The following is a 72089-nucleotide window of genomic DNA, read 5'->3' on the forward strand; positions in this document are numbered from 1 at the left end:
CTGAAAAAAGAAAAATCAAACCGGGATGCATGAAGGAAAAAAAAAAACATATACATGAAGGAAATTTTTCCTTCAAAGATAATTTAGTTAGTTTTGAAATTTAATTTATGAATAACATTTTGTTAAACACTTTTGTTATATTAGTCAGTTTTAGTAAATATCCAATAATATAGTTGGATAAGATATATAGTGTTTAAGTTCGTCAAATTACATGTAATTTTTCAAGACATTAGCTTTATATACTTCCTTTGCATTATAATATAACTTATTTGTTGTTTTGTACTGTATTCAAGAAACATCTTCCACTATCAATAGTTTTAATTACAATTACATATTGACAAGTATTATATTAAAATTTGCACACTGATATGCCTATATATATTGGTCTTAAATGATAAAGAGTTTAAGCCATTTTCTCCTAATTATTCTTATGAATTTAACATGGTATCAGAGTAGTTTAGATCTTGAGTTGTTAAAAAAAATTCACCCTATAAATGGGTTAGAAAATCAAACCAACCGGTGGGATTCATCAACCTTTAGCCATTTTTCATATTTTTATTTTTTTTTATTTGGTGTTCGATTTCTCAATAATAAGTGTTCAAAAAGGATCCTCAATTTTAATTTACAACTTAGATTTCGATAAGTTTAATTAAGTCCATATAACGTAAATTTAGATAAGTAATTAAGGGGAAAATTTCTCCAATTTCTATAGGAAACCCTAGCCTCTCTTTCCTCTCCTCTCTCTAAAACCCTAGCCTCAATTATTGAATATTATTGGAGGGGCTTCCATCGATTTTTATCGATGGAAAGCCCCAATCGTTTGTTTTTGTGTGATTTTTCTTTTGTTTTAGGTTTATAATAACTCTTCTGATCCTCTTCTAGGAGGAATTTTTCTCCCTCGAAAGACTGGGTTTTTCTTCTCTCTTTTGAGGGAGGATTTGCCTTTTTATTTCATGGATTGCTATAGAGTTGTTTCATGGGTAAAAATTTATGCGGGATTAAAAAAAAGAGATTATTTCGATTACAATCTAGCGAATCAGGCGGAAAATTTCTGCATGGCTACAACAGATCGATAGACCCCTCACCGATGAAGGCTGTAAATCACAGCGATATGAAAGAGGGTATAAAGAATGTACGATTTGTAATAATGATCGTAGCTTTGCTTATGGAATGTTTTTATTTGATTCAATTATTATGTATTTATTAGATCTAAATCTCTTTGTAGATGTCGTATGACTTTATTTATGAATCAATTTTATTTCAAAAAAAATAAAAAAAATTAAGGGAATAGAAGGCTTCTTAGGCTCTTGTTAGCTACTGAGTAGAGAATAATCAAGTGAGGGGTGTCAATTCGGTTAAACAATTCGGGTTTGGGTTGGGTTTATCAGTTTCGGGTTATAACGGGTCGGTTTATAACGGATTGAAATAATAAGTGGGTCGGTTTGGGTCGGTTTTGAAAATTATCGGGTCAGTTCGGTTTGGTTTTTTTAATTGCAGTTTCTATTCGGATCGGGTCCTTATCGGGTCGGGTTCTAGTCGGTTCGGGTCATAATCAATTTGGGTTGAACTGGGTCGGTTTGAAAACGGGTTTAGCCCATTTAATGTGGGTTTCGGTTAAAAACAGTTCGGGTCTTAATCAGGACGGGTCGTAATTGGTTCGGGTCATAATCAGTTTGGGTTTAACTGGGTCGGTTCGAAAATGGGTTTCGGTTCAAAATAGATCGGGTGAAATCGGGTCCAACCATTATTGTTTCGGTTATAATCGGTTTAGATTGAACTTGGTTGGTTTGAAAACGAGTTTACCCAATTTGAAACGGGTTTCTAATCAAAATCATATCGGGTTAAAATTGAGTCGGATGATTATCGAGTCGAATTAGTCAGATAATGGGTAGGAACGAGTCATGTTATAATCAAGTCAAGTCATAAATAAGTTGGGTTTATCGAGTAGTGGGTTGAAACAGATTAGATCATAAACATATTGGGTAACAGGTTGTAAATGACTCAGTCATAACGGGTTACGGTTTTTAAACGGTTTGGTCATAACGGGCTACGGGTCGTAAACGGTTCGGTCACAACGGGTTACGGATTATAACCGGTTCGGTCACAACGGGTTACGGGTTCGAACGATTTAGGTTTATCGGATTTTTATCGGGTTTTAACGGTTTTCGGTTTAAAACGGGTCGGGTTAATATCGGGTTTAAACGTAATCGGTTTGGGATGCTTTCAGTTTCGGGTTGTAATGGTTTGGCTTGATAACGGGTCAGGTTAGTAACGGTTTGCACAAATTCGGTTTAGTTCAGTTTCGGTTTGGAAAAAATTGGGTCGGGTCAGTTTTCGATTTCCAAAAAACGGGTTTTAAACAGTTCAGTTTCTTTTCGGATCGGTTCGAAACAGCCGGATTTAACGGTTCGGGTCGCTCTGAGTGAGACGCATTTTCAAACAAATGTACACTCAACACGCATGTATTTTACTATTATAATTTTATAAAGCTATTGCTAATTTGTTATTGTCTCAAATCATGTTTTATTTTGGGAAAAAATGAGTACATTCTAGAGAACGGATGGGTTTAATAATGCATTATTGCTGTTTTAGGAAAAAAACAAAGAGCAAATGTAATTTTAAATTATAATATTATATTATTATTACTGTAGTTAAAAGTTCAAATTTTTTTTTTTTTTTTTTTTTTTTTTTTTTTTTTTTTTTTTTTTTTTTGAAAGAAAGATAGCAAAGAAATGTCCAAATTCACCAAAGTAATGACACTTTAGGGAAAGGAACCCATACAAACATATTGTGTTTAGCTTATTTCATTTATAATATTTTTTGACGAGAATTTCATTTAATTAAAGTTATACTTTGTACTACAAATATAAGAATAATAAGTTCCATTAAGGGTCGGCTATCTAAATTAAATTTACAACTATTTATTTTTCTGTTTTATTCACCTATTATTCACTTACAAAGTTACAATGCATTCTCTTTACTTGAACATATAGGCACAATTAGACCTAAGCCTAGAAGCTTATATTTCTTTAAGAGGAACCAAACATACTATCCTAATTAATATGAACCTGGAATTATTAACATTTTTTTTTCTTTTTTTTTTTTGAAAATGTGTAGTTTGAGTAAATTTTATTACCCTTGATTGAACTTATATTTCTAAATTTATTAGAGCTTATTTATCATGGAATAAGTGAACAAAAGAGGTGGCAATAATATAACCTTAGTATTCATCGATAAGTTAAAATGGTGAAAAGAACATACCCGGAATTATGGTAAAAACAATTTCATTAAGTTCATCAGGTAAATGACAATTTAAACAATTTTATTAATTAAGGGTTCGTTTGGCATTACTATGGTTTTCTGTTTTTTGGTTTTTGGTTTTTTGTTTTTTAAAAGTATATGATATATGTCCCATAATGAATAAAAAATTATATAAACTTATTAAAATCATGATAATTTTGAAAACTGACAACAGAAAAGTGAAAACACCTTTTTCTTGTTTCCTGTTTTTGGTTTTTAAAAAAACAGGAAACTGAAAACCAAAAATCACTACAAAAAAAATGAGAATAGGCAACACTTAAGATTGCAACACTTACAGAAATGATACTCTTAGTAATCTAAAGCAACAATATTTATTTGTTACCTTGAACTAAAGTAACAGATAAAAAAGTGTTGTTCTAGAATATATAAGGCTACAGTCGCTTAAAGTGTTACCTTTTTCTAGTCTAAGACAACAAACATAATAATTGTTGCATGAAAAGATAACAATAACAAAACTATTGCTTGAAAATGTAACATTAATATCCATGTTGCCATCTACGACAACATTTATATTAAAAAGACAACATAATTTAAGATATTGCTTTTATGGCGAGTGTGTGTGAAGTTGGTGGTGAAGTCACCTTGTGACTTTGAGGTCACAAGTTCGAGCCCTACAACCTACTAAATGCTTGGGAGTGGCAGCATTTTTGAATTGTCTCCTTAGATGGCAACATTTTTCATTTGTTGTCTTTGTAAAAGTGTTGCCTTATGTATTATTTTACCTTGGTTTTCAAAATTGTTGCCTTTGAAAAAAAATGTGTTGCCTTATGAATAGACAACGGGGGCATATACTACGCCTCATATGTGTTGCATTAGCTACAAGGCAACACTTTTGTTATATTAGGCAATGATTTTTCACTGTTACCTCTGCTTTATTTTGTTGTAGTGAATGATGCCAAACAAGTCCTAAGTTCAAGTATATGATTATAAGATGAACCACACATGACCATAGTATATACGAAGTACTTCGTATTGGTAATTTCCTTATCAAAACAAGAATGGTATACACTTATACCCTCTCTCCCTAGTTACTATGGAGTAATTTACTATGACCATCACGTCAGTCTAACACGCTGAAGGCACATCAGACTATAACCATAGAATTGCACCACCCCACCTCACCGCAACCATAGGTTGTCGTTGAGAGATCGAATAATGATCGATTAATGATCGATTAAGACTAATTAGTAGCAATATATATAACCTCAAATTTTCTTTAGTCATTTGTATGATCATTATAATTACGTAAGCTAAAACAAAAAAAAAAGCATGATTTATAAAACAATTGCCTACGCAAATTGTAGTAATAATGCCTTTAAATCTACTCCGGTTTATATACACTTTATTATAAACCGTTTTCCTCATCTATTAAACGTAGGAATTACGATGCTTTGGTGTATTTTAGACACAAGTCTAGATGATCCAAATACCAACAGGTAGTAATTGTGATTATTATTTTTTAATTTGGTGAAAATAAACTTCATTATAAGTAGTTTATCAATAAACATTTATCAGCTAACTGTTAACGTTTATTCCTTACATCTTGTACTAAAACAATATATATGGAACTAAAGTTACAAATTGTACATTGATTTAGAAAGTTGATACATAATTTTGGGGGGTGGGGATTACATAAGGAACATAAAACATCACATTAGGTAAGCTACAAATTATAGCTATAGAGAAGAAGAAAATATTACATAATGAGACAAGTAATCAAAATATTTTTCATAAAATCATAAACATCACACCTTAAGTCCGCAATATTAAAGGAGTAGTACAAGAGAAAAAGAAGCATAGTTAAATTTAGTAAGAAAATGGAGCTATCTATATTATCTACTTACTGCATCCTACTAAAAATAGCAGCTTTCAATATAGCGTTACTCTTCAAGTCTTGTGGAACCTTAACAATCACAACATCTTGAAGCATCATCTCTTCAACTGTGGACACGCTTGCATGATGAACTTGCAATTTTAGCTGCTTAAACGCATTCATTAATCTTGCTGCTGGATGATTAACGTTCTCACATTGAACCCTAATCATCGCCTCATTTCCCAAAACCCTAACATCGATTTCGAGTGGTATCTTACTATTAAATTTGTTATTATTGCAACTAATCCCACTTGGACTACATAATCCGTTGTCATTAGTAATACTACTAAACATATTGCAATCAACTTTCATCATTTCAAGTTGTGATTCTAAGACATTTACTTTTTCTTTTAACTCATTTATATAGGACACCGCATCGGCCAATAAGGACGCCTTATCCATCCTACTCACCATAGGGACCACAGCCCGAAGCGCATAAAATCGACTATTCATTTTCTCTCTCCTCTGTCGCTCCGCCTCCACATGATTCACTACCGCAACCTGGCCTTCACGAGCCGAGCCAGGCCGCCTTCCCCTCTTCCTCGCCACCCGCTTCCGGCTTATAGGCTCGTCCGAGTCATCATATTCCTCGGACGGGCCCATAAAGCTGGCAGGTTGGGCTTGGTTGGTGTTAAATGCACCAACCAAGCCCGAGTCATAAAAGGAAATATCCTCACCACCACCCAAGCTCAACTCGGGCTTTGTCGGGCCGATATCAAAATTACTCAACGGGCCAAACAAAGAATGAACTTGCTGAATCAAAGCCCAGTTCTCTTCAATAACCTCGATGGACCCGAGCTCAAGAACCCCATTAGGCACGGGTATGCACACGAGCGTGTGCAGCCCGTGCGAATGGGCTTCCTTGGCCCGTTCACAATTATACAAACGAAGAGAATGGGGCCCACTTAACCAAACCAAAGAACCAGTAGTAAAAGCTTTAGCCAAAGTACCTGAACTTCCACACCCACTAGCTCTTTGCTTGAAAGGGTATGACTTGGAAGGTGACGTCATGTAAAACCACTCAGCATCAGTGACTACGTCATCCATGGTAGACCCACCATCATCAAAGTCATCACTATGCATTAGGTTGGGCTTCTTCTTGGGCCTTGTTGTTGGGCTATTGATGCCCTGAAAATGGCCCTCTCCCCAAATAAGGGAAAGTGAGCAACTAGGGTTGACAAAGTTGTTATTGTTATTTGTACATGTTTGCCAAAAGATGGCATAATTCCAGCAGTGTTGCTGGTTTTGTAATAAAAACTCGAGTTGTTGTTTAAGCGTTTGTGGAGAAGGTGATATCAAAGAAGACGATGAAGATGATGAGAATACCATATTTTCATCCATATTGACTTAATTAATCCTGTACTAATTATCACAATAAAAATGATTTTTTTTTTTTTATTATTTTTTAAAGGAAAAGAAATACTTGGTATTGGAAAGTGAAGGAGATAGATGATTGTGGGTTGAACAAGATATGTGAGGTGGTTACCCTATTTAAACCAAAAAAAAGGGTAATGGGCCCAGGACCGGGCCCTAGGTGGGCCTAGAACTTTATAGCATTATTAGAAGGGATAGGGAAAGGACATTGTTGGATGGAATATGGTACTATCACTACTACTATGTGGGTGGGATTTTTTTGGGGAAAATTCAAGATTATATTTACTACTTGAGAACTTTCTAATATTATATCATGAAATATTTTTTGTTTCATAAAAAAAACTTTCTATTTTTAAGGTTAGACGGAGAGCCTTTTTAGGGTAGTTGCATATGCGGGAATTTTCTATGGACGTGGATCATAGTTTAGATCCTAGTTAGATATGCCGTTGGACGGTTGGATGGCTTGGCCTCCACATACATGATACATGTGCTGATGTGCCTTCAAGTATTACCATATCCTTTTCGCCAAAATTAAAGGCCGCGTTATATGAATTGATATTTAAATTTAATTTAATATAATGTGACCGTGTTGTATGAATTGATATTTAAATAAATATAATGTGACCGCGTTAATTTCTTTAGCATGGTGAATTATTGTTTGATAGGTAAATAATACTCCGTATTTTATAAGTGGTATACTAGTATATGTTTGTTAAGTTAATGTCTTGCCGAACTAACACTTTACACCACTTATTATATACGAGTACGAAGTACTGTACTAATCTATCTTGGTTATTTTGAAAAAAAATTGTTTTTTGTTCAGACTAAATCAAGACTATGAGTAATATAGGTTTGGTCATCTATTGTTTAACAATTCACAAATTTGTTAGTGATACTTGTGTTGAGGCCAAGCTGGCCAACCAAGTTGTATACTCTCATCAAAACAATTCAACTATCAATATGTTTAAATTTAAGATTTTGAATTCAGAAACATGAAATATTCAAGTCCATTCATGTCTTCTTACCAAAAAATTCACAAATAAAGTAATGTGTTGACTCTTGACTCTTGAACGTAAGATGAGATACAAGAATGCCCCTTGTGAAGTGTGAACTTCCTTCCTCCCCTGCCCTGATCCCTTGTTCATAATTTGCTTAATAAATTACTCCATATATAAATAAATTTACATGTAGTAAAAACTAAATTAATTTACATCATTGTCTTTTAATTTAAAAAATACTTTCGTATATTATACTTTGTAATACTTAGGGTCTATTCAATTCAGCTTAATTTCAGTTCATTTCAGTTCACTTCCTAATTTCCTTCTCTCATATACAATTCATATAAGCTCTATTTAGTTCAATTCAATTTAGTAAATCGAAACAGACTCTTAATGTATGAAAAAAAAAAAAAAAAAAAAAAGGTAGGTAGAAAATGTTGTGCGCATTAGTAGGTTTTCTAGGAACCATAAAGTAAGGGCAAAAATGTCCTATTAAAATAAGAAAAATGTAGTTGTAAATGATAAGGATACATGCAATTCTAGAGTTAAAGTACAAAGTAGGGGTCTAAGTTTTTAAGTTTTTCACCTTTTGGGACCTGAGTTTTTTTTTTTCACCTTTTGGGACCTAGAGTTAAGAATTCGGCAAGTTAACTCACATTTAACTCACCTGAGAAAAACTTAGTCCCTTAGCACTCACTTTAGGGAAAAAATCATAATCCCTTCCTTTTAAAAAAAAAATACAACATAAATACTGTCAAACCAAAAAAACACAGGTGAATCGTTAATAAATTTAAAAAAAAATAAAGTTTTATAAAAAAATAGATGGTAATAATCTTCTAAAGATGTTGATTCCTTAACCTTATTGCAACTTCTTTAAAAAAAAATTAAAACTTAATGCAATTTCTCCTTCAGCATTTGGTCAGCCATCTTCACTATTCCCAGCAACCCCTACGACCTTCACCTCCCCAAAATCACCCAACCATTGCAGCACCACCTCCAAGTTCTCCAACCACCGTCCACTGCACAACGCATCCAGCAACCACAAATCGAACCAATTTCGATTCAACTATGTGTGTAGATTTCGTAGACTTTTACCTACTAATTACTTACTTTTTATGTGTGACTTCAACATTAATATAATTGAGACCTCGCTTAACTTGATATCTAATATATACATATCAAATACGGAAAAGCATAGCATAACCTATCATCAATAATCAACGGCTCTATAGATGGCGACCGATAGTCATGATATGTGACTAATTAATTACCTACTTAAAAAATGATAACCTGACTATAAACTATATACTACGTATGTATAAGTTGAAGTTTTCTTTTTCTATTATTACCAAGTTAAAAAGGTTTACTTCCTAAAAATATATAAATTGTCATCTTTTAATATGAAGCATAAGTTGAGATAAGTTTTTATTTATTAATTTTTACGTATAATTACAAGTATATAAATTGAACTATACTTTATTTTTTTTTACGGGAAATTCATTATTTTAACAATATATTTACAAGCTTATTTTGGTTTATTATTGTGTGTTTAGTTAGCGTGCTTGCAATTGTTTATCATTCATAATGTTTTCTAATTATTGTATATAATGAGTTAATGACAGTTGTGTTGTACACCATCGATCCATACTAAGCTACTAACCTCTCTAATTGTTAATATGTTATTGTACGTGCACTACCATCACGAACAACATTAAATTTTAGAAGAGAGAAAAATCTTTTAATAATTAGTGTTGAAGTTAAAGGAGAGAAAATATAAAAAATTAATAGCAAACTTTAGCCTTGTAATTAACCACATGTGAGAGAGAGTAATAAATGAAGGGAGTAAGTTTTTAACTAAGGGACTATTTTTTTTACTCACCTTTAGTTACTTTTGGTCGAAAATTGGACTATAGGTCCCAAAAAGTGAAAAAAAAAAACTGAGGACCAAAAAGGTGAAAAAATAAAAAACTTGGACCCCAATATTATACTTAACTCTGGAATTCTAAAACAAATACGATATTAACATTTCCTTGGACTTTTCTTCTGTCATTTTTGGAACTTTTAATTTTTAGGGTGGCCGGGTGGGGGAAAACCACAGTCCAAAGAGGTTCGTCATAAACTCATGCATTATGTTGCTTGCATCTGAAAAAATACATGCGTTATACATTTATAAGTACTAGTTGGCTGCTTATTGAGTCTATATATACCGATGAAGCAACAATAAATCTTAATTTTTGATAAACTGTACTTTATCCAATTATCTTTAAATAAAGAATAACAATTTTTTATGGAGCAAATCCAATACGGATACTTAGAGACTATTATCTCAAGCAAATTAAACACTTGGCAAGGTGTGATATGATATGTGATGGTCTTTTGGAAGCAAGCAATCCGTACTGTGGGTACCAATTTCACGTGAAAGACAGATACTGCACTGAAATGAAGTAAGGCTGTATGGAGTATGGACTAACGATATGATACTACTATTGCAATTACAATTACAATTATGTGGTCCTTAATCGTTTTCTTATTTTATCAACTTCGTTACTTGAATCCTTGCTAGGTAGTACACCATTACACCGTTGTACGACTAGTTTTTTTTTTAAACATGGTTGGTGGTGGACTAGCACTGGACGGTTGGTGGACTAGCTTAGCAGTGGACGGTGGTAGTGGTGGACTGGTGGTGTGTGTCCACACTCCACGGTTTAGGAGGAAAGGTCGGACAATTGCCTTTTTATTTTTTTAACCCATGATCTCTTTTAGAATTTATCAATCTAAGTGTTCTAAGATTGGACATGATTATAATTTGCTAATATACGAAGTAATATTGATAATATATATATATATATATATATATATATATATATATATATATATATATATATATATATATATATATATATATATATATATATATATATATATATATATATATATATATATATATATATATATATATATGGTATCTATATGATACTCCCATCATTTTTTTATATTCTGCTCGAGTATTTAAATACGTAAATTAAGAATATATTGAAAAATGTGAGTGCGTGTGTGTAAGATAAAGTAAGAGAAATAATGTATAGAGGTAAATTGTGTAAGAAAAAAGATGAATAAAGTAAGAAGAGAGAGTATGACACGATATAAGACTTTGCTCTCTTCACCTCATTATTATTTTTACTTAATTAAAATTATTTTTGGTCAACTAAAATTAGTTTTACTGATCCGTGTTTATTTTTTAATGATTTATTCTCTACTATGTATCTTCATTAAAGTTACTGATTTATATTGAACCTAACTTATTGTGAATAAACTGAATTTTTTTTTGGTGAAGATAACAATACCCCAATTATTATTATATTGATATGATATAAGAAAAAGTATTGTGTAGAACGGACTCAAGTGAGTCCAATCATACAAAAAAAAAAATGTTAGAAATTAGATAATAATGGTCAGATGTTAAATAATAATTATCAGAAATTAGATAATATTGGTCAAGTATTAGATAATAAGTATCAGAAATTAGATAATATTGGTCAAATATTAGATAATAAGTATCAGCAAAAATTAGATAATAAATATCATGAATTAGATAATATTGGTCAAGTATTAGATAATAAGTATCAGAAATGAGATAATATTGGTCAAATATTAGATAATAAGTATCAGCAGAAATTTGATAATAAATATCATGAATTAGATAATATTGGTCAAATATTAGATAATAAGTATCAGAAATTAGATAATATTGGTCAGATATTAACTTTATGTTGCTTTGGATGATCCCAAAATATGTAGTCCAAAGATGTTTTTTGATAATTAATATAAGCCTATTATCACCCACTCAATTAGATTACTGTATTACAAGTATAAGATGGTTCTAATTTTTCGATAATACATATCCAATCTATTTAATTGTTTTGTTCTTTGATGGATGTGGAAACTGAAACATCCGCATTTAATTAGTTGGTGAGTACTTGGCGTTATGTTAGCAGGATATGATTTCACAATAATAAATCAATTGGCTGCGAAGAGGTTGGTATCTGCGGTGGCAGCAGTCGTCGAGGTTTGCATTCAACATAGTCCGCCATTGAAGAAAAAGAAAGAAGCTTCTACGATGAGTAAGGATCCGAATGAGGAAGAGAGAGAAAATGTAAAAAAAAAATGGTGATGAATGAAGGATTGTAAAAATGGAGGAGAGATAAAATCGAGGTGGTGTGTTTGAAGGTTATAAACTAGACTCGCGTGAGTTCGTTCTACGCGGATTGTAAAAATGGAGGTGGTGTATTTGAAGGTTATAAACTAGACTCACGTGAGTCCGTTCTACGCAAAACATTCTCATGATGTAATGGTTAGGGGGTTGTTGAATAACGTAGTTAAATCTGTCAATTCATTATTTTAATCATTTTACGAGGATTAAGTAATTAAATATTGTATTAGTTTACATTATTTTTTAAAAAAAAATTACTCAAGAAGATATTATGAAACTTAACAATAAAACACTTGTTTTTAATATGGAGTACGTTATTGTCGTTATGTAGTAGTAAAAAAAAAAAAAAAAAAAAACATACTCAATCAAAATTAATAAATTTTTATTTTAAAATTATTACTCGTAGGCTCGTAGCAATATGGGTGTGGGTACAGAAGAAAACATTTGAGATTAAACAAAAAAATACCTTGTATAATGAAAAGCGAGTTAGTTGTTGATCCCTACGACATGGGTATTTTTGGTTTTGTTAAGGAAAATTCACTGAACTTAGGGCCTGTTCACATTTACTTAATTTCATTTCAGTTCAGTTCAGTTTAGCTCCAATCATTTCAGTTCAGCTTCAATCAGTTTAGTTCAGTTCAGCTCTTAATTTCCCTCTCTCATAAAATATTCATTTCAGCTCAATTCAGTTCAGCTCCGATCAGTTCAATTCAGCTCCAATCAGTTCAGTTCAGTAAATGTGAAAAAGATAGTTGTGGCAATATCATCCAAACCCGATGGATAACCATGCACCCGATCCAAATATATGGATGAAAACCCGAACTTAAGCGGATGACGGACGGATGATGGATGGATCGAGTGACAGATTGGGTCAGATATGGTTGATGATACATTCAACCCATCACCCGACCTATCCATCCACCCGTTAAATTATATATAAAAAAAAATAAAAATAAATACTTTTTTTAATAATTTAATGTCTATTGTAGTGTTAGAAATTGTCATTTGTTTTAATTTAGTAAAAAAGGAACAAGTATTAGAAAGATGTATCAAAGTTTTAATAAAATTGATCATTTTTTTTTTTCTATTCTTGATTTTAAGGATTTTTTTTGTAAATTACCACCCTAAAATTTAACATGTGTTGAAATAACCTCCCATTTTTCTTGAAATTAAGAATAACCACCCATATTTTACAAAATTGTAGGTTTTACCACCCATACCTATACTCCGACCAGTTTTTTGAGCATGTGCCCCACAATTTCATTATGAAGAACCCTAATTTTCAATTCAAGTTAAATTGAATGAATCAAACAATGATTACATCATTAAATTCCTAATAAAACACATTCCAAATAAAAAATATTGTATAACTTGAATTCTACTTCATTAAACATTGCAAAATAAATAAAATAAATAAAAATTTAGTGTGATCTTCAATTACCTTGCTATACAAATTGGTGTAAAAAAAATTTAAGTGCATTCTTTAAAAGATTCGCTTGTCAATTTGCAAAACTTGGAGTAAAAATTAGTAGAATTTGTGGAATAAAGAATTTTAAGTTTGGGAGTAATCGAGAAACAACTTTTATAAAAATAAAAAACCGCCGTTATGTGGGGCCCATGCTCGAAAAACTGGTGTCGGGTGGTAAAACCTACATTTTTTGTAAAATATGGGTGATTATTTTTAATTTAAAAAAAAAGGGTGGTTATTTCAATACATGGTACGCTTTGGGGTGATAATTTACAAAAAATCCTGATTTTAATTATGAAAATGAAAAGTTTTATTTATATATTTATTTCACCCAAATTATCACCTGATCCACCCGATTCATTCATGGATGATGGATGGATCGGATGTGGGTGAAAAAAAATTAGGTGATGGATGGATCGCTAGTGGATGGAGGCGGATGAAGCATCACCCGACCCACCTCCGATCCATTGCCATCTCTAATCTTTGATAGGTGTTACTCCCTCCGTGTTTATTTAAGTGTTACACTTTTCATTTCCGGTCGTGTTTTTTAAGTGTTACACTTCTTTTGTTTTGGCAAAAAATTACATTAAAATACTATATCTCTCTCCTCTCAAGGTCCCCACCAAAACCCTACTTTTTTATTATATCTTTCCTCTGACATTCATTATTTTTCAATAAACTATTAACCCCACTATCTTTCTTTTACAATTTTTTAATACTCTAAATACCCCCACTAACCTCATAATTTATTTAAGTCAATTAAATTGTCTAAAACTATGTACCGGTCAAACTGTAACACTTAAAAAACACGGAAGGAGTACAATTCATTTTAAATAAAAGAAGAACTACTTACAGTGTACCGGTCAAACTGTAACACTTAAAAAAAACGGAGGGATTACCATTCATTTCAAATGAAAGAAGAACTACTTATTAAAAAAAGTTCACTAGTTTAAGACCAAAGGAATAATATTAAATTGTACTCAAGGGAAGGAAGTTCTAGTTCTAGCCTTCTAGGTATATATGAATGCGCAAAACTACAGTTTGTGTAGCAAAACAAAACGCACAAAGGTCACTTTTAATCTTTTATCAAGATCAGAATTGTTATTTGTCCTTCACCCTACAAAAAAAAAAAAAAAAAAAAAAAAAAACAAAAAAAAAAAAATTGTTATCTGTGGACCACCCTAATTTAATATCCCAACGGATTGTTCATTCGTTCATCCCCCCTTGTATCTCAGTGTCTGGTCTGTTTCCAAAAGTCAAAATCTTTCTGTTCATTACCGTACTTGAGCCAACGTTGCATACTTGTGCTCGTAATATTAAATTGTAATATTAATTAAATTTAATTACATTGATTATATGATTAAAAGTACTCGTACTGTATTAGTAAAATACTTGAACATGAATTGAACAAATTCCATAATATCTCTAAAATGGTACAGTAGTACTTAATTAATAACATATGCGTGAGAATATTTGGCTATAGAGGAACAAACGAGCAGTTAAATTGTGAATTTATCATTGCATTCACAATTCCACTAGCTTGCAATTATGTTAAAAATAAAACATTAATTTCAATTATACAATACATACACTCAAGGGAATGTAAATATAGAATAATAGATGACATCAATTGACAAAAAAGGTTAGGTATAATAACTAAAGGCAGTAGCTATATTTAGCTTCTTTTTCATCTTAATTAGCATGAATTTTCTTACGTTTATAAAATTTGTATTCCATATAATATAATAAGTATGAGTATTTCGAAAACTTACTTAAATGTATTCTCGTAATTTGTATTTACGTGACTCTCTAAAAACTCGGGGAAAAACTCCCCTTTATATAAGTATATACTACGTATTTAAATTATACCAGTATTAGATTTTTGGTGGGCATGCTGAATTTTAAGTCACGTGCTAAATTAAAAACCAGATACGGAGTATCGTAATCAAAGTGTAAAAAGATGGATACCTTGCCTTCTTGGTTAGAGTGACGTCACTGCGTCAGAGAAATTTGTGACGTCATTTAGTTACAAGACATTTGCCAGCTAGGCAACGTAGGCACCCTGAATCCTGATAAGGAAAGCTAAACCTCTACCACCCACATTGGTGCATTTACTATCACAATTTTTGTACTCATCACAATAGATAGTTAGATACCACAATTTTAACTGTTTAAATGGCCAACATTTAGGGCTTGTTCTCATTGACTGAACTCAGCTGAATTAAACTAAATTAAATTGAAATGACTATTTTATAAGAGAAGGAAATTATGAGCTGAACTGAATTTCAACGTATGAAAACAGACCCTTAGCCATTGTTTGATTGACATGAAAAATAACTTCCTACGGAAATGTGTCCATTTTAATTACATATCCTAATCTGTTTCAAATTATTTTTACATAATATTATGGAGTACAAAAATGTAAATAGTTTCTCATTTATTAGTCTTGATTTAAAATCTTTCCAACCAATACAATTACACATAACACTAGGAAGATATGGTTTCTCAATTATTAGTCCCAATTTCAAATCATTCCAACCAACACAAATACACAACAACACATTACACTAGGAAGATAGTGCATATGTCCTCTCTAAAATGATTCATTTTTGTACCCTTGTGTGTAAATGGCTTTCAAAAGTTTATACTAATCGACTATTCGTACCATGGTCCATTTTGACACTAAACTTCAAAAAGTTGAAGTCAAGTTGTAATGAATTAATTTTCATAAATATACTTTATTATTATTATTATTATTATTATTATTATTATTATTATTATTATTATATCTAAAAAACAGACATTGTCATACAATTTAGAAAAAATAGTGGGAAACCGAGATACAATATGTGTCCCCACTCCTCTAGGTATAGCAAATCATACCCTTAGTAAAGATATATATATGAGCAACAACACGTGCCCCAATGTCTTGAGTTTTCGAGAACTTCTAAATCCGTTTTAGCAATGCAACCGCCTCATTCTATAATTCCCCAAGTGAAAATAAAGAGAAAGAAAGGAAGCCATATCTAATTGCGTACTTGACCCGATTCCGATTAGCCGCATCAGCCACAACCCATCCGGGAACAAAGTCAGATAACCCACACTGTGTCAAAGGAGAAGACCCTATCAAGTCAACAGGTCACGTGTACCAATTCTCGCATTAGCATCAGGCCACATCATTATTTAACATCTTATTCTCGCACCAGCATCGCGCCACATCTTCATTTCATGTCATGATGAACTAAAATACATACAAAGGGATTTGATTCATTTGAATACTGAACCTCATTAAAGAAACCAGAGAATAATCTAGTAAAATATGGTACAAATCAATAGTTTTGTGAGTTGTGACACTCTAGTACTCTACCTTAGGATTTGGAGGGTGACTACAACACCTGGTATACTAAATTACTGGTAGGCAAGCATCCAGACTTGTAGCGCCTACGGTCCAGCGGTACCCAAGCCCACTTCTATTCTTACCTCAATAAAGCCCAAGCTGCCCAACGCCCCCAACCTATTTTTAATTTGACTTACATTATTTTCTTTTTTAATTGAATTGTAAACTTGGCTATTGTTTTTTTTTTTTGACACCAATCAGAGCTTAGCTTTTTATTACGTCAACAAAGATTTAAAGTCATTACAAATCGCCCCATGAATTTCCAGGGGATACTCTTCTAACCAAACACAATAATCACTAAAAGTACTACTTAACTTAGCTAAGCTATGAGCACACCATTACCCTTTCTTCTAACAAAGGAGAAAGAGCAAGAAAAACATTGGCTAGCCAATCGAAGGATGTCACTAACCACATTCCCAAAAGCACTCGGCATAATGATGCCCTTCTTCATATGATGGAATAGCTTCAAGTTGTCAGTTTCAAGCACCATATTTCTGAAACCAGCTTCAAGGGCAGTCAAGAGACTTTGCCGCAACGCAATTGCTTCACCCACCTCTACCTCAAAATTGCCTTTCACCTTCGAGCAGAAAGCCAACAACACAACCCCCTCCGCATCCCTCAACACGCCTCCCACTCCTAGCTGCTGATTAACGCCCAGATTTGCATCCGAGTTCAGCTTATACATGTCCCTGGGGGGAGCTTTCCACACAGAGTTCAGCATTTGGCTCGGCTTACTCACAGAGGCCACTTTCATCGCTTCTTCATACTCTCCCACCAATCCCACTGCCTTATGTATTATATCGATCACATACCTCGATTTTTTCTCGAAAACCCAAGCGTTACGTTGCAGCCAAACTCTCCATGCCAAACACCAAAATAAATCCCACCAATGAGGATCCTTTATTTTTTCACTCATGCTAGCACACCAGCTTCGAAGGCAGCTTGCTACCACCTCATTCGGATCAAGTCTCAGCACTGAAAAGTTAATGTTTATACCCATAGTATTTCCTGATCAATCTCCCAATGTACATATTAAAAATTTAAACATCATAGTAATTTTATTAGTTGAGAGTTGAAACTTTCGGAGCATTAATCTAACATAATTTTGCTATAGATGAAGAATTATTCTGTATCTGACTATATGTACCATTATTCACCACTGTCCGACTGTCGTCTGCCCTTACCAAAAACAAATACTTTGTTCACAGCTCATTCATGTAATCAGTAAAAGAAAATATAATTATGATAAACAGTTATTGATTATAATATGTAATAAAAATCACAAGTATGATGGAACAACCAGGTTACAACACAGTAGTATGAACTAAGATTATTAACCTAAAACCCTTGGGTTAGATCCTACTGGAAACAAGCTCACAAAAAATGAAACTAGAAGAAAGCACCACAAATTAAAGAATTTTGTACGCAAATCCTAGAGTAAGATATATTGTCATGGTCACACTTTATACTGAGTGATGATTACTGTCCCTCATCTACTATTTACAATCCCAACTTCAGCTGTTTTTTTGGTAGGTTTACTCAACTGGAAAACAGGATGCCTGCAAAGTTTTTTCACACCCTTTTTGAAGTTTAATCTTTCCAATATCCCTTCCACTTCTCTATCTTCATCTTCAGACTCGGCAACCATAACAGGAGAACTGTCACGTGTATTTGAGCCACATGATTTATCTTCTATGTTCTTATTTTGAGATTTATGATGTTTTCTTTCAGGACTGAACTCTAGTCGGTCTAAAGTGACACTTCTTGTAAACTCTTTGCTGTGCACTTGATCACAAGAACTTGCTGTGTTGTCCTGCTGCTTCTCAAAAATCATTTCTCCTATTGAAACGGATTTATGGGGATTGCTGGTAGGGGTGTTTGAGGTGTCGGAACATGATGACAACATCCTTGCATTCTCTGCAGCGTCTTCTCTTGATTGGACGGTTTTCACAATCAATGTTTTGAGGAAATTCATCACTTGTACGGCGTGGATCAATGCTGTCAATGGATCAGCCATCTGCAAAGCACAGATAATTTAGCTGTAAGAGTTACAATAAAATAGGCATGTTTTGAAGGTAAAACATGGACCAGGCATTGGCCAAAAAAGGCCTATTCGGGGCCTGGGGATTGGGAAGGCCTTGAAATATACCCTTTCATGTTATAATTCCTAAGCCAATTCGAAAAAGATGCGCTAAATCAAGATGAGCTTTGGGGAAAAGAATCCAAGATCATAGACTTATTGCCTCAATAAGCCAGCATTATTGGCAGAAGATGGAACTATGGCTGTCAACAAATTACGGGGAATTCAGATTCAGAGTTAAAAGGAGAATAAGTTCACCTGAGTCATGTTTGGCGCAAAGACCATGGCAATATTCCGTGCATTCATCTTGTTATGATGTTCATACTGCACGACATCTGCCATCAAATTGATGGCCCAGTCAAGGACTGCAGCTTCCATTGGCGGAAGCAATTTTACAAGTTGAGTGCACTGATCTTCTGTATTGCAGTGCATTACCTGTTCTGGTGTAAGACAATCAAGCACTCCTTTTGGCAGTTCTCTAAACCAGGCCTGCAGTACCAGCAAATAATATGAGGTATGTTAGCCAAGTGTATTTATTTTGTCCAGTTAACCCAATTATACTTTGTTATTGATGAAATAATCACAAAGTCAAGTTATCCTAATCCCTAGGTAGCTGTGGAAGGACTTTAATTTGTTCTCTATTTAGTTTATTCTTGATCTGGAGAGCAGTTGGTTGAGTAGAATTAGTCCCTGCGAAGAAGCTAGAGGAGAAAAGGAGTGAACCCAACCCAACCAATGGGAAACCAGGCACCGAATTGGAATTCAAGGTTTGAATGTGGGATCTCTACCATATAATCCCCACATGATTCTCCTGTCCTCCATACTTATTTTTGAAATGGATGAAACTAAGACAACCTTAGACATGTTTACTGCTTCTACAACGGCCAATAGAAACAACACAATGTTTGTTTGAACCTTAGCTAAGTTAAAGACATTTATGTAATAAGAATGATGAAAGAATTGGAGTTAACACGACTCATATAGCAGCAGCCAGCAGGTGAAGATGAATAAGCAGAGCAGCTGCTAATCTGCAAATGTAAATCAATCACTAAATTAAGTAATTACCTTTATTAGTCCTGCCAAACAATGAACATCAATTGCTTGTGGAACTACCCCTTTGTTCAATTGACTCCGAACACTCTCTTCATGGCTATTTTCAGCAGTGATACGAAAAATTCCTTCAGCCTACAAAAAGGAGGTGATGAAAAACAGAAACATGTCAACTGTTAGACTGGGATCAACTAATACTTGATCACATCACTTTTTAGACTTATAATTCCATAAACATACTTGAAGGCCTCCTTCCTCGTATAGGCGCTTTTGCATCATAAGAAGTATATTCGGCACACTATTCCCTCGCTCATCAATAGAACATTGCATTGACTGAGGAGACACACCAAATACACTGGCACTGGATAACACCAGAAAATCCAAATATCAAGATAATGCACAAAATATATAGCTTAAACAAGAAAAAGAACATTCACTGCAAGTCTGCAACCATCAGTCAAGACTAGAAACTGCCCTATGCATTGACAGCAAAAGTGCAATAAATTTGTAGTTAATGGGGAAAATATTGTTTCATAATTCTCTGAACAACAAGCTAGCAGTTCAAGAAGCTTATCCTGTTATCTAATATGACAATTTATCTGACAATCTAAAACTGCCTTATTTAGAGTTCTTTAACATTAAACATTCCCCAGCCAAATACAACTTATCTATCTGTATAACCAACACGACTTACCACCTACCAAGCACGCCGTTAAAGTTATCACTCCAATTGTTCACCTAATCATAATTGAGCTAGGGAAAGGGAGCAAGAGGGAAGAGGAAAAAATTGAAGACCTTCGCATAAAAGAAGACTCAAACGGATTAAAATAGAAGCTCCAACACATATTCATTTTCGGAATGACAGAACGAATCGAGGAACCCAAAAGGAAGGAACTCCCTAGCTGAATTGCCAAAAGCTCCTGGAACAAACAGTGCACAAAGGATTTCTCTAACTTGTACAATATTCCTAACCCATGAAAACCCCACGTTGATGCAAAGTATCCTTCATTCTTAATTATACTCAATTCTTGGCTATTTCTTAAAGCATACTTAGCAAGTCATACCAATTACAATTTACACATTTACATCATCTTTAAGCTATCATATTCGCACGAAATTGAACCTAGACGTAATTAAAAAGGGTGCAAAACATACATTTCAAGTAATTTTGATACAAAACCCTTCAAATTCACCTTGCTTGAGTTACTCATATTCATCTTTATATAAACAACATTAAAATTCAATTCTTGCAACAATCAACATACATTATTAATCTTCAACATTGATTCAAATCTAGAGTTATAATTCACCAACTAAAATTAAACATATCACCCTCCAAAAATAAATAAAAATTCAACAAAACAGATCTCAAAAATTAAAGAAAGTAAATCTGACCTTGCACTAGGAACCCTTTGAAGAATATCAGGCTCAAATTCATCAGGCAAACCCAGAAATCCCTTAAAACGATCAAAAGTAACATGAGAAATATGCCTAACATTTGTTGGACAACTAATTTCCAAGGAAGAAACATCATTATCTTCTCTCTCAACACTACAAGTCACTAACAGTGATTTTCTAAGTGCCGCCGCCATAAACGTAAGAATTGGAAACTGCCCACTTCCATTTCCATTCTCCCTCCTACCATTTTTATCAAAACCTGGGCTTATTAATGGCGTTGATATTGGGTCAAATTCATCTTCATAATTCCCTTCTTCTTCTTCCTCTGTTTCTTCTCCTTCTTCTTCCCAAACAGAGGAACTCGGGGGCGAGTCAACTGAGTCGCACCCGAGTCGACAAGACTTGGATCGGAATAAAAGGGTCATGATGTTATGCTATGTTTGTTATGTTGTGGATTGCAAACAACACCATAACATCACTGGAAAAACAGCGAAGAAATTCTTTTATAATAATATTATTATGAATTGACAAAGGTAGTGTATAATATAAGAAATGAATAAATAAATGAATGTTTGATTAAAGATTTAAAGGAGGGGGTTGCTTGAAAAAGAGGAATGAAGAAGATTGAAATGTAATGGAATAGATGAGTTTTTGGAGAAGAAAACAATAGACGAAAAAGGTTAAAGAGTTGGTTTTTGGAAGTTATAAACAACAAAAGAAAGTAAGTGGGGAATTTCTGGCTAGTGTAGCACTACTGCAAATCCGTGACTCACTAATAAATTACACTTCGTCCGTCCTATAATAGTATAATACATTATACAGAGTACAATATATATACTCCGTAATTATATACCCGTATATTTTTATTTTTCATAAATTTTCAGTAATAAAGACTCTGTTAAAAATGTTTCTTGATAAAAACTATGTAAAATAAAACAGACATTATACGATATATTATGATAATGAAGGATTATTAATGGTAGAGTAATAAAATTACAGATGGACATTAGTGATAGTGGATATGTGAAGCAAAATGGCAACGAAATGGAGAATGTGACATCTCAAAATAGCTGTATATGAACTTGTTGTACACATGTACTCGTATTAGTAAAATAATGTCTAGCATTCAGTGTAAATCTTGATTTAATATTGTAAGCAAAAGTCCTAGTCATGGGACCATTTTTTGAGAGTACCTTATGTGTTACCTTAATTGTGATAGTGTCATATTAAAGTGTGAAGATATCTACCATATACTAGTAATCATTGTTCCCACTATTTTCTTGTGAAATGCAATCCATTATTTTTCACTCCGTAGATTTTAATCTAGCTAGTCGACTACTCATAGCTAATAGGGTTTAAGTATTTAGGTAATAACAACCGTAACTAAGTATTTGGAGAATAATATCCTACTATAATTACATTTGATTTATGTTTCTTCCCTTAAAAGAACTTACGATTTACGAAGTATTATTTAAGGTTTCAGAAGTTCATAATAAAAAAAATATATCCCTCTTGGGTTGTAAAGGAATTCAAATATAATTGAAAATATAGTTTATCGATTAGGGGTATTTGTATTTAAGATTTTGTACGTGAAAGGACGTTATCAACTTACATTGCCTAATGCCTATATATATTAATATTATAGAATAAGTTGAATTAAATGATCATGTGCTTACAAGTTTAGAGGCAAACCTTAATATATACACCGGCCTACTACAATTCACTTATATGTATAAGAACTCGGCTTTTAACCCAATTTATTTTATCTACCTTATATTTTGGGCAATTTTATCAACCACTTAATTGTTGGCCGATTTATGGTGCACTTAATGTGTTATCACTTAATATTATTTATTGATATTAACTACATGTGTTTAACTACGTACCTATCAAAATAGCTATTATTCATTAGATGAATAAGGACGTTTGATCTAGTAATGAATTAACAGCCAAATTAAGCTTTTGTCTCCAATAAACATAAGTAGGGACCTTAATTTTGAGCCATAATGTATGTACAAAACATAACTAACATGTATTTTCTTATTTATATTTAAGTTAAGAGAAGGAATCATATGTTTCTAGCTTAGCTAGCAGTATTCTAGCTAAAACGATAAAAGAAATTTGTAATGTTGGGAATCTAGACAATACTTTAGTATGAAGCAACAAATAAAATGTACAGACGAGCATAATGAAAGAATAAATTAATTAAAGTAAATAAAAGCTTCGTTTTTGTTCTCTTGTTGATGTGATTATCTTAATCTTATTCATTTTAGTCACTAAATTCCAAATTAATTAAGAAGACAAATGCACATTAAATTAATGATAAGTGAAAGAAAGTTTATTAATAAAACCAAATTAATTTTACTATATATTGACTAGTATTTTGTCACGATTTATATACTAGATGAACTTATAATATAAATATGAATCAATGTAATGGGTAATAGTTAGCCGACCAACCATTGATTCATGAATTATGAATAAGGAATCTAGCAAAAAAGTAAGGATGTTACAAGAACTGGATCCATGCATAGGCGACAAAGAACGACATGGGCATTTTTATAGTTATGTAAAACTGCTCGATCTTCCTATTATTTATACGTCCTAATTTAAAATTCTTGACAGTCAATTTATGCTGTTTCTCATGGAAGCTACGCCTTTGCCATGCAATCGTGTAATCTGATGCATGTATTGTAAATCTGTATCAATAACTCATGCGACTATGAGGCTATGAGAGTGAATGATTGATTGATCGGACCTACACGTTAGTACGTAAGAATTAGTTGTCTTATAAAAAGAATGACTAACAAATAAGATTTATGGATACTCCACACATTAACTAAGGATTTTAATTAAGACGAAATTTTATTAAGCTTATATATAATATATGAAATTGTGAATATATGCAGTTGATTATAGTGAAGCTTTTATTATTTGATAGTGAACACGTGTATGTTTCATGTGTCAAAATATAAACAGAAATCAAATGAAGTAGCATAGTTTGTTCCTTTATAAGACACATGTAAATAGAATTGCAAAAGAAGTAGCTTTCAAGCCACCCTAAGTATAATTTCCTTTCCCTTAAAAATAGTGTGTTGTTGGCTGGAAATTTTGGAGGAGACTTCCAGTTCCACCTGGTTCATCAATTCTAGCTCAAACTCTCAAAGGCTGATTTATACAAGTATATAAAATAATGTGCCTTGATTTTGAGTTACTACTTTCAAATGATCAAAGACAATCAACCTACCATTGAGTGAAAAAGTTTAACACCACTCCTTTTTTAGAAGAAATTGTAGGGATCTATAATTCGTATGTACGATTCATGTTTGATAACTTTTCCATTCTTTAATTCATCTATACTTAGTATTTAAAAACACAAACCACAAATCTATATTAAGTCACATGTTACCATAATCACTCATATGCCACATGTCACCTCTCTTAATCCTTTCTTTCTAAATTCCCATTTTAATATAAAAACAAAATATATAAATAATGTTTGAGCCTTTAATCTTTATGCATTCTAAAACAGTAAAACTTACAAATTTAAGTAAGAAAATTAAGTGTTTCATATTCAATATAATAAATTAAAGTAAAACTAATTAGTGTTCATTATATTAACAATAAAATAGTTTTTTCATCTCCTAAACTTAAATATAACTTAAACCAATGTGTCATTTCATTCCCTACAATATCTATGTATATATACCTAACTAAATTCCACAACAACACCGACACTTTTCAAGAAAAATAACCTAAGTAACAACCCGTGCATCGAACGGGTCAAAAGGCTAGTTAAATCAAAAGTAATAAACCGTATTATTGAGATATTATCGTATATTAGGAGATTTGATAGAATATTTCCTTATATTTATCTTTTATATTTTAGTTAATTCCTGATATCTTTGTAACTCTATATATTCCCAATGTTTTTCAATGAGAAGGCAAGCAATTCTATTCCAATTATTTTCTATTCTTCTCTATTTTATCATGGTATCAAGAGCAGGTTAATTTTTTTTTTTTTTCCCCTTCAAAATCACAACCATGGCCGGTGGTGAGACATCACCTTCGTCCCCTTTACCTATAATTGTGGGTAATGCAAATATTCATGAAAATCATCTATATCGTCAATTTGATGATACTTGTTGGATTATAGATACCGGAGCTACTCATCATGTTACCGGCAATAAATCTTGGTTATTTGACACTCGTTATATTGAATGTCCCGTTGGATTGCCGAATGGTGAAAGTGTTTTTGCTACTTTGGAAGGATCGGTCAAATTATCCGATCAAATAACTATCTCTGGAGTCCTTTTTGTGCCACATCTTAATTGCAATTTACTTTCCGTTACACAACTCAGTGATCAATTAAATGTTGTTGTTCAATTTAACTCATATATGTGTGCTATACAGGACCGACTAAAGCAGCTGATTGGAACGGGAATTAGGCGAGATGGACTATATTATTTCTTTGGCAAGTCGAATATGGTGCAACGGGTGTCTGTGGTTGAAGCAATGTCAGATTTGGAGCTTTGGCATAGAAGAATGGGGCATCCTTCGGAGAAAATAGTTAAGTTACTTCCGCACATTAGCAATAAAAGTAGTTTAAATAAAGGTTGTGAAGTATGTTTTCGTGCTAAGCATCCTAGAGACAAATTTCCCTTGAGTGAAAATAAAACATCTAGAATTTTTGAGAAAGTGCATTGTGATTTATGGGGTCCATATCGACATGTTTCTTCGTGTGGGGCTCGTTATTTTTTAACTATTGTTGATGATTATTCAAGAGCTGTGTGGATTTATTTGTTGATTGATAAAACCGAAGTTTTTCAGATGTTTATGGCGTTTGTTGCTATGGTTGAAAGGCAATTTAATCAGACAATTAAAATTGTTCAGAGTGATAATGGAACCGAATTTAATTGCTTGATTGATTTTTTTATTGCTACTGGAATTATTTTCCAAACTTCTTGTGTGGGAACCCCTCAACAGAATGGGAGAGTTGAACGAAAACATAAACACATTCTTAATGTTGGGAGAGCCTTGAGATTTCAAGCAAAATTGCCTATTTATTTTTGGGGTGAATGTGTTTTGGCCGCCGCTCACTTAATAAACCGAACTCCAACCCCTATTCTTCAAAACAAAACCCCATTCGAAATTCTCTTTAATAAAACCCCTTCCTTTGATGCTATTCGTACCTTTGGATGCTTGTGTTTTGCTCATAATCAAAAGACTAAGGGGGATAAGTTTGCTAGTCGGAGTCGAAAGTGTGTATTTTTGGGGTATCCGTTTGGGAAGAAGGGATGGAGGTTATTTGATCTTGAAACTAAAGAGTTCTTTGTGTCTCGTGATGTCAAATTTGTGGAAGAAATTTTTCCGTTTGGTTGTCCGGATGACATTAATATTGATGTGAGTATGCATGATATGTCGGTTGATGTTCATAGCGATTTTTCGGAAATTTTTGAGGATGTCGAAGCCTATGCATACAATGAGGCAGCCCACTCCGCAACCCCCTTGCGGCAAAATGTTGCTGGCCACAGGGGGGCCGCGGAGTCCACTGCCCAGCACAATGAACAGCAGCAGCAAGCTACTGCCGTGGCTACCCAACAGCAGCAGCAAGCCACTGCCGAGGCTGCTCAACAGCAGCAGCAAGCTGCTACTGCCGAGGCTGCAGCACAGCAGCAAGCTGCCACTGCCGAGGCTGCAGCACAGCAGCAAGCTGCCACTGCCGAGGTTGCCCAGCAGCAGCACCATGCTGCGTCACAGCAGCAGCAGCTTGCTGGGGCACCGCAGCACACTCCAGCCACACAGCAGCCAGCCACTAGCAGTATACCCGTAGCCCAACAGCCCGATATGGGTCGCGGTTTTCGAGAAAAATACCGGTCTGTTAAGCTTCGTGATTTTGTCACTCACTCGGTCTTTGCCAATAGTCCATCTCCGTCTTCCAATCAGTCTTCAGGTACTCCTTATCCTTTAGCACACTATATACATTGTGACAAATTTTCTGTGAATTATCGGAAGTTTATTTCAGCCGTTGTTCAAACTAAAGATCCGACAACTTTCAAAGAAGCTATGCAATATGAAGGATGGCGTAAGTCAATGAATGAAGAAATTCGAGCTTTAGAGAACAATGGTACTTGGACTTTGGAGCCTCTTCCCCCGGGTAAAAAGGCTCTAGGAAGTCAATGGGTCTATAAAACCAAGTTTCTTGCTAATGGTGAAGTTGAGCGTCTAAAATCTCGTTTGGTGGTATATGGGAACCATCAGAAAGAAGGTGTAGATTATGATGAGACATTTGCTCCGGTTGCTAAGATGACCACGGTTCGTACTGTTCTTGCTATTGCGGCCGCCAAGAATTGGGAAATTCACCAAATGGACGTTCATAATGCGTTTCTTCATGGTGACTTGGATGAAGAAGTTTACATGAAATTACCACCCGGTTTTCGGAGTTCGGATCCTTCTTTGGTTTGCAGATTGAAAAAGTCTCTCTATGGTTTGAAGCAAGCACCTCGTTGTTGGTTTGCTAAACTCACCAAAGCCTTAAAACAGTATGGTTTCAAACAATCTTACTCTGATTATTCTTTATTCACTCATACTACTCGTGATACTCAGATTACAGTTTTAGTGTATGTTGATGATTTGATTATTTCTGGGAACGATTCCGCTGCATTGACTATTTTTAAGGCCTACTTATGTGACTGTTTCAAGATGAAGGATCTAGGTCCTTTGAAATATTTTTTGGGGATTGAAGTGGCTCGTAGCTCTGCAGGTTTATTCTTGTGTCAGCGAAAATATACTCTGGATATTATTTCTGAGACAGGCTTGTTAGGAGCAAAGCCTAGTGGTTTTCCCATGGAGCAAAATCACAAATTGGGATTGGCCACCGGCGAATTTCTTTCTGATCCAGAGTCCTATAGACGGCTTGTTGGTCGATTGATTTATCTTACTGTCACACGCCCTGACTTGGCATATTCAGTTCATATTTTGACTCAGTTTATGCAGCAACCTCGTAGTGAACACTGGGATGCTGCAATGAGGGTAGTTCGATACTTGAAAGGGACTCCTGGACAGGGTATTTTATTAAGCTCTGATTGTGATTTAACTCTGCAGGGTTGGTGTGATTCAGATTGGGCTGCTTGTCCTCTTACTCGACGTTCTTTATCTGGTTGGCTAGTTTTTCTTGGAAAATCTCCTATTTCATGGAAAACTAAGAAGCAACCAACAGTTTCTTTCTCTTCTTCGGAGGCCGAGTATAGGTCCATGTCTTCGTGTTCTAAAGAGCTAAAATGGGTGAAGGCTTTGTTATTGAGTCTTGGTGTGCAACATCCAAAGGCAATTAAGTTATTTTGTGATAATGAGGCAGCTCTGCACATTGCAAAGAATCCGGTTTTTCATGAACGTACAAAGCACATTGAGATCGATTGTCACTTTGTTCGTGATGCTATTACTGAGGGATGGCTATCTACTTCTCATGTTTCGACATCTTCACAGCTTGCTGACATTTTTACAAAGGCACTTGGGAAAGCACAATTTGATTATCTTCTCTCCAAGTTGGGCATTTTTGATCCCCATGCTCCAACTTGAGGGGGGGTATTGAGATATTATCGTATATTAGGAGATTTGATAGAATATTTCCTTATATTTATCTTTTATATTTTAGTTAATTCCTGATATCTTTGTAACTCTATATATTCCCAATGTTTTTCAATGAGAAGGCAAGCAATTCTATTCCAATTATTTTCTATTCTTCTCTATTTTATCAGAATCATTCTTCATCGTGTAGGTGATGGACCTCTTGAATATAGGTTGTAGTTGAAAGGTCACCTTCAAATCAAAATTTATTACTATCAAAATTACAGTCATGCAACAACTAACTAACAAGATAATCAATCTTTTAGTCATACCTGTGAAATAACTCCAAGAACCCCAAGGGAGACTTTAGCAGCATCAAAATCATTATCAGTCTCATTCAGGTTTCGAACCTTAACGTACCTATCTTCGAAACGACCGGGACTAATGATCCGTAGGCCAACAATATGGTCATGTATTGCACTGCCTTTGCCCCACAATGAGCTCCCATGTGCAGCAGTGGCCATCATACCTCCTATGGTAAGCCCCCACCAATAAGGTGCATAGGGCAGTGCTAGCCCCACTTTTGCCGACTCATTGATCAGCTGCCGGAGAGTCACCCCACTGTCCACAGTCATCGTTCCGGTCATCGTGTCGACGTTACGTATCATGTTGAGGTTCTTGGTGCTTATGAGAAGTCCGTCTTCACCGTCGGGGCATACCAATTTTGGTATGCTGTGTGAGTAACGTGTTGCTACCTATTGTCATTATAAGAAACTTGTTTTTGGCAAAATATTAATTTTATCTATGATTAAAGTCTGCGCCATTTGGCAACACATCAAAGATTAATAGATAACCATTTTTATGTAATATTAAAGCGAACATACTTGTATAATTTATCATACAAGCATTATAATAAAATTCACGCTCACATAGCCTTAAATACTTATAACAAGGTTCCACTGCCCACATATTACCTCTTGTTCATGTTAAGTGCGACAAATGAGTTTGCGTGGAGTTCTATGCAAAATAATTTATGATTGTTGAAGGGAGAGATAGAGATAGTGATGAGAATAAAGATAAAGTAAAATGATACGGAGTAGCTTAATAATGAAATAAAACATTTGTTGCACATAATATGTAGCGATTTGCTTTTACAAGTAATTTATGTTGCATATAATATAAAAAGAAGGTGGTATTTGTACTATGGTTAACATGCACATTTCTCCCATGGATTATTTATTGAATATTGCTTAAATTTATTTATTAATTAGTCTGTGTATCCAGATAAACACCTAAACCATATGAGAAAAATGCTGCAGGTAACCAAATTCCATTACATATATACACGTACAATTATACAAGTGAGCCAACTAACACATTAGCAGACAATACAAATTTACAATACCTTAACCTTCCTGTTGTTCTTGGTTGCAGCAGCCACGGCCGCAATGAGCTCATCCTCAGAGGCCGGATACACGACTTCAGCCACTCGACAAGTGGTTCTATCAGGGAAAGCTCCATAGGAGTTAGTAATGGTGCAATTGGAGCGATTGTTCGAGCACTTTATTGGATCTTCAGGAGGACTACATACAGCAATACCAAGTAACATCACAAAACTAGTTGAAACAAGAATTGTTGTTGGTGAGATACAACTTATTTTGCAAGAAAAAAAAGACATCATTACTAAGTTTTTTTAAACAATAAGCTAGCTTTTATCCGTATATCATAATAACTGACCAAATAAATAGATCGATGTGATTGTGAGACACATGCACATTTTATGTAACAATATGCTTTTAAGCCAAGGTTGTCGATCTTTTATAAGTTTCGATTTCATTTTAGATAATTATATATAGATAATAATTACTTCTGTGAGAGGTGAAGTATTTTACATAGTTAAAAATAAAGTTGTTTATATGAAACATTGATGTTCGTTTGAGATACAATCGAGTGGGAAAATGGCCATGATGTTCGTGGAATGTGGATATTTTTACATGTAGAACTTGATATATATGGTAAGGTTTAAGGAATAGAGAGCAATAAAATTATTGTTTACTCTTTATAAAACTTAGAAGTTAAATACATTCCAAAATATCAAACATTATCCATTTTATTTATATGAACAACTACGTACATACGAGTATACAGCCAAGCATACACTTAACTTTTAATTTCATGATTTTTAAGATGCATTAAACCGTAAATATTTCAATTTTTACAAGTGTGAACATAATAGATAATTGATACTAAAAAAAATATTGCATTGAAAACGAGCACATTAAGACAATCTTATAGGGACATAAGGAAGGAAAAATTGATGGGAATAATCCCACCTTTTGAGTGTCGGAGATTAATAATCCCACCTTTGGGATTCTTTTTAATAATCCCACCTTTGATATCAATCCGCTGAAAATAATCCCGGGTGACCAGTAACCGGTTGAAGAGGTAATTTTATTTTATTAAGTTTATTTTACACGTGTCACAATTTGATTTGTCCAAAAAAAAACAAAAAAGTAAAAACAAAAAAAAAAAATTACAAAAAAAAAAAAAACCAACACCACCTCAGCCACACCACAACCACCACCATCCAAACCCATAATCAGAACCACCACCCCACCACCAGACCCAAAACCACCGCCACCACTAGCCGTACCCGAAACCACCATACCGCAATCCACCCCAACCAACCCAACCCCAAAACCACCTTCAAAAAATCAAAAACCCACCAAACCAAAAACCACCTTAAATAATCGAAAGGGAGATCGAGATTGGGACGGAGGAAGGGGACGGAACCCACCAGCGCCAGACCCTTTTCCTATCCTGAACCACCGCGCCGACGAAAGCAATCCCAACCCTAATGGTAGGATTTCGAAAAATCGAAATCACCGTACCATCCCAACACCAAACCAGACCCAGAAGAAGAAGGCCGGAATCGGGACGGGGAAGGGGTGAGGTGAATAGGAGGGAGGCATGTGGTGGTTTGGCGGCCGGGATCGCGACGGGAAAGGGGCGAGGTGAAGAGGAGGGAGGCGTGGTGGTGGTGGTTTAAACGTGCCTAAGTTGGTGATTCATGGAATCGCGATGGGGAAGGGGCGAGGAGAAGAGGAGGGAGGCGTGGTGGTTTCGTGGAATCGTGGGTGAGGGAGGGGGTTGGTGATTCAGGTGGTCCAGGGGAGGGGGAGGATCTGCGCTGTCGCCGACGTCGTGGTCGGAGAAGCGAGGTAGGGGAACAGAAGTAGGGATGGTGGCTGGTATGGGTGGGTAAGGTTTTTTAATTATTTTTTTTTTCCTTTTAAAAAATCTAATTTTTTTTAAAAATTATTTTATTTTATTTTTATTTTTTTGACTAATCACATGCCGCCACGTGTCATGTAACTTGTTATAACAGGTTACATGACCACTTGGGTATTTTCAGCAGATTGATATCAAAGGTGGGATTATTAAAAAGAATCCCAAAGGTGGGATTATTAATCTCCGACGCTCAAAAGGTGGGATTATTCCCATCAATTTTTCCTAAGGAATATCAAATTTAATTTCTACTAAATTTAAGTTCTAAAAAATTCATGTAACCTAATATTCCATACTAAGGGCCTGTTCTCTTCAGCTTATTTTCAGTTCAGTTCTAATAAGTTAAGTTAACTTCAGTTTTTTTTTTTTTTTTTTTTTTTTTTTTTTTTTTGAAACAATAAAAATTATTAACTGTTAATTATCTTAATTATGAATTATTTAGCATGGATAAAAAGTAATTATATTAATGAAAAGCCAAAACTAAAAGGCTAGTCATAACAACTAAAAAGTTGTTTACCAAAAGTACATTTTTTTGGCTGTTTGACCAAAATAAAAGCCAGCAAAAATTCTATCAAAAAATCAGCCAAAAACCATTTATCAACCATGATCTTTATGTTCCTGTCAAAAAAAAAAAAGGGTGCACAATACAAGTTACATATAGAGTTGTCAAAAGTTGATCCGACCCGAAATACTAACCCAAACCCGATTATTAACCGACCTACCTGAACCCGAAAAAATGGTAACCCAAACCCGATCTGACCCGACCTGAAATAAACCCTAAACCTGAGTTGACCCGAGTATGTGAGACCCGAACCCGAACATGAACTGACCTGGAGATGACCTGACCCGAATATAACCCGTAAATTATTGACCTGAACCGAACCCGACTAGAACCAAAATTGACCCAAACCCGTTTTAACCCGTCAAAACCCGAATTTCACCCGACTTGTTACTAACCTGACTTGAATTCAACCTGACCCGTTCCTAATTCGACCCGAATTTAACCTAACCTGTTACAAACTCGACCCGAAATCAACCCGACTTGTTATTGACCTGAACCATATTCAACCCGACTTGTTATTGACCCATCCAACCCGAATTTTACCAGACCTATTACTAACCCGACCCAAAAATTCAACCCGATCTGTTAGACTGTTACTAACCCGACTTGATATTTTTTACTTTAATTTTGATATTTTTGACTTTTTTTTTTGCCCGAGAGTCCCATTGGGTGGGTGGAACCATCCAATTTGCCTTTAAACTACCAAATAACCGGTTTACAAATTGCACCGATTTCATTAACTCAAGCCTGCTACGAACATTTATGACAACAAATTATGATCAAATATGGTTCCAAACAACATTATATGATCCCGAGATGTATCTCCTAAAATTTCAAGACCTTTCGACACTGGGCCTCAAAACCTCCAAAATTTCTCAAAAAGAGTGGATATTAGTCTTCAATTTTGGAATTTTTTTACTTTTTTTTTGCCCGGAAATAAAAATTGCCGAAATGTTTACCATGATCCCTAATACCATCTAGGAGTCCAATTGGGTTGGTGGAACCATCTAATTTGCCTTTAAACGGCCAATTTAATTACCGGTTTACAACTTGCACGGATTTCATTAATTCAAGCCTACAACGAACATGTATGACAACATATAATGATCATATATGGTTCCAAACGACATTATATGACCCACAGATGTATCCCCTAAAATAATTATACTTTTTTACACCGGGCTCCGAAACCTCCAAAACTTCTCAAAAAGGCCTTCCATTTTGAAATTTTTTGATTTTTTTCGCCTGAAAATAAAAATTGCCCAATTGTTTACCTTGTTCCTAAATATCCTCCGGGAGTCCAATTGGGTGGGTGGAACCATCCAATTTTCTTTTAAACAACCAATTTACCGTTTTACAACTTGCACCAAATTCATTAACTCAAGCCTACTACGAACATTTATGACAACAAATTTTGATCATATATAGTTCCAAACAACATTATATGATCCCCGATATGTATCTCCTAAAAGTTCAAGACTTTTCGACATTGGGCCCTGAAACCTCCAAAATTTCTCAAAAAACGTGGATATTAGTCTTCAATTTTGGAAAACTTTACTTTTTTCGCCCGTAAATAAAAATTGTCGAAATGTTTACCATGGTACCTAATACCCTCTGGGAGTCTAATTGGGTTGGTGGAATCATCTAATTTGCCTTTAAACGGCCAAATTAATTACTGGTTTACAACTTGCACAGATTTATTTCAATTCAAGCCTAACATGTATGACAACCTATAATGTTCATATATGGTTCCAAACGACATTATATGACCCACAGACGTATCCCCTAAAATATTAATACTTTTTTACACCGGGCCCCGAAAGCTCCAAAATTTCTCAAAAAGCGTGGATATTAGTCTTTAATTTTGGAATTTTTTGACTTTTTTTTCGCCCAGAAATAAAATTTTCCGAAATGTTTACCATGGTCCCTAATACCCTCCGGGAGTGCAATTGGGTGGGTGGAACCATCCAATTTGCCTTCAAACGACCAAATTATTGATTTACAAATTGCACCGATTTCATTAAATCAAGCCTAATACGAACATTTATGACAACAAATTATGATCATATATGGTTCCAAACAACATTATATGATCCCGGGATGTATCCCCTAAAATTTCAAGACTTTTCGACAATGGGCCCCAAAACCTCCAAAATTTCTCAAAAAGCGTGGATATTAGTCTTCAATTTTGGAATTTTTTGACTTTGTTTTCCCCGGAAATAAAAATTGCCGAAATATTTACCATAATCCTTAATATCGTCCAGGAGTCCCATTGGGTTAGTGGAACCATCCAATTTTCCTTTAAACGACCAAATTACTGGTTTACAAATTGCACCGATCGATTTCATTAACTCAAGCCTACTACAAACATTTATAACAACATATTATGATAAAAAATGGTTCCAAATAGCATTATATGATCCCGATATGTATCTCCTAAAATTTCAAGACATTTCGACAATGGGCCCCGAAACCTCCAAAATTTCTCAAAAAGCGTGGATATTAGTCTTCAAATTTGGAATTTTTTACTTTTTTTTTGCACGAAAATAAAAATTGCCGAAATTTTTACCATGGTACCTAATACCCTCCGGAAGTCCAATTAGGTTGGTGGAATCATCTAATTTGCCTTTAAACGGCCAATTTAATTACCGGTTCACAACTTGCACGGATTTCTTTCAATTCAAGCTTACAACGAACATGTATGACAACATATAATGTTCATATATGGTTCAAAACGACATTATATGACCCACAGATGTATTCCCTTAAATATCAATACTTTTTTACACCAGGCCCTGAAATCTCCAAAATTTCTCAAAAAGGCCTTCAATTTTGAAATTTTTTGATTTTTTTTCGCCCGAAAATAAAAATTGTCCAATTGGGTGGGTGGAACCATCCAATTTTCTTTTAAACAACCAATTTACCATTTTACAACTTGCACCAAATTCATTAACTCAAGCCTACTACAAACATTTATGACAACAAATTATGATCATATATGGTTCCAAACAAAATTATATGATCCTGAGAAGTATCTCCTAAAATTTCAAAACTTTTCGACAATGGGCCTCGAAACCTCCAAAATTTCTCAAAAAGCGTGGATATTAGTCTTCAATTTCCGATTTTTTTGACTTTTTTTTCGCCCGGAAATAAAAATTGGCAAAATGTTTACCATGGTCCCTAATACCCTCCGTGAGTCCAATGGGGTGGGTGAAACCATACATGTTGCCTTTAAACGACCAATTTACCGATTTACAACTTGCACCGATTTCATTAATTCAACCATACCACGAACATTTATGACAACAAATAATGATAATATATGGTTCCAAACTGCATTATATGACATCGAGATGTTTCCCATAGAATTTCAAGACATTTCGACACTGAGACATGAAACTTTCAAAATTTCTCAAAAAGTGTGGATATTTAGCCTTTTATTTTGAAATTTTCGACTTTTTTTCGCCCGAAATTAAAAATTGTCGATTTGTTTACCATGGTCCTTAATACCGTCTGGGAGTCCCATTGGGTGGGTGGAACCATCCAATTTTCCTTTAAACGACCAAATTACCAGTTTAAAAATTGCACCGATTTCATTAACTCAAGCATACTACGATCATTTATGACAACAAATTATGATCATATATGGTTCCAAACAGCATTATATGATCCTGAGATGTATCTCTAAAATTTCAAGATTTTTCGACCCAGGACCACAAAACCTCTAAAATTTCTCAAAAAGCATGGATATTAGTCTTCAATTTTGGAATTTTTTGACTTTTTTTTGGCACAGAAATAAAAATTGCTGAAATGTATATCATGGTCTCTAATACCCTCTGTGAGTCCAATTGGGTGGGTGAAACCCTACAATTTTAATTTAACCGGCCAATTTAATTACCGGTTTACAACCTGCACCGATTTCATTAATTCAAGCCTACTTCGAACATGTATGACAACATATAATGATCATATATGGTTCCAAACGGAATTATATGACCCCCCAGATGTATCCCCTAAAATATTAATACTTTTCTACACCGGGCCCCAAAACCTCCAAAATTTCTCAAAAAGTGTGGATATTAGGCTTCAATTTTGAAATTTTTTGATGTTATAGCTCGGATCACCATATAAAGTAAAAAATTCAGGAAGGTTTCGAGGAAGAGTACCTAAGCTGAAGTTCCAAACTCTGCCAGATTGTCTCCCCAGTAGCATTTGAAAGAAGAATAAGATTTCCAATATCTAAAAGTTGAGCTACTATGCACATCAACGTGCATTGATGGCAACAATGAGTGTAAAGGATGTTCCAAACTCTGCTAGATCGTCTCCCCTATAGCATTTGAAGGCAGAATATCTAAAAATTGTGTGAAGGATGTTCCAAACTCTGCTAGATTGTCTCCCTAATAGCATTTGAAAGCAGAATATCTAAAAGCTGAACTACTGAATTATTTGCCTGATCATTAGATATATTTGATGACAAAAAGATATTGTTCTGTTCATCTAAGGCATGAAGATTACTATCCTCGGAAACTTTGAGCACCCCAAAAGAAGTATTGCGTAGGGTCCCTCTATGAGCGTGGGGTTTCCTTAGGCGTGGGGTCCCTCTATAAACGTGGGGTTTCCTTAGGCGTTGGCCCCGCCCCTACATAAGCGTGGTGTCCCTCGGGCATGGGGTCCTCCCTAAGGCGTGGGGCTTATTAGTTGGGCGTGGGGTTGGTCTTAGGGCGTGGGGTTGGTTCGTTTAGGGATTCTAGTTGGGCGTGGGGTTCTTCCTTGGGCGTGGGGTTTCTTCCTTGGAAGTGGGTTCTTCCTTGGTCGCGGGGTCCCTCTTTAAGCGTGGGTTTTGAGCTTAGGCATGGGGTTTCAGGATGGGCGTAGGGTTGATACATTAGGCGTGGGGTATCAGGATGGGCATGGGGTTATTCCTTGGGTGTGGGGTTTGAGCTTAGGTGTGGGGTCCCTCTTAGGCGTGGGGTTCTTCCTTCGGCGTGGGGACCTCTCTTTAGGCTTGGGGTTTGAGTAACGGCGTGGGGTTGGATTTTGGGCATGGGGTTTGAGCTTGGGCGTGGAGTTTCTTCATTGGGCGTGGGGTTTCTTTCTAGGGCGTGGGGTTCTTTATTGGGCGTGGGGTTTGAGTTTTGGGCGTAGGTTTGATACAGTAGGCGTAGGGTTTCATGATGGGCGTGGGGTTCTTCCTTAGGCGTGGGGTTTGAGCTTCGGCGTAGCGTTTCTTCCTATGGCGTGGGGTGAGATTCGGCGTGGGGTTTGAGTTTTAGGCGTAGGGTTGATACATTAGGAGTGGGGTTTCTCCTAGGGCGTGGGGTTCTTCCTTGGGCGTGGGGTTTGAGATTCGGTGTGGGGTTTCTCCTAGGGCGTGGGGTTTCATCTTAGGCGTGGGGTTTCATCTTAAGCGTGGGGTTTGACCTCGGGCGTGGAGTTTCTTCATTGGGTGAGGGGTTTCTTTCTAGGGCGTGGGGTTGATAGAGTAAGCGTGGGGTTTGAGTTTTGGGCGTAGGGTTGATACAGTAGGCGTGGGGTTTCTCCTAGGGCGTGGGGTTTCATGATGGGCGTGGGGTTCTTCCTTGGGCGTGGGGTTTTAGCTTCGGCGTGGGGTTTTAGCTTCGGCGTGGGGTTTCTCCTAGGGCGTGGGGTTTCATCTTAGGCGTGGGGTTTCATCTTAAGCGTGGGGTTTGACCTCGGGCGTGGAGTTTCTTCATTGGGTGAGGGGTTTCTTTCTAGGGCGTGGGGTTTTTCATTGGGTGTGGGGTTGATAGAGTAAGCGTGGGGTTTGAGTTTTGGGCGTAGGGTTGATACAGTAGGCGTGGGGTTTCTCCTAGGGCGTGGGGTTTCATGATGGGTGTGGGGTTCTTCCTTGGGCGTGGGGTTTTAGCTTCGGCGTGGGGTTTCTCCTAGGGCGTGGGGTTTCACGATGGACGTGGGTTTCTTCCTTGGGCGTGAGGTTTCTTCCTTGGGCGTGGGCAAGGGGCCGCGTGGCGCATGCGTCGCCTGGTTGAAAAACCAGTGGCGTGAAACTACCGTGTGCTAAATTATGACTGAACGCCTCTATGTCAAAATCCGGGCAAGAAGCGACGCATGCGCCCACCGCCCGATGCCGTCCTACAGTAGGGGTTTCGGCACGTGTCGTAAGTTAAGCTCGTGCGGTGGATACTGAGATTCAGCCCTATGTCACTTCGATTCGTCCCTCCCCCATCCTATTCCCTAAAAACACCTATATTTTAGAAAACGAGGGTAGCGATTCATCTTGTATGCTAAAAAAGGCTAAGTACGGGATTAAGAGGTGTCACAAAGCCTAAGTGTTGGGATGTTGGATGGAACAAGTGGGCAAGGGGCCGTGTGGTATGTGCATAAGACATGTACACCCAAGGACAAGGCATACCGGGTTCCGAGCACTATTTACGACTCCCAAGGCCCTTAAGACATGAAGTTTAAGGATGAATAAGATGGTTCCGGACACTGTTTATGACTCCCAAGGGCCTTTGGGAACCCAAAGAAGTACTTAGATGCATAATCTAGCCGGGTGAAAAAATGATATACGGAAGCCAAATATTAAGGCTATAAAACACGAAATCGGAACAATTTAGGATGTGTCAGGACCTAGTGTGGGAATTTTACAGAACATTACGGGATGCATCCCGGGGACATATAATATTGTTTCGTCCCATATATGACCATTATTCGACTACGTACAAGCCCCATGAAAGCTTATACCCAAAACAGGAGGAGTGTACGAAAACGTGTGAATTGATCGTTTTAAGGAAAATTGGATGGTTCCACCCACCCAACTGGACTCCCGGAGGGTATTAGGGACCATTATAAACATCTCGGTAATTTTTATTTTCAGGCGAAAAAATGTAAAAAATTTCCAAAATTAAAAGCTATTATCCTCGCTTTTTAAGGAATTTTTGAGGTTACGGGGCCTGGTGTCAAAAATTGTTGAGACCCTAGGGGATACATCTTAGGGTCATATAATGCCGTTTGGAACCATATATAACCATTAAATAATGTCATAAATGTCCGTGGTAGGTTTGAATTCACAAAATCGATGCAAGTTGCGAATTAATAAATTGACCGTTTTAGGGCAAATTGGATGGTTCCACCCACTCAATTGGACTCCCGGAGGGTATTAGGGACCATGGTAAACAATTCGGCAATTTTTATTTCCGTGCTAAAAAAGGTCAAAAAATTCCAAAATTGAAATCTATTACCCATGCTTTTTGAGAAAATTTTGAGGTTACGGGGCCCGGTGGCGAAAAGAGTTGAGACCCTAGGGGATACATCTTATGGTCATATAATGCTATTTGGAACCATATATGACCATTAAATGATGTCATAAATGTCCGTGGTAGGCTTGAGTTCACAAAATCGGTGCAAGTTGCGGATTGGTAAATTGATCGTTTTAAGGCAAATTGGATGGTTCCACCCACATAATTGGACTCCCGGAGGGTATTAGGGACCATGGTAAACATCTCGATAGTTTTTATTTCCAGGCGAAAAAAAGTCAAAAAAATTCCAAATTGAAGGCTATTATCCACGCTTTTTGAGAAATTTTTGAGGTTAAGGGGTCCGGTGGCGAAAAGTGTGAAGACCCTAGGGGATACATCTTAGGGTCATATAATGCCGTTTGAAACCATATATGACCATTATTTGATGTCTTAAATGTCCGTGGTAGGTTTAAGTTCACAAAATAGGTGAGAGTTGCAAATTGGTAAATTGATCGTTTTAAGGCAAATTGGATGGTTCCACGCACTCAATTGGACTCCTGGAGGATATTAGGGACCATAGTAAACATCCTGGCAATTTTTATTTCCGGGCGAAAACATGTCAAAAAATTCCAAAAGTTCATTATTATCCATGCTTTTTGAGGATTTTTTGAGGTTATTGGGGCCGGTGGCGAAAAGTGTTGAGACCCTAGGGGATACATCTTAGGGTCATATAATGTCGTTTGAAACCATATATGACCATTAAATGATTTTATAAATGTCCGTGGTAGGCTTGAGTTTACAAAATCGGTGCAAGTTGCGAATTGATAAATTGACCGCTTTAAAGCAAATTCGATGGTTCCACCCACCTAATTTGACTCCCGGAGGGTATTAGGGACCATGGTAAAAATCTCGGCAATTTTTATTTCCGGGCAAAAAAAGGTCAAAAAATTCCTACGCTTTTTGAGGAATTTTTGAGGTTACGGGGCCCGGTGGCGAAAAGTGTTGAGACTCTAGGGAATATATCTTAGGGTCATATAATGTCGTTTGAAACCATTTATGACCATTAAATGATGTCATATATGTCAATGGTAGGCTTGAGTTCACAAAATCGGTGCAAGTTGCGAATTGGTAAATTGATTGTCTTAAGGCAAATTGGATAGTTCCACCCACCTAATTGGACTCCCAGAGGGTATTAGGGACCATGGTAAACATTTCAACAATTTTTTATTCCGGGCGAAAAAAGTCAAAAAATTCCAAAATTGAAGGCTATTATCCACGTTTTTTGTGGATTTTTTGACGTTACGGGCCCGGTGGCGAAAAGTTTTTAGACCCTATGGGATACATCATTGGGACATGTAATGTTGTTTGAAACCATATATGACCATTAATTGATGCCATAAATGTCCGTGGTAGGTTTGAGTTCACAAAATCGGTGCAAGTTTCGAATTGGTAATTTAATCGTTTTAAGGAAAATTGGATGGTTCCACCCACCCAATTGGACTCCCGGAGGCTATTAGGGACCATGTTAAACATCTTGGCAATTTTTATTTCCGGGCAAAAAAAGTCAAAAAATTTCAAAATTGAAGGCTATCTACCCTTTTTGAGGAATTTTTGAGGTTACGGGTTCCGGTGGCGAAAAGTGTTGAGGTTAGGGTCATATAATGCTGTTTGGAACCATATATGACCATTAAATGAAGTCATAAATGTCCGTGGTAGGCTTGAGTTCACAAAATCGGTGCAAGTTGCAAATTGGTAAATTGACCGTTTTAAGGCAAATTGGATGATTCCACCCACCCAATTGGACTCCCGATGGATAATAGGGATCATGTTAAACTTCTCGGGACTTTTTATTTCCGGGCAAAAAAGTCAAAAAATTCCAAAATATTATTTGCATGATCATTAGATATATTTGATGACCAAAAGATATTATTCTGTTCATATAGGGCATGAAGATTACTATCCTCGGAAACTTTGAGCACCCCATATGAAGTATTGCGTAGGGTCCCTCTATGAGGGTGGGGTTTCCTTAGACATGGGGTCCCTCTATAAGCGTAAGGTTTCCTTGGGCGTTGGCCCCGCCCCTATATAAGTATGGTGTCCCTAGGGTATGGAGTCCTCCCTAAGGTGTGGGGCTTATTAGTTGGATGTGGGATTGGTTGGTTGGGCGTGGGGTTGGTTTGTTAATTGGCGTGGGGTTGGTCCTAGGGCGTGGGGTTGGTTCGTTTAGAGTTTCTCCTTGGGCGTAGGGTTCTTCCTTGGGCATGGGGTTTCAAGATGGGCGTGGGGTTTCTTCCTTGGGAGTGGGGTTCTTCCTTGGTCGGGAGGTCCCTCTTTAAGCGTGGGTTTTGAGCTTAGGTGTAATACCCATTTATTTTATTATTTATTAAAATATTATTTTACGAGTTTCGTATATTTAACCTATTTTATTGATAGTATAACTCTTTTATTTCAAGCCCGTGTATATTTATATATTCGTTAAACCCTATTTTATAATCTTTCTGTATTCTCAATAATGTACCGCCATGGGTGAAGAACTCTGACGCAAGACAAGTCTCAATCATCAAATTCATATCCTCTCAATTCCATTATATGTACAACACTTATTCATGCTAGCACTTGTTTATCGTTGGCAAATTATTGTTAAAAGCTAGAGCTCTGACACATAAAAATCCTACCATATAATGATCCTCCTACTTAATTTACAACAATCAACCTTTTCTTATGCGAGTACACTATATTTGTTAATGTGCGATCTCGAGTTTCGAAAGGTAATCGCACGAATCTTAATCCTTGGAGTTGTTTATTTAATCATTGATTATTGTTTGTATTGATTATATTTTGTATTATTATATGTAAATTTTATGATTTATTTGTATGATCAAGATTTATATATATGTGATTAAAGTGTTGTATTATATAATTTGAGTGTCGTATTAATTTATTGTGTTATTTATGCTATGGTTTTTAATGTTGTTGTTGTTATAGGGAGTATTGTTTTATCGAGGTTTTAGGGTTGTTAGTACAGAGTATTATTTTTGGGTTGAGAATTAATTATTTTTGGGTACTAGTATTAGCCCTATAAGAGTTGAGATGTTTATGAATCGAATATGTGTCATATATGAATTGGGAACCTGTGCCAATATTAAGATATTATTTTTTTCATGTGAATTATTATTTGATTGATGTATGAAATCAAAAGGTTGAGGATTATTATTTTGTTATTGGTTTGAGGCTCGGCGTTATAGACCTTAGTCCTTGGCATGTTGGTAATGAGATAATGATCATGAGTTAAGAATGAGGTACAATCTTTATTATTTATTTTTCTATGGTCCCCTACTGTGGGAATTGGACTGTATGTGGTCTGGTTCAAGGTGTTTTCTGGTTATTGAGAGTATTCAAGTTTTTATACTTGTTGGTTTGTTATTCGAATTACTCATGTCCAAGGCTAGGTATAAAACAATGAGCATGACACACTTATGGGTTATATGAGTTAATTGAGTACAAGTTCGTATTATTATTCGAGGCTGAGTTGATGAAGGTTATTTTCAGAGTACGATGTGTTATGTAGTTTTGAACTACATTATTTAATTGAGCTAGTAATGTTGATTATTCAATTATACTCTATATTCTGATATGTGGTGATTACTCAGCTTTTTGCTGACGTGTGTGTATTGTTTTGTTGTGCTACTTGTGCTTGCGACCATGTCTTTTTCTTATGGTGGCCCTGCGACGATCTATTTTGGAATTTGTCCTTAATGGTGGGCAATCAAGATTATAACAGGTTGATCCAGTGATGATCGTAGCTAAAGAAGCTCATGTGTTTCGATTAGTTTGTTATAACAAGTTTAATTTTTAAAGTTGTATAAATAGCTCACTTAGATTTATTGGGTTGTAATTATTGGGATTTTTGTAATCCTTAACACTCGACAGGTTGTTGAGTGTGCGGTAATACCTCCGATTTAGGTGTATGCTTCCGCAAATATTATTTAAAGGTCGTTTATTTTCCTTAAATTCTTGTTTATTATTAATTAGTAAATCAGGGGTGTTACATTAGGCGTGGGGTTTCAGGATGGGCGTAGGGTTGATACATTAGGCGTGGGGTATCAGGATGGGCATGGGGTTATTCCTTGGGCGTGGGGTTTGAGTTTAGGTGTGGGGTCCCTCATAGGCGTGGGGTTCTTCCTTGGGCGTGGGGTCCTCTCTTTAGGCTTGGGGTTTGAGTAACGGCGTGGGGTTTCTTCCTAGGGCGTGGGGTATGAGATTAGGCGTGGGGTTGGAGTTTGGGCGTGGGGTTTCATCTTAGGCGTGGGGTTTGAGCTTGGGCATGGAGTTTAAGCTTGGGCGTGGGGTTTGACCTTGGGCGTGGAGTTTCTTCATTGGGCGTGGGGTTCTTCATTGGGCGTGGGGTTTCATCTTGGGCGTGGGAATTCATCTTAGGCGTGGGGTTTGAGCTTGGGCGTGGAGTTTAAGCTGGGGCGTGGGGTTTGACCTTGGGCGTTGAGTTTCTTCATTGGGCGTGGGGTTTCTTTCTAGGGCGTGGGGTTCTTCATTGGGCGTGGGGTTGATACAGTAGGCGTGGAGTTTGAGTTTTGGGCGTAGGGTTGATACAGTAGGCGTAGGGTTTCTCCTAGGGCGTGGGGTTTCATGATGGGCGTGGGGTTCTTCCTTGGGCGTGGGGTTTCTTCCTATGGCGTGGGGTGAGCTTTGGCGTGGGGTTTGAGTTTTGGGCGTAGGGTTGATACATTAGGCGTGGGGTTTCTCCTAGGGCGTGGGCTTTCATCTTGGGCTTGGGGTTTGACCTTGGGCGTGGAGTTTCTTCATTGGGCGTGGGGTTTCTTACTAGGGCGTGGGGTTCTTCATTGGGCGTGGGGTTTGAGTTTTGGGCGTAGGGTTGATACAGCAGGCGTGGGGTTTCTCATAGGGCGTGGGGTTTCGTGATGGGCGTGGGGTTCTTCCTTGGGCGTGGGGTTTGAGCTTCGGCGTGGGATTTCTCCTAGGGCGTGGGGTTTCATGATGGGCGTAGGTTTCTTCCTTGGGCGTAGGGTTTCTCCTAGGGCATGGGGTTTCTTCCTTGGGCGTGGGCAAGGGTCCGTGTGGCACATGCGTCGCCTGGTTGAAAAGTCAGTGGCGCGAAACTACCGTGTGCTAAATTATGACTGAACGCCTCTAAGTCAAAATCCGGGCCAGAAGCGACGCATGCGCCCACCGCCCGGTGCCGTCCTACAGTAGGGGTTTCGGCACGTGTCGTAACTAAGCTCGCACGGTGGGTACTGAGATTCAGCCCTATGTCACTTCGATTCGTCCCTCCCCCCACCTTATTCCCTAAAAACACCTATATTTTAGAAAACGAGGTTAGCGATGCATCTCGTATGCTAAAAAAGGCTAAGTACGGGATTAAGAGGTATCACAAAGCCTAAGTGTTGGGATGTTGGATGGTACAAGTGGGCAAGGGGCCGTGTGGCATGTGCATAAGACATGTGCACCCAAGGACAAGACATACCGGGTTCTGAGCACTATTTACGACTCCCAAGGCCCTTAAGACATGAAGGTTAAGGATGAATTAGATGGTTCCAGACACTGTTTATGACTCCCAAGGGCCTTTGGGAACCCAAGGAAGTACTTAGATTCATAATCTCGCCGGGTGAAAAAATGATATACGGAAGCCAAATATGAAGGCTATAACACACGAAATCGGAACAATTTAGGATGTGTCGGGACCTACATACGGGATGCATCCCGGGGACATATAATATTGTTTCGACCCATATATAACCATTATTCGACTACATACAAGCCCCGTGAAAGCTTATAGCCAATAAAGGAGGAGTGTACGAAAAACGTGTAAATTGATCGTTTTAAGGCAAATTGGATGGTTCCACCCACCCAATTGAACTGCCGGAGGGTATTAGGGACCATTATAAACATCTAGGTAATTTTTATTTTCAGGCGAAAAAATGTTAAAAATTTCCAAAATTGAAAGCTATTATCCACGCTTTGTAAGGAATTTTTGAGGTTACGGGCCCGGTGACAAAAAGTGTTGAGACCCTAGGGGATACATCTTAGGGTCATATAATGCTGTTTGGAACCATATATAACCATTAAATGATGTCATAAATGTCCGTGGTAGGCTGGAGTTCACAAAATTGGTGTAAGTTGCGAATTAATAAATTGACCGTTTTAAGGCAAATTGGATGGTTCCACCCACTCAATTGGAATCCCAGAGGGTAATAGGGACCATAGTAAACATCTCGACAATTTTTATTTCCGGGCAAAAAAAGTTCAAATAATTCCAAAATTGAATGCTATTACCCATGCTTTTTGAGGAATTTTTGAGGTTACGGGGCCCGGTGGCGAAAAGTGTTGAAGCCCTAAGGGATACATTTTAGGGTCATATAATTCCGTTTGTAACCATATATGACCAATAAATGATGTTATAAATGTTTGTGGTAGGCTTGAGTTCACAAAATCGGTGCAAGTTGCGGATTGGTAAATTGATTGTTTTAAGGCAAATTGGATGGTTCCACCCACCTAATTGGACACCCGGAGGGTATTGGGGACCATGGTAAACATCTCGCCAATTTTTATTTCCGACCGAAAAAAAGTCAAAAAATTCCAAAATTGAAGGCTATTATCCACTCTTTTTGAAGAATTTTTGAGGTTAAGGGGCCCGGTGGCGAAAAGTGTTAATACCCAAGGGGATACATCTTTGGGTCATATAATGCCATTTGGAACCATATATGACCATTATATGATGTCTTAAATGTCCGTGGTAGGCTTGAGTTCACAAAATCGGTGAGAGTTGCGCATTGGTAAGTTGATCGTTTTAAGGCAAATTGGATGGTTCCACCCACTCAATTGGACTCCCGGAGGATATTAGGGACCATAGTAAACATCTCGACAATTTTTATTTACGGGCGAAAAAAGGTCAAAAAATTTAAAAATTGAAAACTATTTATCCACGTTTTTTTAGGAATTTTTGAGGTTATTAGAGCCGGTGGCGAAAAGTGTTGAGACCCTAGGGGATACATCTTAGGGTCATATAATGCCATTTGGAACCATATATGACCAATAAATGACGTCATAAATGTCCGTGGTAGGCTTGAGTTCACAAAATCGGTGCAAGTTGCGAATTGGTGAATTGACCGTTTTAAGGCAAATTGGATGGTTCCACTCACCCAATTGGATTGCCGGAGGGTATTAGGGACCATTATAAATATCTAGGTAATTTTTATTTTCAGGCGAAAAAAGGTCAAAAAATTTAAAAATTGAAGACTATTTATCCACGTTTTTTGATGAATTTTTGAGGTTATTAGAGCTGGTGGAGAAAAGTGTTGAGACCCTAGGGGATACATCTTAGGGTCATATAATGCCGTTTGGAACCATATATGACCATTAAATGATGTCATAAATATCCATGGTAGGCTTGAGTTCACAAAATCGATGCAAGTTGCGAATTGGTAAATTGACTGTTTAAAGGAAAATTGGATGGTTCCACCCACCTAATTGGACTCCCGGAGGATATTAGGGACCATAGTAAACATCCCGTCAATTTTTATTTCCGGGCAAAAAAAGGTCAAAAAATTCCAAAATTGAAGGTTATTATCCACGCTTTTCTAGGAATTTTTTAGGTTACGGGGCCTGGTGGCGAAAAGAGTTCAGACCTTAGGGGATACATCTTAGGATCATATAATGCCATTTGGAACTATATATGACCATTAAATGATGTCATAAATGTATGTGGTAGGCTTGAGTTCACAAAATCGGTGTAAGTTGCGGATTGGTAAATTGATTGTTTTAAGGCAAATTGGGTGGTTCCACCCACCTAATTGGACTACCGGAGGGTATTAGGGACCATGGTAAACATCTCGGCAATTTTTATTTCCAGGCGAAAAAAAGTAAAAAAATTCCAAAATTGAAGGCTATTATCCACGCTTTTTAAGAAATTTTTGAGGTTAAGGGGGCCCGGTGGCGAAAAGTGTTAACGCCCTAGGGGATACATCTTTAGGTCATATAATGCCGTTTGGAACCATATATGACCATTATATGATGTCTTAAATGTCCGTGGTAGCCTTGAGTGCACAAAATCGGTGAGAGTTGCGCATTGGTAAGTTGATCGTTTAAGGCAAATTGGATGGTTCCACCCACTCAATTGGACTCCCAAAGGATATTAGGGACCATAGTAAACAGCTCGGCAATTTTTATTTCCGGCCAAAAAAAGGTCAAAAAATTTCAAAATTGAAAGCTATTTATCCACGCTTTTTGAGGAATTTTTGAGGTTATTGGAGCCGGTGGCGAAAAGTGTTGAGACCCTAGAGGATACATCTTATGGTCTATAATGCTGTTTGGAACCATATATGACCATTAAATAATGTCATAAATGTTCGTGATAGGCTTGAGTTCACAAAATCGGTGCAAGTTGCGAATTGGTAAATTGACCGTTTTAAGGCAAATTGGATGGTTCCACTCACCTAATTGGACTCTCGGAGGGTATTAGGGACCATGGTAAATATCTCGGTAATTTTTATTTCCAAGTAAAAAAAGGTCAAAAAATTCCAAAATTGAAGGCTATTATCCACGCTTTATGTGGATTTTTTGAGGTTACGGGGCCTGGTGGCGAAAAGAGTTAACACCCTAGGGGATACATCTTTGTGTCATATAATTCCGTTTGGAACCATATATGACCATTATATGATGTCTTAAATATCCGTGGTAGGCTTGAGTTCACAAAGTCGGTGAGCGTTGCGCATTGGTAAGTTGATCGTTTTAAGGCAAATTGGATGGTTCTACCCACTCAATTGGACTCCCGGAGGATATTAGGGACCATAGTAAACATCTCGGAAATTTCTATTTTCGGGCGAAAAAAGGTCAAAAAATTTCAAAATTGAAGGCTATTTATTCACGGTTTTTGAGAAATTTTTGAGGTTATTAAAGCCGGTGGCAAAAAGTGTTGAGACCCTATAGGATACATCTTAGGGTCATATAATGTCGTTTTGAACCATATATGACAATTAAATGATGTCGTAAATGTCCGTGATAGGCTTGAGTTCACAAAATCGGTGCAAGTTGTGAATTGGTAAATTGACCGTTTTAAGGCAAATTGGATGGTTCCACCCACCTAATTGGACTCGCGGAGGGTATAAGGGACCATGGTAGACATCTCGGCAATTTTTTTTCCGGTTAAAAAAGGGTCAAAAAATTCAAAAATTGAAGTCTATTATCCACGCTTTTTGAGGAATTTTTGAGGTTACGGGGCCCGATGGCGAAAAGTGTTGTGACTCTAGGGAATACATCTTAGGGTCACATAATGTCGTTTGGACCAATATATAACCATTAAATGATGTCATAAATGTCCATGGTAGACTTGAGTTCACAAAATCGGTGCAAGTTGCGGATTAGTAAATTGATTGTTTTAAGGCCAATTGGATGGTACCAACCACCTAATTGGACTCCCGGATGGTATTAGGGACCATGGTAAACATCTTGGCAATTTTTATTTCCGGGCTAAAAAAAGTCAAAAAAATTCCAAAATTGAAGGCTATTATCCACGCTTTTTGAGGAAGTTTTGAGGTTAAGGGGCCCGGTGGCGAAAAGTGTTAAAGCCCTAGTGGATACATCTTTGGGTCATATAATGCCGTTTGGAACCATATATGACCATTATATGATGTCTTAAATGTCCGTGGTAGACTTGAGTTCACAAAATCGGTGAGAATTGCGTATTGGTAAGTTGATCGTTTTAAGGCAAATTGGATGGTTCCACCCACTCAATTGGACTCCCAAAGGATATTAGGGACCATAGTAAACATCTCGGCAATTTTTATTTACAGGTGAAAAAAGGTAAAAAAATTTAAAAATTGAAGACTATTTATCCACGTTTTTTGAGGAATTTTTGAGGTTATTAGAGCCGGTGGCGAAAAGTGTTGAGACCCTAGGGGATACATCTTAGGTTCATATAATGCCGTTTGGAACCATATATGATCATTAAATGATGTCATAAATGTCCGTGGTAGGTTTGAGTTCACAAAATCGGTGCAAGTTGCGAATTGGTGAATTGACCGTTTTAAGGCAAATTAGAAGGTTCCACCCACCTAATTGGACTCACGGAGGGTATTAGGGACCATTATAAAAATCTCGGTAATTTTTTTTCCGGGTGAAAAAAGGTCAAAAAATTCCAAAATTGAAGGTTATCCACGCTTTTTGAGGAATTTTTGAGGTTACGGGGCCCGGTGGCGAAAAGTGTTGAGACTCTAGGGAATACATCTTAGGGTCCTATAATATCGTGTGGAACCATATATGACCATTAAATGATGTCATAAATGTCCACGGTAGGCTTGAGTTCACAAAATCGATGCAAGTTGCGAATTGGTAAATTGACTGTTTAAAGGAAAATTGGATGGTTCCATCCACCTAATTGGACTCCCGGAGGATATTAGGGACCATGGTAAACATCCCGGCAATTTTTACTTCCGGGCAAAAAAAGGTAAAAAAATTCCAAAATTGAAGGCTATTATCCGGGCTTTTCTAGGAATTTTTTAGGTTACGGGGCCCGGTGGCGAAACGTGTTGAGACCCTAGGGGATAAATCTTAGGGTCATATAATTCTGTTTGGAACTATATATGACCATTAAATGATGTCATAAATGTATGTGGTAGGCTTGAGTTCACAAAATCGGTGTAAGTTGCGGATTGGTAAATTGATTGTTTTAAGGCAAATTAGGTGGTTCCACCCACCTAATTGGACTCCCGGAGGGTATTAGGGACCATGGTAAACATCTCGGCAATTTTTATTTCCAGGCGAAAAAAAGTCAAAAATTTTCAAAATTGAAGGCTATTATCCACGCTTTTTAAGGAATTTTTGAGGTTAAGGGGCCCGGTGTCGAAAAGTGTTAACGCCCTAGGGGATACATCTTTGGGTCATATAATGCCGTTTGGAACCATATATGACCATTATATGATGTCTTAAATGTCCGTGGTAGGCTTGAGTTCACAAAATCGGTGAGAGTTGCGCATTGGTAAGTTGATCGTTTTAAGGCAAATTGGATGGTTCCACCCACTCAATTGGACTCCCAGAGAATATTAGGGACCATAGTAAACATCTCGGCAATTTTTATTTCTTGACGAAAAAAGTCAAAAAATTTCAAAATTGAAGACTATTTATCCACGCTTTTTGAGGAATTTTTGAGGTTATTGGAGCCGGTGGCGAAAAGTGTTGAGACCCTAGAGGATACATCTTAGGGTCATATAATGCCGTTTGGAACCATATATGACCATTAAATGATGTCATAAATGTTCGTGATAGGCTTGAGTTCACAAAATCGGTGCAAGTTGCGAATTGGTAAATTGACCGTTTTAAGGCAAATTGGATGGTTCCACTCACCTAATTGGACTCGCGGAGGGTATTAGGGACCATGGTAAATATCTCGGTAATATTTATTTCCGGGTAAAAAAAGGTTAAAAAATTCCAAAATTGAAGGCTATTATCCACGCTTTTTGTGGAATTTTTGAGGTTACGGGGCCTGGTGACAGGGTAAAGTCGTATCCCCTAATCAAAAGTAAATACCTAAATCCTCTAACTAACGTAGATAGGGAAGTAGGGTCGAATCCACAGAGAAACGAGTCTTTCTATTCCTAATTAATTAATATAATCCCGATTATAAAGTAACCAATATATTGTAATCAAAGGAAACTAAACTACGAAGATTAAGAGTAGGGAGAAAATAATATATAAAAGGATCTAGGGCATAGGTTCACCAATAAATAATACTCCAGGGTAAAACATAGTAATCAATCATTGACATTGCATAAATAACACGATTAACAGGCTCTCGCAATTTACTAGATCTAAGTTCTTATTGAAAATAGCCTTTAATATCAAATTAACATCTGCTCGATTCATCAATTCAATATTATTGCTATACTTTTACAAGCCGCAATTGTAAAACGTTAAAACAATTCAATAAGAAATTATCATGCAATACCAATAATCAATAATAGTCAATCATCAATACATCAATTAACCAGATTGTAAAGGGCTTTCGCTACGTATTACAATCACACAATTAATTTACCAGTATTAAATCTCATCTCTCGAATCTCGACTTAACCATTTATAAATTAATCTGCCTATTAAAACTAGACCTAAACTGTAACACCCCGACCCCAAACAAATTAGGGAGGGGCCTATTGTCACGAAATGCGCATCGAGGGCCAACAACTGTCCCCACAAACCAACACAAGTCCTTCCGGCGCATTTTGTCCTCACTCATGCGCACCCCGAGAAAACTTCCCAGGAGGTCACCCATCCCAAGACTACTCCCAGCCAAGCACGCTTAACTATTGAGTATTCTTAGCAAATGAGATCCCTAAAAGGAAGATGCACCTTGTTGATATGAGTAGTATATCAAATCCTTTTAAAGCAATCATGAGGGGTATTACATAAACATTAATTCTCATCTGTCGAATCTCGAATCAATGTTGTCAAACTCATGCATAAAATATCTGCGCAAATCTAGTCACAGAGCATTAAATCAATCAATAGGAAATTAATCTAGCATTGATAATTAACAACAACAATTTACCCCGTCATATTATTTATGGATCCCCATAAACCCTAGAAATAAAACTACTCACACATATTAAAAACTAAACAAATCAAAGCAATAAAATAAGTCATGATGAAGGGAAATAAGATTAAGAGAAGAGAAATCGTTACCAAACTAATCTGTATTAATGGAAATAATCAAGAACAAGAGTTGAGAGAAGAGTTAAGTGAGAGAAAAGATCCTAAGTAGAGAGAGAAAGTCTAAGAAAGAAGAAGGTAATCTAAAAATTCCGTACAAAATCGTATTTAAACGTTTTCTAAAATGAGAATTAAAACTAAACTTAATCAGGTCTTCCAGAAACGCGCGCCCGATCGGGCGCGCCTTTTTCTTCGCGTTCTTCCCAAGCATCATCGCCCGATCGTGCTAGATGCTCGCACGATCGGGTGCGCCTTAGCATGCACAGCACTATGGTTTGCCGCGCCCGACGGGCTAAAGGTTGCCCGACCGGGCCTTTGTTCCTCTTGAGGCTTGGACTTCGATTGGGCTAGATTTCTCGGCCCAATCTGGGTTTCCTCTCGGGTCTCGAATACTTGGTCCAAATGCCTCGGAATCCCAATTACCGAGCCCTTAATCACCGGCTCTCACCGATCCTGGGCTCCAAAAGTGGTCGCGTCCTTCTAGCTTCCGTAGTTGCTCCAAAATATCTCGGGAAAATACTCCAAAATCATAAGTCCCTGCAAAAGTCAACCAAATCTACGAAAACACTAGAAAATACCAATTAGTAATAAAAGTGGCTCTAAAGAGCCAAAAACACTACTAATTATGACCAAGGGACGGGGGTAAAATACTATATAAAATAGACACATCACCTGGTGGCGAAAAGAGTTAACACCCTAGGGGATACATCTTTGGGTCATATAATGCCGTTTGGAACCATATATGACCATTATATCATGTCTTAAATATCCGTGGTAGGCTTGAGTTCACAAAATCGGTGAGAGTTGCGCATTGGTAAGTTGATCGTTTTAAGGCAAATTGGATGGTTCCACCCACTCAATTGAACTCCCGGAGAATATTAGGGACCATAGTAAACATCTCGGCAATTTTTATTTCCGGGCGAAAAAAGGTAAAAAAATTTCAAAATTGAAGGCTATTTATCCACGGTTTTTGAGAAATTTTTGAGGTTATTAAAGCCGGTGGCGAAAAGTGTTGAGACCTTAGAGGATACATCTTAGGGTCATATAATTCCGTTTTGAACCATATATGACCATTAAATGATGTCATAAATGTCCGTGATAGGCTTGAGTTCACAAAATCGGTGCAAGTTGTGAATTGGTAAATTGACCGTTTTAAGGCAAATTGGATGGTTCCACCTACCTAATTGGACTCGCGGAGGGTATAAGGGACCATGGTAAACATCTCGGTAATTTTTTTTTCCGGGTAAAAAAAGGTGAAAAAATTCCAAAATTGAAGTCTATTATCCACGTTTTTTGAGGAATTTTTGAGGTTACGGGGCCCATGGCGATTTTTTTTCCGGGTAAAAAAAGGTGAAAAAATTCCAAAATTGAAGTCTATTATCCACGTTTTTTGAGGAATTTTTGAGGTTACGGGGCCCGTGGCGAAAAGTGTTGTGACTCTAGGGACTACATCTTAGGGTCATATAATGTCGTTTGGAACCATATATGACCATTAAATGATGTCATAAATGTCCATGGTAGGCTTGAGTTCACAAAATCGGTGCAAGTTGCGGATTTGTAAATTGATTGTTTTAAGGCAAATTGGATGGTACCACCCACCTAATTGGACTCCCGGAGGGTATTAGGGACCATGGTAAACATCTTGGCAATTTTTATTTCCGGGCTAAAAAAAGTAAAAAAAATTCCAAAATTGAAGGCTATTAACCACGCTTTTTGAGGAAGTTTTGAGGTTAAGGGGCCCAGTGGCAAAAAGTGTTAACACCCTAGTGGATACATCTTTGGGTCATATAATACCGTTTGGAACCATATGTGACCATTAAAGGATGTCATAAATGTCTGTGGTAGGCTTGATTTCACAAAATCAGTGCAAGTTGCGAATTGATAAATTGACCGTTTTAAGACAAATTGGATGGTTCCACCCACCTAATTGGACTCCCGGAGGGTATTAGGGACCATGGTAAACATCTCGGCAATTTTTATTTCCGTGCGAAAAAAAGTCAAAAAATTCCAAAATTGAAGGCTATTATCCATACTTTTGAGGAATTTTTGAGGTTAAGGGGCCTGGTGGCGAAAAGTTTTAACACCCTAGAGGATACATCTTTGGGTCATATAATGCCGTTTGGAACCTTATATGACCATTAAATGATGTCATAAATGCCCGTGGTAGGCTTGAGTTAACAAAATCGGTGCAAGTTGCGAATTGGTAAATTGACCGTTTTAAGGCAAATTGGATGGTTCCACCCACCTAATTGGACTCGCAGAGGGTATTAAAGATTATGGTAAACATCTCGGTAATTTTTATTTCCGGGCAAAAACAAGTCAAAAAATTCCAAAATTGAAGGCTATTATACACGCTTTTTGAGGAATTTTTGAGGTTACGGAGCCCGATGGAGAAAAGTGTTGACACCCTAGGGGATACATCTTAGGGTCACATAATGCAGTTTGGAACCATATATGACCATTAAATGATGTCATAAATATCTGTGGTAGGCTTGAGTTCACAAAATCGGTGCATGTTGGGGATTGGTAAATTGATTGTTTTAAGGCAAATTGGATGGTTCCACCAACCTAATTGGATTCCCGGAAGGTAATAGCGACTATGTTTAACATCTCGGAAATTTTTATTTTCGCGCGAGAAAAAGTCAAAAAATTCCAAAATTGAAGGCTATTAACCATGCTTTTTGAGGAATTTTTGAGGTTAAGGGGCCCGGTGGCGAAAAGTGTTAACACCCTAGGGGATACATCTTTGGGTCATATAATGCCGTTTGGAATCATATATGACCATTATATGATATCTTAAATGTCCGTGGTAGGCTTGAGTTCACAAAATCAGTGAGAGTTGCGCATTGGTAAGTTGATCTTTTTAAGGCAAAATTGGATGGTTCCACCCACTGAATTGGACACCCGGAGGATATTAGGGACCATAGTAAACATCTCGGCAATTTTTATTTTCGGGCGAAAATAGGTAAAAAAATTTCAAAATTGAAGGCTATTTATATATACGCTTTTACAGGAATTTTTTTAGGTTATTGGAGCCGGTGGCGAAAAGTGTTGAGACCCTAGGGGATACATCTTAGGGTCATATAATGCCGTTTGGAACCATATATAACCATTAAATGATGTCATAAATGTTCGTGGTAGGCTTGACTTACTAAATCGGTGCAAGTTACGAATTGGTAAATTGACCGTTTTAAGGCAAATTGGATGGTTCCACCAACCTAATTGGACTGGCGGAGGGTATTAGAAACCATGGTCAACATCTCGGTAATTTTTATTTCCGGGTAAAAAAGGTCAAAAAATTCAAAAATTGAAGGCTATTATCCACGCTTTTTGAGGAATTTTTGAGGTTACGGGGCCCGGTGGCGAAAAACGTAGAGACTCTAGGGAATGCATCTTAGGGTCATATAATGTCTTTTGGAACCATATATGACCATTAAATGATGTCATAAATGTCCATGGTAGGCTTGATTTCACAAAATCGATGCAAGTTGCGAATAGGTAAATTGACTGTTTTAGGGAAAATTGGATGGTTACACCCACCTAATTGGACTCCCGGAGGGTATTAGGTACCATGGTAAACATCTCGGCAATTTTTATTTCCGGGCAAAAAGAGGTCAAAAAATTCCAAAATTGAAGGTTATTATAATCCACGCTTTTTGAGGAATGTTTGAGGTTACAGGGCCCGGTGGCGAAAAGTGTTAACACCCCAGGTGATACATCTAAGGGTCATATAATGTCGTTTGGAACCATACATGACCTTTAAATGATGTCATAAATGTCTGTGATAGGCTTGAATTCACAAAATCGGTGCAAGTTGCGGATTGGTAAATTGATTGTTTGAAGGCAAATTGGATGGTTCCGCCCACCTAATTGGAATCTCGGAGGGTATTAGGGACCATGGTAAACATCTCGGCAATTTTTTTTTCCAGACGAAAAAAAGTCAAAAAATTCCAAAATTGAAGGCTATTATCCACGCTTTATGAGAAATTTTTGAAGTTACAGGGCCCGGTGGCGAAAAGTGTTGAGACCCTAGGGGATACATCTTAGGGTCATATAATGCCGTTTGGAACCATATATGACCATTATATGATGTCTTAAATGTCCGTGGTAGGCTCTAGTTCACAAAATCGGTGAGAATTGCGTATTGGTAAGTTGATCGTTTTTAGGAAAATTGGATGGTTCCACCCACTCAATTGGACTCCCGGAGGATATTAGGGACCATAGTAAACATCTCGGCAATTTTTATTTCCATGCGAAAAAAGGTCAAAAAATTTCAAAATAGAAGGCTATTTTATATCCACGCTTTTTGAAGAATTTTTGAGGTTATTGGAGACGGTGGCGAAAAGTGTGCAGACCCTAGGGGATAAATCTTAGGGTCATATAATGCTGTTTGGAACCATATATGACCATTAAATGATGTCATAAATGTCCGTGGTAGGCTTGAGTTCACAAAATCAGTGCAAGTTGCGAATTGGTAGATTGACCGTTTTAAGGCGAATTGGATGGTTCCACCCACCTAATTGGACTCGCGGAGGGTATTAGGGACCGTGGTAAACCTCTCAGTAATTTTTATTTTCGGGCAAAAACACGTCAAAAAATTCCAAAATTGAAGGCTATTATCCACGCTTTTTGAGGAATTTTTGAGGTTACGGGGCCCGGTGGCGAAAAGTGTTGAGACCCTAGGGGATATATCTTAGGGTCATATAATGTTGTTTGGAACCATATATGACCATCAAATGATGTCATAATTGTCTTTGGTAGGCTTGAGTTCACAAAATCGGTGCATGTTGGGGATTGGTAAATTGATTGATTTAAGGCAAATTGGATGGTTCCACCAACCTAATTGGATTCCCGGAAGGTATTAGCGACCATGTTTAACATCTCGGCAATTTTTATTTCCGCACGAGAAAAAGTCAAAAAATTCCAAAATTGAAGGCTATTAACCACGCTTTTTGAGGAATTTTTGAGGTTAAGGGGCCCGGTGGCGAAAAGTGTTAACACCCTAGGGGATACATCTTTGGGTCATATAATGCCGTTTGGAATCATATATGACCATTATATGATATCTTAAATGTCCGTGGTAGGCTTGAGTTCACAAAATCAGTGAGAGTTGCGCATTGGTAAGTTGATCGTTTTAAGGCAAATTGGATGGTTGCACCCACTGAATTGGACACCCGGAGGATATTAGGGACCATAGTAAACATCTCGGCAATTTTTATTTCCGGGCGAAAAAAAGTCAAAAATTTTCAAAATTGCAGGCTATTTATATCTACGCTTTTTGAGGAATTTTTTTAGGTTATTGGAGCCGGTGGCAAAAAGTGTTGAGATCATAGGGGATACATCTTAGGGTCATATAATGTCGTTTGGAACCATATATGACCATTAAATGATTTCATAAATGTTCGTGGTAGGCTTGACTTACCAAATCGGTGCAAGTTACGAATTGGTAAATTGACCGTTTTAAGGCAAATTGGATGGTTCCACCCACCTAATTGGATTGGCGGAGGGTATTAGGGACCATGGTAAACATCTCGCTAATTTTTATTTCCGGGTAAAAAAAGGTCAAAAAATTCCAAAATTGAAGGCTATTATCCACGCTTTTTGAGGAATTTTTGAGGTTACGGGGCCCGGTGGCGAAAAGTGTTGAGACTATAAGGAATACATTTTAGGGTCATATAATGTCGTTTGGAACCATATATGACCATTAAATGATGTCATAAATGTCCATGTTAGGCTTGAGTTCACAAAATCGGTGCAAGTTGCGAATTGGTGAATTGACTGATTTAAGGCAAATTGGATGGTTCCACCCACCTAATTGGAATCCCGGAGGGTATTAGGGATCATGGTAAACATCTCGGAAATTTTTATTTCCGGGCGAAAAAAAAGTCAAAAAATTCCAAAATTGAAGGCTATTATCCACGCTTTATGAGAAATTTTTGAAGTTACAGGGCCCGGTGGCGAAAAGTGTTGAGACCCTAGGGGATACATCTTAGGGTCATATAATGCCGTTTGGAACCATATATGACCATTAAATGATGTCATAAATGTTTGTGGTAGGCTTGACTTCACAAAATTGGTGCAAGTTGCGGATTGGTAAATTGATTGTTTTAAGGCAAATTGGATGGTTCCACCCACCTAATTGGACTCCCGGAGGGTATTTGGGACCATGGTAAATATCTCGGCAATTTTTATTTCCTGGCGAAAAAAAGTCAAAAAATTCCAAAATTGAACGCTATTATCCACGCTTTTTGAGGAATTTTTTAGGTTAAGGAGCCCGGTGGCGAAAAGCCCATCTTCCATGGCTTGTAATCTCTAAAATGGGCGGAGCCTACTCAAGGCTTGAATAACGCAAATTCTGATTACTTGAATCTCTGCTGTATCCAAGAATCCTGCAGTCAACCTCTGCAAAAAGTGGGTTACATTACATCCAAAGATTCCATGACATGGATACCTTAAATTTCGCAAAACGGATTCTGATGTAATTAAGAGTAAGATGTTTGTTAAGTTTGAATTAATAATGCTCCACATTTGCTAAATGATTTTTCAATTTGGACGATGATTGTCTCGGAATAGAAACATTTTTAGTAGGAACATTTGTCAATTTTAAGCAAATGACATAATATGAAGATTCTGTCTGCTACGTAAAAGATTATTTTTCATGATGATGATGATATTCAGTGCCTAGTAGTCGTGTAGTAGTAGCTGGTCAGTGATGTTGGTTGAATTTTATCAATTTCTGTACAAGTCTTTCATTATTTTCAGTGAAACCAAAAGATTTATGTTTTATTTGACTCGTAACTTTGCACATATTTGGGTCCTTTTTCATTCTTGGTAGCCTTTTTTTTACTTTCTGTAACAACTCTACATATATCAACCATGTAGCACTTAGAATCTTTTACTGAATTTCTCTCCAAAATGACTAGCAATCTTCCTTTTTCAAGGATTTACAATCTTAACTCCCTGATGCATCAAGGCTTTGCCAACGGATTAGTCTAACATATGCAGTTTGTATTTCTCTGTTTGTTCTTTTGCTAAAATCACAGTTCGGTTTTGGTTCTAGGCGTTTTTAGATTTATGCCAATTAGTTTGGATTACATCAATATTTATTCGAATTTAAATGATGTAACCTTATTCCAAAACTACACGCGTTATGTTTTAGGTTCAAGCTTGTATCGAGTAATAGGGTATTTGTCAGCTTGCCTAGTGGATGAGCGTTATAATCTTATCATAAACAAACCAAAGACCTCTCTTGGAATTCTTTCAATAAATGTAATTGGCATAATGGCATGTATAGAAGGGGACATAAGAACCCCCAGTCCCCCACCATTGTAGAGAAGGACAAAGAGCACAGAGAGTCCCCTTATGCTCCGCTGGAAATGAGCTAAAAAAATCTGGCTTTGAAAAATCCACATAAAAGTAAATTACATTTCATATAATGCAAATAACATCAGGACAAAAAGAAAACAAGTAAAATTACTCGATTAGAATGTCACAAATTATATGATTACATGGATAATTAATACACAATTAAATGAAAAAAAAAAAACCAACCCCGGTAACTCAGATACAAACTACAGCTACAAACAGAAACATTTATGAACCAACTACCAATATCAAATCATTGGATTCGCAGATCAGAAAAAATAAATGAAACTTTCCTTCTCACCTGATTTTTACTGTCAAACAAAGTTAGCAGCAAATTAAACACCACCTAAAACAATCAATGAAGAATCAAATTATCTCAACCACCTTCTAAGATCACTGGTTGAAGATGGGGATATCTCACCCCCAAGGCTATCCGTACAACAAGATGAGTAGATTGATTGTTGCTCCATCATCCCCAATTGAACACCATTCACACTCTTAAAACTTGGGCTCCTCAAGTTGTAGTTTCCATACCCCATCCCACTGTATGGGTCAGGATTGGGGAATGACAGCCTCTTCTTGACCCCGGACCCGGTTCCAGGTCGGTCTCGCTCTGGTGTCGAGGGCCGATGCCTGGGAGCACTTTGAGACCGGAGTCGTGCCTTAGCGGACTCTGTGGCTGCCATGTAATTGGGCTTGGGTCCACCACTGCTATTGCTTGTGGTAGCACTGGTGGCAGCTCCTTTGTGATTAGGCTGGATGCTGCCATTATAAAAGTAATTTGATCTTAAACTTGGTGTTTGAGACACTTGACTGCTGTAGCTCCTCTCTTCTCTAATGCACCGTGGGCTAGCGGAACGGACTTGAATAGGCCGCGCCCGGGATGGAGAGGGAGTGGTGGATGGTGGATGTTGATGCTGGTGGTAATGATGTTGTGACTGGGATTGGTTGTGATGAGCTCGACTGTGGAGAGGCGAGGATGGGCGTTGATTATGGTGCTGAGCATGGTAATGGCTTGCTGATGTTGAAGTTACTGATCTTCTGAAGTTAGGAGCTAAGTAAGAGTAAGGTTGTGCAGTGTCAATTTCAACAGTTTTGATCGAGTCTCTATGATCAGTTGAAGCTCTGGCTCTAACAGCAGGGGAAGGGGCAATGCTGGAATCCCATTGTTTAGAGGCCATCCATCTGTCTAGCCATCTGGGTTTCTCCTCTAGCTCTTCTTCTCCCACTGAACTCCTATCGCTTCTCCACATCTTCTTGCCCAAATCAAATCATATGGCACACAAATAAGCTCAATAACACCCAAACACGCGCGTGCATAAGAACAGAGAGAGAGATATTGAAGGAGAACTACCTGCTGAGAGAAAGCTTGGGAAAGGTTCTTCTCTCGTCTGAGAGCAGCATCTTTTCTACTCTGCAACATGGCTTTGACTTCCTCAATGGTATGCGGCCTTTCGTCCCAATCATCTGCTAAACTACTTGGTTCTCTTGAATGTGACTGTTACATTTAACAATCCAATCCAATTAATACATCAATTAGACGAAAGGAAATTAGGGAGAAAACCAGGGGAATTAATTGAGGCTTACAAGTGATCTTCTTTCTGCTATATCCTGGAGATAGCGCGATTCAACAACACTTGTGGTATCACTGAAAGTAGATTTTCTGCTACCTTCATGAGATAATCTCAAGCGTTGATCAAGAACCCGGGCTTGAACTCTAACCAGAGCTTGCATGCATTTCAATGTCATCTTGGCTTGCTTTCTAACATTATGCCCTCTAACTAAAGCTTGCAACTTTACCAATCCTTTCAGTGCTCTGAGCGCCCTCCTAGCCTTTCATTCCCAAACCCAATAAAATCAATCAATAAACCATGTTTTTGTCAAGTCTTTTCGTTCTGTTATACAAGAAAAGCAGTGCTTACCAAATATCCTCTGAAGGCAGTCTGAATGAGAACAGCTGCAGAATGTTCTCTAAGGTAGTTAGCATTTGTTGGCAATGAATTTGTAAGCCTTGCCGCCTCCATTGCAGCATGTGCGGTGGCGACAGCGGCATCAGCAGCAGCCGCTGTAGCCACTGCCACCGCAATAGCGTGCCTCTGCTCAGACACATCACTTCCTGTGGCTGCAGAAACAACAGGACCACCAACACCACTACTACCATTACTACTCTTTACATGTGGGCTCTGCTGCACAGCTTTAGTAGATGGTGATTCTTGTTGATTTGTTGCCTTCTTGAAAAGCCATCTCCTTTTCTCTTTCTTCTAATAAACCACATGGAAAAAAAAAAAAAAAAAAACCCATTACAACCCACAAATTAATTTACAGGAAAGATTCAAACTTTTTTCACTTATTTGAACAGCTAATTAAGGGGGGAAAAAACCTTTTCATCATCTTGGTCCTCTGATAGGGGAGTATCATGATGATCTTCTTTTCTTCTGCAATTCCTAACTTTGTCATGACTTTCTTTAGTAGGAGATCTAAAAGCTCTCTTAACAGCAGTCAACCAAGAACTACCCCCTTTCTTTCCCATGGATCATTACATTCATTCAAATCTTAAAACCCACCCAAAATGTTTATATTTTTACCCCACCCCCCTATTCTACAGCATATTCCATCAATATTTGGCTAGTAAAAGAATGTTATGTGGGATGCTACTACAAGACAAAGCCTATATATATCAGATCTTTCTACAGCAGCTAATATTTGGTGAATGAGGTTTGGTTTGATAATTAATAAATGCAAATAAGAAAAAGATGGGAGGGAAACAGGAGCTACTCAAATTATGACTGTAGGAGGGAAAGAAAGACTAAATGAGAGTTGAATACCAAAAAAAATAATTCACTGGGAAAGGTGAGAGGTTTTTAGTGGGCATAAGCGTGGTGGGTGTCAGAGGATGCGTCATTTACTTGCAACTACTATAATAATAACAATAATAATCATAACACAAAGTTTTTATTTCATAAATTATTAAAATCTAGATTCTAGAGTAGTCAGCAACAATAATACAGAAAAAGTACTACAGATCTCTTTCTTTAATTAATTAAGTTAAGTTTCTTATTCTGGGGAAAAGGATAATGAGAATAAATAAAGGCAGGCATTGAAGGTAGCGACTTATAGAGAGCAAGCTCACTGATAACTGATAAAATCGAGAATTTTGAAAGCTTTGAGAGTGAAATGAGAGAGAGAGAATAATAACAGATCATAAGAGAAGAGAGAAGGGTAAACTGGGTAAAAAAAAACTATAAACAGGGAAGAGATGACATGCACAGGAATCAAGACAGTTGCACTAGTGGGTATCCTTTTTTAATCAGCTTCCAGCTTTACCTATGAAGATGCTAATCTAGCTCTAAAGATTACTCATATATATAAACACGATTACATATAATAACTAATAAGTACTTAAGTATTAATTTCTTCTAAACAAAAAAGTACTTAAGTATTAAGCATTAATACACTAATCGATGCGTGAAGTAATTAGATACTCCAAAAGTAATACGGAGAGCTATATTAAGAAATACTGCGTATACGGGTTACAGACTTACAGTATACCAAAACCCAATAAGAAGAATTGATGAGGAGTGGGAAAAAAGCTAAAAAGTGTCTCTCCAATTCTGGTGACTCCTCTCATGGAATCACGTGTAGTGGATCAGGGGGGGAAGTAAGGCAAAATTACACCCACAAAACACTTAAATTTAGAGTCACAAAAACCACACATGGCTACATGAATAATAAGAGAGGCCCTAGGCTTAGGGGTGCGGGGTCATTCAAGAGCGTTGCATGTTGGCAAGCTGTCCCAAGTTTTGTAAGACTTATTTCATGACAAATAACACTCCAAGTACTCCTGTACTTATAAACTTGGCAGCAGCTGTATCACTGTTGGCATTTTCTCCACTTAAAAACAGAAACACTAAAAAATGAAGCAGCTATTTAATTACTCTAACTAATTGTAAGTTACAAAATATAAAAATGTTAATGGGTGGCTTTCAATAGCAGAGCAAGAATGACTGGTCAAAAGTATTTAAGATTCTCCAGGTTGGGTTCTGGGTTGCAGGGTAATAATGCAGTGAAATCATTCTGAGCTCATGCTATATGCCAAGTTTAATAATATATCACCTTCACCTCACTCTCTCTCCCAATCTTATGTTTTACATCAATGTTAATGCAACTATGAAGGCACTAGTTTTTTAACCGGAAAATACGGGCTCCATTTTCCCTTCTTTACTTTCCCCAAAATTTTACTCTTTCAGTAACTTATTAATGTTAACATTGCCCTATAAAGATTGCTTAGCTCAAAGTTATTTAAGTTAACATTCTACTTTAAGCTACCTTTTCTCCCTAACCTTTCCGTCATCCTTACCAACATTAATATCGACAAGTGCGACAACTACTCCGTAGAAATGAAGATGTATCAATTAAAAATACAAAGTATACATGTGGAGATACTTGTTTTAGATTATCTTTTACAGTAAAACTTTTGTTAAGTAGCATCTAATATGATCTTATCTGTATGAATCAGTCATTAATGTTATACAAAATTCATAATTGGGAACAACTGTCCTAAGTTTCCATTAATATAAGAACTACCTACATCTTGTCCTCAAATACCTCTTGGTTGCTCCCCTTATCATTAAGGTAATATATCCTATCCATCAATTATGAATAATACAAATTCATGATTTGATGCCACTAACAAATGTAGTAAGTTATTAATACAAATCTGCAGTGGTGGGTCGGGTGCAATGAATTAAGAGGGCCAGCCAGTAAAATCTTTGGGTCTAAGATATGCATGAAGTACTAGTCCTTGTAGAGTAAAACTCCTCTTCAAAGGTTGAAAAGAAAATACAGTTCATTTAAGTTTGTCCAAATCATAACTCATAAGTGTTCTGTCTCTTCATGTCATGGGTACGGACAATTAGACACTTCAATTTTGATTAAAATAAATAAATAAAATAGCACTAATATACCTCGGTACCTCCTTGGCTTCCTTGCCCGTAACGAGTAACTTTGGACACTCATGAGTCACGGCCGTATTCTTGCATCTTCAGGTAAGAGTGAATCTAGCACTCATATGAGTCATATCTAAGTTCTAGCATCATTATAGTGTACGATTTGTCACAAGTCCTATATGAAATACTCCGTATTATATAGTTTCTACGGAATACTCTCTCAATTGCTAAAAAAATATGCCCTTAATTTCATTTTGGATTGTTTTTAAAAGATTGTCTCAATTCCTTTTATTGATAACAGTTATAACACGATCTCTACTGTCTTTATCACATAACTAACACACTAAAGAACAAAATCACAAACTAACTCAATAGAACTCCTATTAGAGTCACATTACGGGAATGGAGAACACTTCCAGAGATGGAGATAGTAGATATTAAGGAGCACCTAACGTATGCTGCAATGGTACTTTTTAAGGGCTTAAAACTTTGCCAATCTATTGAAGCTTTCTTTGTTTCCTCTTTTACAATAATAATACGAGGCTAACATATCCAAGCCTCCAAGCTTTCCCTACTAAAATCTGAGCACATGCAATCTTGTACATCAAACTTTTTAGTGAATATCAGCTTTTCCTATCTTTTTTGCTAAGCCAAGATCAATCACTGCAACATCCAACCACCAATCCACCATACGCAGCAAGATCAATTTCAATCATTTACAATTACATGATTATATTTCTAGTCTTGAACCACAATCTTGAATTTCATGAATGTAAAAATTCTTTACTCTTGCAAATAACACTTTAGTCACACAGACAAAGACTTAAGAACACATAATAGATGGAGATGCTTATTTCTAAGAGAAAAAACTTACAGTACTCTTAGGTTTCAGAATAAAGTTGCCGCCTCTGCCTCTTCCGGTGCCAGCCAAAGCTCTGAATTATGTCAAGCTATAGCGCACATAATTTTCCAATTATTCAAATGTGCTTTACTGCTTTATAGAAAAAGAACTTTCACGGACCAAGTTTAAAGGTTCTCTGGGCCAGTGTTCCATGTCTGAATATAGGGTTTTTCCTGATCAGGAACTTAGATAAGAGATGCACATCTTTTAAAATTCAAGAAATGGAACAATACAAGGACTGGTTCTGAGAAACTGTGCAGCAAGCACATACTCATATATCCTGTTTAGTGTAGAGTTGGGGAGGGCCTTCTGTATACTTCATTGTAAAAATTGATTTCCCAGAGATAAGAGCTGTCATACATACAAGATCCATAAGGTGGGAAGAACTTGCCTAATTAGGATCTGCAAGATGTAAATTGAGTGTATTAACAAGATAGAAAACAGTTAGCTCAGAGCAGAGTTGCAAGATGGAAAACAAAATTGAATTTAACCTTGAGGAATGAGGCAATCATAATCTTAAGATAAAAAGAGATTGGAGAGTAGCTTCACGATGCTGAACAAAAGTGATCCAGCTGCATTGTAGAACACATTAGAAACTTCGATTCATAAATTGTCCAAAAAATTCAAGATATTAACTTGGTAAGACACTAATATCAACAAAACCAAAAAAAAAAAAAAAAAAATACTACAGCAGAATCTGAGGATATTTTTCATAAATTATATGAGAACATACATAACCCAGCAGGTGCTAGCATAATAACGCAATGTCAACACTTTTCATTGTGGTTTGGTCACATACACTGCTCTTGTACAACAATCAGTCAATCACAAGCTTGGTTCTCCCCCAACACAAAAAGATGATAAAATAAATTTTAATGTAAAATATATCTTGTCTAGATATCATAGGTTGTTGTAGTCAATATTAAAGACAGAAACAAAATTAAGTCAGAATCAATATAAAGTCAACATTGCTGTAAACAATTAAATACCCTCATGGCCTCATGCATGGGTAGATGCATAAGGCCTCTAAATGAACATAAAAAGTTGCCTCGTAATTTTCCAACAATAATGTATTCTAGAGGACCACATTACAATAACACATCCCTAATTCCCACCTGGATTGTAACATAACATGAAACAAAGCTCAAAATTTCTCTTCCCAGACTCAATGCAAAAGCAACAAAACAAAGTTCAACATCAGCGAGTACAGCTGAATCAACCAAATCATACCTCTACTGACCGACCTCTTAATTGTCCCTTATATACCAACAGAAAATACTGATTTTTGAAGTCTCACCTAGCTACATCCATTACATAATACATTTAGATTGCTTCACTCGACTACTTTAAAATGCAACGACTTTCATACAGATAACCACATTTTACAATAGAACTCTTAGCTCATTCTAAAGACAACTCTGTGCTCCTGAATCTCAATGTTGATCGTGTTCTAAGCAGAGGTGGTCATTTTCTTAGTACTCCTTCTCTGTGTACAAAGCAGAGCTAATTTATGTATCCAAAAATCAAGTGTAAGGACATGATCACAATATCAATGCATCATATATAATATCTATTCTCTCAAGTGTATATGAGTTCATAGATTACTCAATCCATTTCTCACATAATGTGCACAACCCTTTCCATATTTAACCTAAACATCACGTATGATCACATCTTATAATAATCCGGGTGCACACACCTTTATTAGAGATTAGTGATAGTGGAATCCATCTCATCACTTTCAAATTTAGTCTATTAGTAGTGAGTTATCTACCAAGTGACTTGATGTAGCTATGTCACTTATAGCAAACATCGCTAAAATGCACATCATTGAACCCAACATTAAGCATATTCTCTCATAATGCCTCATCTTAATACCTCCTACGTCGTTCCTCGGACAACCGATGATTTTCTATAAGACTAGTTGGTAACTCACAGCCTAAATTCTTACAGGAAATACAAGTACGATTAACATGTTAGTCACCAAACAACTAGTCTAATAAACTGCCAAATTAAAACCTACAAAAAAAGTTGAAAAGGGCCACACAAAAATAAAAAAATTGGCTACTTCGTAATATCCAGCTAAAAATTAGGGTTTGATTTAGCAGGTTATGACAAATTTCTCAATTGAAATTGATTACTCCTTGCAAGTGATTTTGCACATTTTAGCCAAACCCTATACGATTTAAATTGCAAATTGAGGCGGGAAAAACATCTCAATAATGCATTACTAAAAAATTAGTTTTTGAGGAACAATCATGCAATCAAGAAAAACACAAGATAATTAAGCATAATTTGTGATCAATATTAAACCTAAAGTAATATTTTCACTATAAAAATTACCAAAAAATGAAATTAAAGAAGACAATTGAAAGGTTGAAGTTATAAAAAATGCCAGGGTATGAAGAATTCACCCAGAATAAGCTGTGAGTTGAGCGAAGAAAATTAGGGGTAGTAGCAAAAACGGCGTCGCTTTTGGTCGTTTGCTCTCGAAGTCGAATTTGAAGTTGAAGTTGAAAGTTGAAGTTGAAGGGTTTGATTTAGCAGATTATGACAAATGCAAAAATGGCTCGCGAGTTAATGTTGGACTCAAAAGTCAAAATGGCCCTTAATTTACGATTGTGTAGTTCGCTAAAAGTCTTCAGCCCTAATATTAGGCCCAACTTTTTAAAAAAAAAAATGGTGTAAGAGAATCGCATGGCCCGTAGCATAGACGAAATTTGACTTAAGGTTTTGAATATCACCCATCAAGTTTTAACCAATTAATCTAGTTGACCATTTACATAATTACATTAGTACAGAATTTCAACTATTTATGGAGCACAGCTTTAAAATTTCTACTGATAAAGAAATGATGTATCTAACAAGATCTGCATAATTATTTTGTTATGAAGCACTCCCTTTGTCCCATAATAATTGATACAGTTAAACTTTACATACATGTCGATGCACAATTTTGACTTAAATTTTATATAATTAAACATTAATAATAATTATTTATATATACATTAATACCAATTTAACAACATATATGTTAAAATACATTTTTATTATATCAATATAAAAATATAGTCAAAATTAAACATAAATAGTAAATAAAAAAATTCAACATGTCAGTTATTTTAAAACGGAGAGACATTAATTTAGGCGAATAATTTAAAAGTTAAAATAATGCAATTAAAAAAAATGAAGGAAGTTTATTGTAAGGAAAAATTAAGTTTTCTCAACCCATCTGGAGTCTTATAGTTAGACTAAAACTTTGTTTGTCCCCATTTTTTGCACCATTGTTAATAATCAACAAGAGATAGTATAGTCATGTAGGGTCTTATTAGGTTCGTCTCATTACTGTTTATTGTATTAACTTTAAATTTTTTTATAACTTTTATCCTAATAGAAATGAAGTTATATATATTTTTGAAAGTATTTTGGAAATGGTTAAAGGTCAAATGGAGTAAAAAATAAAATGCCTTTTTTCAGGTAATAATTGTAACTACGGTGTAAATGTAAAATATGAAGCCCAACGTGATATAACATATTTGGGAACTAAAACACAAGCTGTATATTTGTATTTTGTACCTAGCGCCTAGTGGAACCGAGAAAGAGAGGATATCACATTTTTCTAATTTCAGACAAAGAAGAAGAATTGTAATTGCTGTTATTGTGCATGCACTTTTACTTCGTTTTCTAGTATTATAGACGTCTCTACAAAATAAGTGCTACTTTCGATTTGACTATAACTAAGCATAATGACTTTTATGCAATAAGTTTCAGAATTGATAAGAGATTCTCACATAGAAGCTTTATCCAATCAGGGTGAAATCTTTTGACCTTTTAAATAAGTTCAGGTCTTATAAGGTGTAACTAGGTAAAAATATAAGGTGATGAAAATCAAGATTATATTTTTTTTTTTTTTTGACAAACAAAAAACAAGATTAATTAGGTTTAATAAGTTTGGTTCAGATAACTTCAATGAATAGAACGCACCCTTAGCTTCATCGCTTAATAAATTTATACTTTCTACTCTAATATGATTGATAGTCTAACAATTGACGGCAAAAGTCAAACATGACCCATATTTGTCATATATGAGATTCATGACCAAATGTGCAATATGAGTTTTTTTTTTTTTTTTTGAGAAAATGTGCAAAGAGTTTTTAATTTGAAAAAATGGTAAATAACCACCTCTCAAATAACCTAAAATTGATTTTACCACCTCTTTTTTGTTGTTTTTTTTTTTTTTTTTTTTTTTTTTTTTTTTTTTTTTTTTTATTTATTTAAAATTATCACTCCTTAAAGTAAAAAATTTAGAAATTGTCACCTCTCTACTAAAAGTTATCAATTTTCGTGTCAATGCTTGGTCTTTTATGATTTGGGGGTCACTTTTTTTTTTTTTTTTTGGGTTGGTTGAGGTCAAGACACCCAAAAAAAAGTACCGAAAATCGAGGTAATTTTCAACAAGCAAAACGAGGCATTTTTAATACTTTTTTTTTTCAAATCTGACCTTATATTGAACCTAAAAGACCTAATTGATCCTCAAAACCTTAATAGACCAAGTTTTGGAAATAAAATCAATGTTTTTATTTAGAAAAAAATAAATAAATAAATTTAAAGAGACAGTGATTTCTAAATTTTTTACTATATGCCTGTTCTGATTTACTGAACTGATTGGAGCTGAATTGAAATGAACTGAATTGTTTATGAGGTAAGGAAATTAGGAACTGAACTGAATTGTTTATGAGGTAAGGAAATTAGGAACTGAACTGAACTGAATTGTTTATGAGGTAAGGAAATTAGGAACTGAACTGAACTGAATTGTTTATGAGGTAAGGAAATTAGCAACTGAACTGAACTAATTGAAGTTGAACTGACTGATTGGAGCTGAACTGAAATTAAGCTGAAAAGAGCATACCCTAAGAGATGTTTATTTAAAAATTTAAAAAAAAAAAAAAGGTGGTAAAATCAATTTTAGGTATTTGGAGAGGTGGTTATTAACTATTTTTTCTATTACTCCATAAATTTTACTAGAGGATATCGAAAAAAATCATTAATGGTAGTAATATCTTGACTCTTGAGGTCATATTTTGTGAGCGGGTCATCTCAGATCAAAAGAGAAAGAATTGTCTCAGCACAACTTCTATAAACAGTATAAAGGTAGTAAGATACCCAAAGAAAGACACGATGAAAGCAACCCTTGAAGAAAAAGAGGTTTAAACAACGATAAAATTTAGTAAAAGAGCAACAACTCACTGGATATGTCTAACCTTTTAATCACATCATACGCACGGAAATAAAGAGATATGGTTCTTAATTATTTTGCAGAAATTTCTTGTCAAATTAGTGCATGATAAGCTTTTGTTTATGACATCAATTGATTGTTGCTCTTGCGTAGCCAGTTTTCAATGGGGTCATATTTAACCTAAAAGCCATGTTGATACCTAAAAAACGGAAATTGATTTTGGTATATTCTTAATTGATTTTGGCAAACCCTCATGTCAGAACTGAGAAGAGCATAAAAAATTTTGCTCTCATATATGGTGTACCAAAATCAACTTACGGTATGCCAAAATCATTTTCCCTGAAAAACTTATATTGTATTTAAATAGTACAAAAGTCAAAGTATAAGTACTCCGTAGTACAATTTTTGTGAAACAGATACCACACATCACATACACTAGAGAGTAGTAGAGAAAGGATTAGAAGGAATAATAGTACGTATGTGGGTCTGCAGAGGACTAGAGGGAATAATCGACATGAATAAAATAGTACGTGGGTCAAAAAATAAAAGGAGAAAAACAAAGCAAAGAGAAGGTCTTTGGCAACAACCACTTGAGGTTTAGGGAGCATGATGGCCTTTCAAATCTGTGGACTCCCTTCAAACAACGACTTGCTAGCCAACTTTGTTACTTCCTTTCAGTTTGTACCGGAAATGCTTGTCGGCTTTCCCCCCATCCCATTTTGTCATTTTCATTTAGTTCCTGTAACTTATTATAGTATTCCATGAATTTTATACTATAATAATCTATTAATTCGTGAAATCTTTATCAATTTAATTCCATTACGTTATTAATATCATGTCGTTTTGCATGAATTTTATACTATAATAATCCTTAATTCATGAAATCTTAATCAATTTAATTCCATTACGTTATACATAAAACTCATGTCGTTTTGCCGCTTGGTGCCATGTTTTATTATGTCAACCAAACAAGCCCTTAGTTATAAAAATTACTTCAATTCAGTACCTTACCAATTTTACTATGTCCGTTTCTAATTATAAGTGGCTCATCAATAATAATGGTAGCATAAATAAAAATCAATTTGAAATGGACAGTAACTT

The 72089-nt window shown here is 36.3% G+C and overlaps 4 protein-coding genes and 1 pseudogene across 4 annotated transcripts; all 5 read right to left on the reverse strand.

Moving 5' to 3' along the window:
* Positions 1-5025: 5025 nt before the first annotated feature.
* Positions 5026-6666, reverse strand: LOC145638647 (transcription factor bHLH14-like). Its single transcript, XM_081689636.1, has one exon. The coding sequence runs from the start codon at positions 6533-6535 to the stop codon at positions 5162-5164; it is 1374 nt and encodes a 457-aa protein (XP_081545762.1). The 5' UTR covers positions 6536-6666; the 3' UTR covers positions 5026-5161.
* Positions 6667-16960: 10294 nt separating this feature from the next.
* On the reverse strand, positions 16961-17641 carry LOC145640714 (uncharacterized). Its single transcript, XM_081691945.1, has one exon. It carries the CDS (start codon positions 17639-17641, stop codon positions 16961-16963), a length of 681 nt encoding a protein of 226 aa, XP_081548071.1.
* Positions 17642-17881: 240 nt separating this feature from the next.
* Positions 17882-21919, reverse strand: LOC145638648 (rho GTPase-activating protein 3-like). Its single transcript, XM_081689637.1, has 5 exons — positions 21167-21919; positions 20012-20132; positions 19787-19906; positions 18980-19210; positions 17882-18658 (listed from the first exon to the last, which is right to left on the reverse strand). Exons 1-5 carry the CDS (start codon positions 21592-21594, stop codon positions 18131-18133), a joined length of 1428 nt encoding a protein of 475 aa, XP_081545763.1. The 5' UTR covers positions 21595-21919; the 3' UTR covers positions 17882-18130.
* Positions 21920-29061: 7142 nt separating this feature from the next.
* LOC145640715 (putative L-gulonolactone oxidase 6 pseudogene) lies at positions 29062-31401 on the reverse strand (annotated as a pseudogene).
* A 28590-nt stretch (positions 31402-59991) lies between these two features.
* LOC145639694 (protein IQ-DOMAIN 17-like) lies at positions 59992-62800 on the reverse strand. Its single transcript, XM_081691007.1, has 5 exons — positions 62286-62800; positions 61828-62166; positions 61493-61738; positions 61260-61403; positions 59992-61158 (listed from the first exon to the last, which is right to left on the reverse strand). Exons 1-5 carry the CDS (start codon positions 62433-62435, stop codon positions 60277-60279), a joined length of 1761 nt encoding a protein of 586 aa, XP_081547133.1. The 5' UTR covers positions 62436-62800; the 3' UTR covers positions 59992-60276.
* Positions 62801-72089: the final 9289 nt, after the last annotated feature.

Source organism: Chenopodium album, chromosome 7, assembly GCF_948465745.1.
Source record: "Chenopodium album chromosome 7, dcCheAlbu1.1, whole genome shotgun sequence".
NCBI lineage: Eukaryota > Viridiplantae > Streptophyta > Magnoliopsida > Caryophyllales > Amaranthaceae > Chenopodium > Chenopodium album.

What these genes read in the sequence shown, in the direction of transcription:
- LOC145638647 (XM_081689636.1), bottom strand. Translation starts at nt 6,535, where the DNA reads ATGGATGAAAATATGGTATTCTCATCATCTTCATCGTCTTCTTTGATA.
- LOC145640714 (XM_081691945.1), bottom strand. Translation starts at nt 17,641, where the DNA reads ATGGGTATAAACATTAACTTTTCAGTGCTGAGACTTGATCCGAATGAG.
- LOC145638648 (XM_081689637.1), bottom strand. Translation starts at nt 21,594, where the DNA reads ATGACCCTTTTATTCCGATCCAAGTCTTGTCGACTCGGGTGCGACTCA. An exon ending in CAAAGGGTTCCTAGTGCAAG is followed by an intron (nt 20,133 to 21,166) that starts GTCAGATTTACT and finishes GGTGTTATCCAG; the next exon opens with TGCCAGTGTATTTGGTGTGT. An exon ending in GTTTGGCAGGACTAATAAAG is followed by an intron (nt 19,211 to 19,786) that starts GTAATTACTTAA and finishes CTGGTACTGCAG; the next exon opens with GCCTGGTTTAGAGAACTGCC.
- LOC145639694 (XM_081691007.1), bottom strand. Translation starts at nt 62,435, where the DNA reads ATGGGAAAGAAAGGGGGTAGTTCTTGGTTGACTGCTGTTAAGAGAGCT. An exon ending in AGGACCAAGATGATGAAAAG is followed by an intron (nt 62,167 to 62,285) that starts GTTTTTTCCCCC and finishes GTGGTTTATTAG; the next exon opens with AAGAAAGAGAAAAGGAGATG. An exon ending in CCCAAGCTTTCTCTCAGCAG is followed by an intron (nt 61,159 to 61,259) that starts GTAGTTCTCCTT and finishes TTGGGCAAGAAG; the next exon opens with ATGTGGAGAAGCGATAGGAG.